This window comes from Betta splendens, chromosome 10 (genome assembly GCF_900634795.4).
Source record: "Betta splendens chromosome 10, fBetSpl5.4, whole genome shotgun sequence".
NCBI lineage: Eukaryota > Metazoa > Chordata > Actinopteri > Anabantiformes > Osphronemidae > Betta > Betta splendens.
The window spans coordinates 18,723,547-18,792,959 of NC_040890.2; the positions used below are offsets into that span (position 1 = coordinate 18,723,547).

Here is a 69,413-nt window from a genome sequence, read left to right on the forward strand (position 1 = left end):
ACGACCTATCGCTAACAGGAATCTGTGATTGGGTTTCAAAGGAGTTGAGTGGAAAGTTGAGGTCACCATCACCAGCGTGGAGTGGCCAGATTTCTACAGACAAACCACGCGTTGTTGTAATTGAGACTCTCCTGCGTGTGACAGATAAAATCCTGCTTTGACACAAAGTAGATTCAAGATTTAAACATGTTGCTTTGCATCATAAAAGCTTTTCATAGGAATGTCCATGGACAGTATTGAGACCAGTGGTGGTTCTGGTTTTTTGAACAGATTCCCCTGAAGCTGTTGAACCTGCTGCACCTGAACCCATCAGGGCGTCTGCTCAGACCAGCTGATCAGACCCGATCCTGGCTCTGACCTGCACATCAGCCCAGTCCAGCATCTCAGCAGAGGTCACGCGTGTGCAGGGCTCCACCAGCACCAGCCTCTTCACTGCCTCCTGGCATCATCAAGGTCAGCCTCGACTACACGCCTGAGGACATTAAAGATGTTATGGACTGAGTGAAGAGGTTGCTCCTTGAAGCCGTTTCCTTAATGGCACCACGTGGCATTAAAGGAAGCGCGTGACCGAGGCCGAGCGCTGGATGTGGTTAATTGAATGAGGACAAGTCGCTGACAGCAACGAGACGCATCACGGGATGGTACCGGGCTTTTATGGCAGACGTCTGTCACTGCTGAATGAGAGGGTCCACAGCTCCGGACCCACCCGGCGCCGCGGCGCTTGCACAGGGCTCTTATGTGATTTAGAGCCAGCGTGTCTGCGTGAGCAGCTCCAGCCCAGGAGAGGAAACGCATGTGGAGCAGCAGTTTCCCGTCGGACTGAACCGTCCCGACCGGCTGCTCCGTTCTCACTGAAGACCTCGACGCCCCGGCGTAGCTTCAGATTTGTCAGCTTGGGTACAAAAACGCTGATTCACAAAAGCTCCTTGAAAGTCGCCATCGTCGGCCTGGGTTTTCCAGCCAGTGTGGGCTGCGTGTAACCCGACATGTCTACGTCTAATTGCTGAGATTGAAGAACAGTGGACGGTTTGATTTTCCCCATGTGAAAGTAGTGTTTCCATGTCGGAATCCACACCCACGACACCAGCCCTCAGCGCAAACATTTATTTCGCGTCTCGGCGTTGTTTACAAACTGCCGGTGACAGCCCCTCTCATTACGCCGTTCCCTACAGAGCCTCTCATGCAGGACATTTTTGGATTTGCCAAAATGACTTCATAATTATCATCATTTCATAATAAAGCCGATCAGCGTCTCACCAGAACCGGTGGCTGACGTCAGGCGCCGACCAGAGTCGGCTCGTTCCAAGTTCCGTAAAGGCCCAGACACAAACACATTATGCGCTGCCGTGGGTTTGGACGTTTGCGTTTATCCTGAGGAGTGAAGACATCATGGAAACGAGGAGCCGCTGAGGGGACAAAACCCGGTTCTAGTAGGACTCTGAACGTTTGACAGAACCCGCCTCATCCAAGCATGAAGACCACGAGAGGGAAAACGGATCCTCGGCGTCCTCTCGCGCCGGTGTCTCAACCACGACCGCCCCTCTCCCCTTTGTCTTTGGCTTCGCCACAGTAAATATTTCCTTCCCTCTGTTATATTGTAAAATAATTGTGCTTAGCTCAGAAGACCTCTGTTCAGATCTCTTTTCTTTGTTTGTTCTTCATGTGGGTTTTGTTCTTTTAAAAGTTGGATGAAATTCAATGCGTCGCCCTTTGTCGTCCTTTTTGTCGACGGTCTCTTTTTGGCCGTTGCTGTGAAACCGTTCGACCTTCGTCACTGTCAGAAGGTTCTGCAGCCTCCAGGACGGTTCTGACAGGAGCCTGAAACCAGCTGCGTTCTGAAAAGTCCGTCAGATGCTGCATAAGATCCAAACAAAGCAATCGGAACCACAGCATCGCTCTCGTGTCCTTGAAACAAGAACTGTGGTGCAGGTGAGTCTTCGTACAGTAGTTTTACGGCTGCTGTGACTCGGTTGGAACTAAAAGACAACTCGACTAAGCACATTTATTTATTTGTTTCTCTATTCGAGGTCTGAGCATCCGTGTTTTCTCTGTCACCAGTAGAAGTGACGTGTGACTCCTCGTGCTGTCCTACCCTGTTTTTTCCCCCGTCCCCTGAAAAATGTCTGAGGATTCTTCGCTCGAGCCAAGAGATTCTGCAGGCTACAAACAGCTGGAGGCCTCAATTAGGCCTAAAGGCAATTAGGGTGAAACCAGTGGAGCGCAGACGTATTAATGTATCGTGCAAAGGCTCATTCAAAGAATCTTAAGGTCAGTGTGTGTGAGTGTTTGCAGCGCCCGGCCTCTCCTCGATCTGTTTTCCATCCATTCCGAGGGACGAGTGGTTTCAGGCCACAGCACCTGGGTCTGTGAGAGAAGGTCCCGAGCAGCGAGTCCCAGGACGCGTGATGCTCTGGCACCGTCCACAGAGGAGCTGGACTCTGCAGGGGATCACAGTCAGAAAGGAGGCGTTTTAAGGGCTTCTCGCTCCCCGGCCTGTTTTTTCCAGCCCAGCCAGCGAGACGGTGTCACATCCTGTCCGCAGCTGCGCGTCCTCACACTCGGGTTTTGCTCGTACCTCATATAATTTTGCAACCACTGGGAACTGCCTCTGCTTCTGACATGCGAGGCTTGCAGGGGCCACGACTACCAGAATAATCACGTACTCCGCTCTGAAGACTGCGGCCATTGTCTGGAGGAGAACTAATGGCAAACATGACTTTTATGGATCTGTGGCGCCGCGGTTTTGACTTCATCTTTACCAAACTCTGTCTTCAATGCAATCAAACGCCGATCACATCAAGTCCAGCGTCTTTAATTCAAACTCTCAGAAACAGAAGGGATGATTTTGTGTGAAGTGAAGAGATGTTGTCAAACGGACCCGAGCGGCTGCGACCGCTCAGCCCTCGGTCTCTCAGCGACTTGGCTCCGGCTCCAGGTTCTGGTTCTGCGTCGGCTCCTTCAGCTCCGGACTCCGAGCGCTCTCCGGAGGTTGTGGCCCGGCTGGAACGCGTCCACAAACACAACTGGCGCTGTCACGCACGTTCACAGTTTTTATGCTCTCGTAAACTCCCTCGCGCCCTCGCTGGTACGTCACCCCCCTCCACACGCACACACACACACGCACACACACACACACACACACACACACACACACACACACACAAGACGGGAACCCACTTACTGTGGCTTCTGTTCACAGTGCAGCTGCTCTTTTGACAGTTTTACCCTGTTTTATCTGTGACAGACTCAGACCTTTTTTTTTTTTTTTTGGTAAAGTTCAGCTTTTTTCTATCCTCACTTCAAGGAAAGGTCCAGTCACACATTTGAGCTCCAATGTTTAGGGCATTTTCTTGCATCTCGATTTTTGATTTCAGAGTTAAAACACTGAATTTGGTCAAACTGGAGGTGGAACCAACAGGTGTTTGGACCAAACTGCTGCTGCTTTGCTTCTAGTGTGAAGATGAAGGCTTCATTCCAGCTTTGTTCCAGAAGAAAAGAGCACATCTATTGGTTCTGATGTTGGCTGACGGCGACATGATTCCAGGACAGCGAAGCCCCACAACCGTCCCACGACCCTGGAGTCGAGGCTTCAGTGCTGCGGCTTCAGAGGCCTGGACTCCCACTGCCACTCCCACTCCCCCTCCCACCACAGACCTCCACCTGCCAGTGTGGCTGATCCAGTTGCTTCGCAGGCATTTTTACATCTGGCACTCGTGCTGCGTGTGTTTTTGCCTTTGGTGCCAGGTGTAAACGACACACTGGACTCCAGGAAGTCACAGCCGACGCAGTCGCCACAAAGCGCCTGCGCTCGCGTCACGCAGCGCTCGGTCACGTTGCACATGCTTTGATCCAAGCTTAAGTGAAAGCAGGATGCTTTAGGACGAGCTTGACTCTCAGATGTCGCGCCTCCAGCTGCCTCGGGGATTTCTCTCTGAGGAACCGCGGCCACAAATTGGTCAAGTGAGAATGAAGGCGTCCACGAGCGCTCGCCATCAGCACGCCGCAACCCGAGCAGCGAAACCGCGCCGTCTGTGACTCAACGAGCGAGGGAGGAAAGACATCTTGTTTTTCAGCGCGCTGTTAACGCGGGTCCAGGATTCGTTGAGTTAATCCAAAGCAAATATCTAATTCAGAGCTGAACATGACGGCCCAACGATGTGGATTTAACCTCAGCCTGGAGCCGTGGGAGGCGCTGACACCAGGCCGACACCGACCTGCTCTGCAAACCTCAGGCTCCGCCCCCGGCGCTGGTCTCGGCGCTCATCTGCAGCGCGGCTGCGTTACATGCAGCCGTCCGGGATGTGTCTGTGCCAAGAAGCTCCATCGTCTCCTGTGCTCGTCTGGAGGACGTCAGCGGCGGTGAAGACAGAGGCCAACGCTCGCGTTGCATCACGTTAACAGCGCGGAGCCAGGACTCCGTGAAGGCGTCAGAGGCTCGGCCCCGACAGAGGCTCCGCTCTAATTAGAAGGTCAGAGGTCAGACGCTAACGGGGGAATTTTAATTAAACGATCGATTTCCAAAATACTGTCCATGTGTTTTGGAAACACTCAGTCACTGGAGACCTGTGCAGTTTAGAGCTCTGCTTCTGTCAAACGGGCTTTAGTCATCTGTCGACTTGAAAACGGGCCAAAATGTTTTCATTTCATGCTTTTTGTGATTTTGCAGAACTGAACATTCCTTCGTTCACTGAAACGTTTTTACATTTTGTAAAAAATACTTTTACTAATTACTATTACTATTAAATTACATTGGTGATTATTTCCCATAATGCACCTGCAGTCAAGTCTGGGTCAGAACCTCTGCGTCACTGCATCTACTTTATTCTAGCACTTAGAAAAGACCTGGACCGAAGACACATGAGCAAGAATCTTTACAGACACAATATAAACTCTAAAAACGTGCTTATTAAAATGGCAAAAGGTGAAGAGAGACTTCCGTCCGGTTTGGGGCCTTTGGACAGTGACCTGATTTATTCCAGCGCGTCTTCAGGTTTCACGTTTCCATTCTGCTGCTCTGTCTTACGAACTTACTACAACCCTAGTAATAAAAACCACTCAGTCTCCATTGACTGGAATTGATGTATTTATTCTGGAGCTTGTGCATGAGAACGCAACCACATGCTCGTGCTCCGTGCTGTGATGCACAAACTGTAGTTGGAAACATTTAGGGACATTCTTGATTAAATTAAGTTAAATCTGACCAGAAAGCTGTTGTACGATGTTGTTGCAGGTTCTCTAGGTGCTTTACGGTAAATAATAAATGAGCTTTTGTACTTTCTCACTATCAACGAAACGTCTTTCATCACTGTTTGAATTCCAACCGTGAATTTAATTAAGGGAACGTGGTCAATCACTCGCATCCCACTTTATTGCAGTAAACTGCACTTTCAGGAGGTTTTCGGTGCTAATGTTATAAAGAGGAGTCAAAGTTTGTTAGTTGTGACGTCTTCCAAACGCGCGGCTGAGACCGAACAACAGCTAGAAACAGAAATGAAAGCGTGCGTGCGTTTGTGTGCGTTTGTTTGTGTTTGCGTGCATGCGTGCGTGCGTGTGTGTGCGTGTTTGCGTGCATTTGTGTGCGTTTGTGTCTGTGCGTGCGTGCATGCGCGTTTGTGTGCACGTTTGTGTGCGTGTGTGCATGTTTGTGTGCACGTTTGTGTGTGCGCACGCGCTCAGCAGACAGTCAGGGAGTGTTTCTGTTGCTCGTTCAGGACTCGCGTCCTGCTGTGCTGGACGTGGAGGTGAGATGTTTAGAGGAGCTCAAACTCTCTGGACCGTCTGGCTCGGAGCGGACACAGACGCAGCTCTGGTCAGGAGCTCGCTGAGAGCAATAAATTGAACAAAAACGGAACCAACTCAAAGGGAAACTATTCATCCCAGCTCTATAACTCTTCCTGCTCCTTTTCCCCCCATTATGTTTTATGTCTGAGCTTTTTTTCCCACTGATTGCGTTAGCAGGCCCTGAAGAGGCCTTGGAAGGCTGGAGCCGTGGTAGCAGGAAGCAGAGCCAGCGAGGAAGAGGAGGAAGAGGAGCGAAGGAGGGATGGACCCGACCGGGTTGTCTGTTCAGAACCCACGGCCATGGCTTTATTTAAGCCTGTTGGGTTTTCATTATCTGTGACTCCATGTGTGGATGTTACATGAAAGTCACCAAGCAACGATGACGCTAGTATAGTGTTAATGAGGCACGTGTGGCACCAGCTTGTCTTTGTTGTTGCTTTAGTATCTAAACTCTGTGGTCCAGAATCAGATGGTTGTGTGTATAAGAATGTTGCTCCTCATTAAGTCACTGCACATGATTCTTTAAAGCTCAACGTTCCTCCACGTCGCTCAGCGGCGTCGTTCAGCTCGTGGACCGTTATCAGCGCGCTTCGCTATGAATGAATCATGGAAATTGCTGTAATTATCTCTGGACCAGATCCTCTTCATGTTTACAACCTTTAAGCCCATGTTTTCCCGTCGCTGCTTTGGTCCAGAGAGGAAATATCAATATGGCTTCCATCAAGCGGGAGAATAAATTCTCCCTAATTGCTCACAGAGCAGCGGTGGAGCAGTGGATGAGGCTGCAGACTGATGGGACGCTGACGGATTCACGCCCTGTCAAAGATACTGAACTGTAAGTGCCACAAATCAATGCAGACTTGTTTTTACTCGTTTAGGTGATAAAGTAATTCTAGCTTGTGTCCAGTGAATGTTGAGGCATTGAGTGCTGAGGATGGAGGAGGACGTGTGCTCTCCTCATTGTTTTCTTCACTGCATGGACCAATGACCTCATGTTTAAAACCTGAGCTTCATCACAGGCAAGCGTGACCAGAAATGTCTTTTAGCAACTGAGAACTAGTAACATAGTAGTCACTTCTATAAGAAAACAAAGGATTAATTGCAGCTGGGTGCGGATCCGAACATGCACATGAAATCCCACAGAGTAAAAGCTGGCGCGGCCAAAGTGTCCGGTGAAACAGCCAATCCGGAAAATTTAGAGCCAAGCTCAAACTGAACGATAGACTTGTGTTTGCGCCAGGCGACACAATTTCACTGTCTGCTTCAGCTCAGTGACAGACGTGGTGCTTTTTAATACCTTAACTTCAGTGTTTCCTAGAAAAGGTGAATATCCTCAACGCCTCATGTTTTCTGTCAACAATTGCACATTTTTCATCTGCGACGAACCTTAAGCTCAGTCATTCATTCTCTCACCGGTAGTTTTGTTTATATATCATCATCTCTAAGTAATAAACCATGAATGTGACATATTCCAGCGTTCGAGGCTCTGATTTCAGCTGCGCGTGTTCTGATAAGTGGATCTGGAATTCTGGGCTTCTGAGCCCATGGCGACGCTGCAGCCTTGATGTTTATGAGCTGGGAGGTTCTGGTGAGATGAGCCCGCTCTAGCTGTGGATCCAGCATCATGGACGCTCCGTCCTGTGTGATTGGTGCTACACCAGGGAAGCAGGCAAATTTATTCATTCCGTGCTTTGAGATCAACTTGTTTTCTCGCTAGTTAAAACAGGCAGATTTAATAGAATTAGCGTCTGCACTTGACTTTTCCCAGGCCTTTTCTCTGTGGCGCTCGGAGCCAGTGCATTTAATCACAAGATGCTGTAGGTGGCTGCATCCGCAGTGACCTCATGCTCTGTCCCACGTAACGGGTAATTGTTCCAAGGGGATGTGGCAGCGCAGCGGCCGGGCCGGTGCTGGAGACCAGGCTCTTTGAATTCCAGAATCCTCAATGATACGTTCTGGCTCTGGGCTCGGCCGTGAATAGATGCCAGGGCTCAGGCTGCTGAACCTGCTGAACCTGCTGCCTGTGCGGTTCGCGCTGGCGCTGAATAAAGGTCATCCTGGCTCACGGCTTCTTTCCCAAGGACGGCAGATTCCCACCGCTCGCATGTTCATCTGAAGCTGCCAGTGCTGCTGGGGGTTGTCCTGCTGCTCCTTCTCATGGGCAGCGACCTGCAGCCTGGGGATGAAGTGGAAATCCAGAGTGGGAGGTGCGAGGCCGGGCTCCGTGTGGTGAAATGTTGACGTGTGGCATTGTGAAAACCAGCACAGACACTATTAATTTCACCTAAAGCTTTGACTTGCACCTATATTTTTCTCGCTTGGTGGTTTTCTGATGATGGAACGTTTCTGCATGCAGGATTTCAGCCAGAGTCCACATTACAAACCCGACCGCCTTAAAATAAACGGGGTTTGAGGAGCCGCCGAGTTAAGAGCTGTGATCCGGTACCAGCGGGTGAATGTGTCCAGCTCAGTGTTGTGACGGTAGCAGCACATGGTCTCTACCTGTGAACCTACTGTCTGCACAAAGCAGGCGTCGCATTCACATGCAGCCACTTCCTCTCATCAGCATTAGCTCCAAACAGGAGCAGCAGCTTGGCAGCGGAGGAGACGAGTTCGAGGCCCAGCAGGAACAGTAACGATGATTAACTGATGCTTCCGCTGACAGCTACAAAGTGGTCATCACCAAACCCAATTTACTGCTTGAACACAGCGATGAGACTCATAAAAGGACACAAAGTAAATGTTGCTGTCTCGTTAATGCCAAGACTAGTTTATGTTAAATTCAGATTTGCCTGGATTTTTTTAAAGTTTTTGCTTTGGTTGACTTTTTGATTGAAAATCAAACGATCTGTCTTAATTTATTGACTAACTTAACGTGTTCTGGCAAATGACTGGTGTAAAGTTTCACTGTGTTATTTATCGTCCCCCTCGTCTCTGACTCCCTTCCAAGCATCCATCACTCCCACGATGCTAAGCTTTAATTGCAGGGTTATGCTTAAAGCGCATATGCATCAAAGAAGAAAGACAAGCAGCTCGATCTTTGCCAGTATATAAGTTATGTGGCAGGTAAAACCGCCATCGCTTGGACGCTGTACTCTGATAAAGCGCTGAATGTGGCGGTTGTGTGTGTCTGGTTTGGGATTTACTGACGTCTCTAGTGGCCTATTGTTAAAAAGTGTTTCCACTCCTGTTCTCAAGGATTCAGGGGTGTATTTGATGGTCTGAGTTGTTGCTTGGTGGCTCCTCGCGCCTCAGTCGTTGATGGATGTTTGTGTTGCCTTTAAACCTATGAAATAAATATTGAGCATCTTTGTATCATTTCTATTTTATGGCTTTTCAGAAGCGACACCCTGAGTCCTCCTCTCCTTCCAACTCTATTTGTCAGCTCTTAGCTCCTCAGGCCTGTGTGCTCTCATTGTTCCAGGCAGGATTAAAATATCACAGACGGAGAGCGGGAGCGAGAGCTGAACCAACATACAAAGAGGTAAAACGAGAGGACAGGACACGGTGAAAGACTGGAGTCGTCCAAATCAAACAGACACTTTGCCAGCGCTCCAACCTCAGCAAACCATCCATCAGCGGACGGGGACATTATTATGAAGATGTTGTCAGGGCTCGGTCCCGTGGGCGCGAGCTAAAGGGATTTTTCAGGGTGTAATTGCAGAGTGAGGTCCAGTCCGCGCTGGGGGTCGCAAATTAAAAAGGGATCAAGTGCATGAATAAGTAGAGTTTGATTTGTTGTTGTTAGGAAATCAAGGGTTTCACCTTCATTCTTGAAGATTCCCCAGCTGCTCCTGGGAAAGGTTCAGCCAAACACGGCTGAACGGGGCCGAAACCGGTCTGAGGTTCAGAGCGAATATGAGCCCCCATCACGAAGAGAGGTTGTTTTAAACAGAACATCAGAGCTCCTGACTGGACTTAAATACGAAGCGCTGAGACTCCAAGCAGGGAAAAAACAGGCAGCAGACAGAGCTGAAACGTGACTGAGCAGCGTCAGTGGGTCACGGTTCTGGGTCGTGACTGAAAGTGAGCTGGGCGGCATTGTGTCAGATGTGAGGAGTTGCAGCAACCGCTGCTCCATGTATCTGGAGATGGGCTCAGGCTACGCCCCCGAGGAAGAGGCCTGAGGACGACCCCCTGGAAATGCCCCGTGACCCCCTGGAAACGCCCTGGGACCCCCTGGAAATGCCCTGGAACCCCCTGGAAACACCCTGGGACTCCCTGGAAACGCCTTGGGACTCCCTGGAAACGCCCTGGGACCCCTGGAACACCCTGGGAACCCTAGAAATGCCCCATGACCCCCTGGAAACGCCCTGGGACCCCCTAGAAACGCCCCGGGACCCCCTGAAACACCCTGGGACTCCCTGGAAACGCCCTGGGACGCCTGAAACACCCTGGGACTCCCTGGAAATGCCCTGGGACCCCCTTGTTTGCTCAAACCTGACCCAAGATCAGCAGCTGACAATGAAATTGTGTCATAAAAATTTAGATGCGATAATAAATCAAATTAGGCTATGAACAGTTTATATGGTGGTGAACTCGGCTCAGCCCATCTTCGAGTGCTGGGAATGTTCTTGAACTTGAACGTCACCGGCTTCACCGGCTTCTGAGGACTTTCTGTCTGAGAGTCTCCTGAGGCGTGAAGCTGGAGGACACGTGATCCTCCACAGTTTACTGTGCACTCGTTTCTCAGCCGCTTTAGTTTACGGCACATTCTCTAAATACACGTTGGGCTCTTGGCTGCGGCGCACGTCAGCAGGGAGGCCTTCATTGTCTCTAAGAGCCTTGTGCTCCAATGTCTGCTGATGGATTGGCTGCTGCTGGTTCACAGCACCGCAACAGTGTTTCCCAGCTTCCCACTGGGATTAATAAACTGCCAGCAGATGAAAAATGTTTGAAATACGGCTCGGGATTTATAGTTTAATAGTATCTCCTTCCTAATTACAAGGAAGGACTCTGACATCAGCAAAGAGTTTTATATACAAACAACAAATTTGTGTAAACAAATGTGTAAACGCGCTTGAAGGACTGGATGACATCATCTGTTTACGCAGACAGGAAATGCTGCTAATTGATGCATGGGCATGAAGCTTTTACAATGTTAATGTATTGCTGGTAGTATTGTATTGAGGGGGTTGTGGTCTTTGTGGTCTGGTCTTCAGATGTAGTCGGTTCAACGCTGAACCAAAGCCTGAGCGTGGGTCCAAGACCGTGGTTCTGCTCGTGTCCTGTGATGACCATCGTTCTTGTGTAGCAGAACCTTGTTTACACTAGCGTGTGCTGAGCGCTGTCCTCTGGCTGGAACCTCTGGTTCCACTGAATGGAGTCTGCTCCAACAGACAGAATAAGTGCAACCAGCCGCCGCAGACGCACGGATACTTGCTAAGAAATAGAAAAGCACAAGCTGCAGCACAAGCTTATTTCCTGTTATTTATCACCCATGTTCTGGCCTGACGTTGACAAAAGGTAATAAATAAAATGAACAACAGAAACATTTACTGGAAGCAGATAAACCTCGTTCATCTTCTCGTCTGGAGTCGCTGCAGCACGAGCTGCCCCTTCCCTGTCTGGCAGCGACTTCCCCTCACGCGGTTCATCCTCACTGCCTCATATCTTCCACCATATGGGACAGATTTGAGTTGTGACCACAGCTCGTCTCCTCATCCTGAATCAGTGCTGCAGAAATCAGCCTCCTTTCACGCTTTCCTGAGGCCACACAACACGAAGCCAAGGCCCTGATTCTGCGGCAGACTCAGGTGGGACACCCCCCCCCCCCCCCCCCCCCCGGGCTGGAGGTCAAGTGTTGCCATCATCGGTTTACGCGTCATGATGCGCGGTGGAACGCGGCCCTGCATGGCTGCATGCCCTGCAGCTGTGGCCGGGCCCGTCTCCCCCCGGACCCCACGCAAGCCGGCCCGCGTCCGTCCAGGAAGCCTCGCCGTCGCTAACTGCTCAGGAAGCAGCTGCGTTTCATCCTCGCCACGCCGCTGGCAGCGCCCGCCGACCACCGAGGGCCCAGTTCACGTCTTCCAACCGCAGCTGCTCCCATTTTTGATAAGCTCAGAAGTTTGGGACCTATTTATTACATCCCAGACGTTCCTCTCACCAAAATCACTCCCGTTCTTATATCATATCCTCAGAGATGGGCCAAAACGCATTAGCCTCATTGTAATCTAATCCCAGAGTTGCACACTGGAGCTGATAGAGAGCAGTAAAAGCCAATTCTCACCAGCTTCTAATAGGAGCCTCCCGTTTATATTTATTAGCTGACACTTAAGCATCAGCGCGGTTTGGAAATGTTTAGGGAAATTGAAGGCTCACACATTTCTTCTGACTGGGCTCCTGCTCTCCCACATGCATCAAGGACAACATGAAGATGTGCAGATATTAGCTGTGATTACCTCCAGCTAATGGGAATGTTTTCTCTCTGTTGAGCAGACGTGTTTCCCATGTTGCTTAGCAGCTGAGAGCTGAGGTACCTGCCAGAGTTGGCACCATTAGACACACACACACACACACACACACACACACACACACACACACACACACACACACACACACACACACACACACACACACACAATGATGAACTCAGGCTTCAACACTGTTTATACATGTTCAAGTAGGAACTAAGTCAAACTAAAACCATTGATTAAACACTTTACACCTACTGTAAAGCTGCGTTTTGACCCAGGACTCATCTGTTAAACAAGAGAGAACCCAGCAAAGTGTGTTTTAGCTAATTAGTCACTAATCAAATGACACATCTCCAGATAATGTGGCATAAACCAACACTCAACATCAACATCTCATGAAAATCATGTAGTCACAAAGGTCTAAGTGTGATGTATTGAACAGACACGGACCAAAGGTCAGGATGAGGTCAGCTCTGCAGTTCGATATGAGGGCAAAAATACAGGAACGAGCAAAAATAACATTTACTCCAGAAGAGTCGTTGCTGGTGAGAAATTCGAACCAATTAGACTAATTGCAGCCTGTCAAAAGAATATGTCTGTGAATCAGTTGTCTCCAAAACATTGTAATAACATGTAAAAAGATGTAATAGGATGCAGAGGGACTTGTACTTTGGAATGAAACGCTTCATTTGTGAGCAGAGGAGCTGATGGAGCCAACGAGAAGGTGCCGTGATCTACGCGCTCATGGCTCCTGTGAGGACGCCTTCTGCCAGAACCCGTCACATGGAGGCGCTTTGACTGGCCAAGCCCATAGTGCCTCAGAACCACCGCCGCTGACAATACAACAACATCCTGCTGATTGATGGCGACTTTTCCACAGCGATGAGACGTGAGCGCTGCCGTTTCCATTCACTCAGCGCCGCGACGCTGCATCGACCTGCGGCTGCGCTTCACTCCCACACCAGCGCCACGCAGCAGCCGCGCAGCAGCCGCGCAGCAGCCGCGCAGCAGCCGTGCAGCTACAGAGTGTCCTCAGCGCCTGCTGTCGGTCCTGCAGCTCGTGTGGTCGGCCGCTCGACCCGGTGCGACCGCAGGGCCAGAGGCCGCGAAGCAAAACAACTAAACATGAAACTGTAGCTCAGCCTCAGGAGCGGGACTGGTTTTAACCCTGGGAATCTGGGGACCTGTGAGCTTCAAAGCATCCAGGCCTCCAGTTATTTATTCAGGATTGAGCTGCGCTGAAATGAACCTACTGAGTTACTGGAGTCATAGCTCAAGCATGGCCCGCTTCCTGCTGGGGTCAAAGGTCATCGTTTCTGTGGAGAGCGCAACACAGATGAGGAGAGAAGCGGTGATGTTGAAGCTGCTGCAACACAGACATGGTGTAGTAGAAAACACCACGTTACCATTCTGTCTGCCTCTGTTAAATGGACCAGAACCAGGACCAGAACTCCCCAGTGACCCATTACCTGTTTGGCTCATTTGATGCTTGATGCATCTGCAGACTGTACACAATCATAGCCGTTTGTGTAGAGTATGTGATGATGATGATGATGATGATGATGATGATGATGATGATAATGATGATGAAGACAAAGACGACGTGGCACATTTAGGAATTTGATGAGGCTGCAACACTGCAGTTTGAATTTCTGATAATCTCTTGATGGTCTTTTTGGTCTTTGGGCCCGAGAATCTAACATCTGACTCTTGTTTTAACCAATTGTCTCATGACTTCTGGCACAAAGTGATGAACCATCACTCGTATTTGCTGGCTGTTTTGTTTTCTTTGCTGGCAACATGTAAAGAATGAAGGTCTTTATAATTTGTTACCTGTCTGGATTCAGTAACAACAAATTCCTGAGTGTAAAAGGCCGCAGGTCAGTTGTTGCCACTCACTGTGGGAGCATTAGAGGTGTCTGCTTTCATAGCACAGGCTGATCTAATTATGTGATCAGCTCAGGGTTCTCCTCAGATCCACCATCACCCACATGCTCCCCTGCAGCGGGCCTGTTTGTCTAAGCCAATCAGGTTCCAGGGATCCGCTCCCAGTCGGACCCGCTCCTCCTCCGCGGCGCGTTCTCGTTCCTCCTGCGTTTCAGGTCTGTTTGTTAGTCTTGGTTCGTCCTCCTCCTTCGAGCCTGGACCGGTTCCGTGTGCTTCGTCTGGCCAAGTTCTGCCGGCGGCCCGGAACACACAGGCGTCACCGGCCGGACGGCCGATCGGAGCTGCAAGCGAACGCGGGCCTCGAACCCTCGCTCTGAAGCCTGAGGGAATTGTGTGCACGCGTTCAGGTCGCGCTGCGGAAACACCGGCTTCTCTCTGTTGAGCTTCTGCAAAGCGAGCGGAGCTGCAGTGCGTGCTGTGTATTTTTGTTCCAGTAGAAATGGAAAAATCACAGGACCTGGATTCGCAACCACAGGGGTCACGTTAACCAAAGAGAAAACAGGATTGATGGTGAATATTATCCTCTGGCCTGGAGGTCTCCGCTTCCTCAGAGACACATTGGGCCGTGGACGTTTCAGGGTAAATGGGTACAGCGAATACTGGCAGCCATTAATAAAAGCCCAGACCGGCAGAATCGTAGCATATTGAAGCTAATGGGCAGTTTTATGGATGTTCTGCCTCATTTCACGGCTGTGTTCAAAACGAGGCTAACAGCTGCAGAGCTGCACTCGCTGCCTCGTTGGACTCGTTGTTTAGAAAAAGACGACGTGACAACAAACGCGCGCGTTACCGTCGTTACCAACGCTGGGTTTCTGCAGGTCAGACCTGCCTTTAACACGTAGCGCGGTGAAACCTGCAACGTGACGCTCAGGTTGCACTGTTTCCACGCTCTTGGCTGCTCAGTGACGGCCGCCGCTGTTCATCGCGCCTCAGCGCGGGACCTTGTTTTGATCGTTTCCTGCAGCTGTCGCTCGGCCTTTTTTTAGGGAAGCGCGGGTTTCAGGCCGGAGCTCTGGCCTCACTGAGCTTTGCTGTGTCCGGGCCAGTCGTGGAGGAGGAGGCTGGTGATGCTCTCTGTTCCTGCAGTGGGACTAAATGTCCATGCGTCATCTGGGCTCAGCGGCGCCGGTCCATCGTCAGACAGCGAGGCTCCATTCAGGCTCAAGAACGTATCAGTACGTCTGAGTATCAATATGCAGTTAGATGTTCTGAACTGAGGCTCCTCAGAGGCTGTTACAGCTGAGCCCATGTTTTACTATGGACTTTATTCATAAGGTCCAGAACAGTCAGAAAAGAATTTATTCAAAGGAATCAGTCACAGTTTGATGGACTTAACTGAGCATAAAGCTGCAGTAACTCTGGTTTCACATCTTTTCTAACATACTGAACCTTAAACCTGAGCACAGAGGCAGCAGACGCTGCCGTTTTTGGTTCCTCCAGTCTGAAGATGGGGCAGAGTTTGGCCTCTTGGTGACGTCAGCACACGAAGCTTCCAAGCTGCCGTTTATTCCAGAATGAGAGACTCCACCTGCCTCCAGCGGCTGTAACAGATCTGGAGCCTGTTCCTCTGGTTTCACCCGTTGTCTCTGGTACCTGGGTTCTGGTGGAGACCGGCCCGGCCCAGCGCTCCCTCGTGGTCTCTCTTTCCCGTCGCTTCCACACACTCCTCACTCGCTTTGTGCCCAGAAAACACACGAGGCATGTTCACCGTCGCACCACTTACTTTCCCCAGCAGCTTTGCAGCACAGCTGAATTAGTGTGGATTAGGTAAAGCGCTGCTTTTCTCATTATGTTCTTCTGGCACTTTTCATTTCATTGTTTCCGGACTCGTGCTTCTGTCCAGGGACGCTTCTATATAACTGCTTTTGCAGTTACATCACCTAAGGAGGATTTTTGGAATTGCACATTATTCAGAAATGTTCTCCGTCTGTTGAATCCGGCTGCGTGTGCGACTGAATGGGCCGCTCCACGTAGAAACTGGCTTCTTGGGCTGTTTTTCTCCAGCATCGGCTAAATTACTGCATTCAGATGTAAATGGTAGCTAATGGAGTAGCTCCTTCATAAGCTGATTCCACACAAACATCTGGGCGCCAGCTGCTGTCACTCTCCATCACGCAGAGAATGTCCTCCCAGAGGAGCAGCACGCTGTCCGTGCACGTAGCGACAGTGACGCCTCAGTGCTTTGCATCAGGAGCAGCCTGCTGTCGTCCAGCTCCACAGGTGGACCTGCTGCTCCACAAACAGAAGGCAGCAGCTCTCTTACCTGAAGCTCTTAGAACCCGGTTCCTTCAGTCTGGACCTGTGACCCACAGCCACACGACCTCATCGCTGACCTCATGCTTCAGCTGAACTACAGTGAATTCGTACTTTGAAGCTTGACCAGCTCTCTGGACTCCAGTCATGGAGAGATCTAAGCTCATTCCTTGGCTTCTGCAGCCACAATCAGCGTGGTGTCGGCTTGTGACCCGAGGACTGATCCCAGAGCAGATTGAAGACAGGTTCTGGAGCGGCTCTTTATAGAGGTCACATCATATTGTGGGAATGCAGCCACCCGTCAGTGCTCCTCAGTCCGTGTTTCATCAAAGCTGCGAGGCCTCCGTCTGAGCAGTGAACGAAACGCTGCAGAATGCGTTGGCCTTCATTCAAACCCTCTAATTACCTCTGAGGCTTAATGCAAGTGCTCTGTTTTATGAAAACACTTGTTTCTTTGGTAACTGTGCAAAGTGCGTATAGTGGAGCAGAGCAAACAATGATGAGATGTGCAACTGCAGATTAGATTGTGGGAATTCTACATACACTATGAGCATGATATCAGATTTTAGTTGATTTTAGTTTGATGGTGCTCAGAGTTTTGGAAACGCTCCCAGATACAAAACAATACGAGCTCATGACTTGAATTTAGCCGCATCAGGGTGTTTAAGCTTCAAACGCAGCTCCCAAACGTGGAGACTCGTGGCCGTGTGCGTCCACAGACACTCCGTTACACCAGCATTTATTTATTTAACAGTTCCAAAAATACCTCTAAATGAAACTGAGCGTTTTATTTATTGCCTGTGAAAAACACAGATGCCATAAAAAACAGCAGCGTGGCTCCTGCTCGCATTCCCCCGGACTCCAGAACCCACAACTCTCTGCTCCACGCCCAGACACCTCTTCCTCTGCTTTACAGCCAGACATTCTCCGACCCGTCTGGGGTCTCGGAGTCAACCACTACCCCTTGACACCAATCCACACGGGTTAATTGGCAATGAAAATATCTGGAGGTAAAACAGCTGTTTATGAAGTCAAGATTTAAACCTTTCCATATAGGATTATTAAAAAGGAGTGCGGAGCCTGCCGCAAAGAAAATAGCCTGGCCTGCAGATGAACAGATATCCTTTCTTCTTCCCGAATGCTCTGTTTTTCTTCGGGGAGCTTGTGGTCTCCACGGACTCTGGACCTCGGCTCCGGAGCGCTTTAATGGATGTAACACCACCGCGCTGTGCAGAAGCAGCGCCCTCTTCCCTGCTGGTTTGGTTCCAGATTAACGCTCGGCGAGCGGCCTCCTGGCGGCTTCGTGGGTGCGGCTCTGCGTGATGTCTGATCAGCTTCTGAGCCCATGAATGAACGTCCGCCTGTAGAGATGCATGGAGTCAACGGCGCGAACGCAGACTGTGACGCGCGTGGTGGCAGATCTTCACCCAAACGCTTCTTCCTGATTAAACGTGCTCTCTGACGCGGGACTGCAGCCGTGCACCTTCCCCCCAGCGACTCGTGACTCGGCTCCGTCCCTCAGCAGCAGACACCTTCAGCATCTCTGTCTGGAGTCAGAGCTTTTCTCGCTTCGTGTTTTGACTGCGTTGCGTCCAATGTTTTGACAGCAGCTAAACTTTTCAACCGTTCGACTCCTTTTCCATTTCCTAATGTGTTTGGATCATTGACTCATCAAACTGCAGCGGCGCCAGCGTCTCTACTGTTATTTCTTTGGGTACGGACGCAGATATTTGGTGTTTCCTCTCGTTTACATTAGCAGTGAAGGCGGATCAGAACCGGTGAGCTCACTTTTCTCTCTCCTGCAGCTCCTCTCGCTGCTCACTGTCGTTTCTGGTAAGTCATGGAACCAAACCTGCTTGGGTTACATTGTGTAATCCATCATAGTCAATATCCATCTACATCGATCCTGATCAAAGCCGCGTTATCACGCGCAGTATTCCCGTCGTTATTGAGTTGTCATCGGTTTGTCCGTCAGCTTTTATCAGTCAGGATCACGTTTCACACACCTCCAGCTTTTATTGCTGCTCTGTGCACTTTGGCTTTGGCCGTAGCTCAGCTCTTGTGATGATTTGGATCAATCTGAGCAAACTTCTGAGCTCACAAACCCACGAGTCCTGACACACACGAGTCAATGAGGCGTTCATTACAACCACACCTGGACCAGAACGAGCCCAGAGAGGTTCTGGAGCGCTCTGATTTGTTCTTCCTGGTGAGAAAGTGTGAACCAAAGCTTTTGATGTGATTCTGTTTTCAGCTCTTTCCAGCGGTTTTAGTTTCTTGACGTGTCGCCACAGAAACATAAAGGTCAAACCAGGAAGACGACCTGGCGTCGTAGCGACTGTTGCTGTGACGTTTACCCATTAAATGATAATACGGCTGCAAAAAACTACACTAACTAAAGTTCTGCAGGCCAGAAATCTCATGACGTCATTTGGTTTCGGGACGCGAGTTCTCTGAGCTTTCAGCACCGTGCAGCTGCTTTTCATTACACTGATAATCTCATTTTTGTCCAACAATAATGAAGACTTCAGGTTCGCATCGCATATGTAATCAGGCTTCGCCCCGTGTGTTACAGGTCCATCATTTCCTAATCATTCCTTGAAGGTTTTCTGGAAGGAACCTCGTCGTTCGGTGCTAATTACAGCAAATGGAAGCAAAACTCAGACTGTTATCTTAGCTAGTTGAGTTTAATGTCCTGTTTTATTACTGATTCATTTCCATGTTGCACTGAAACTGGTGCATGTTCATTACTCACTCGTTTAAAATTGGAAACTTTAAACTCTTTATGCTGAATTGGTTGATTTTATAGACACACTGTCCCCATACATTGACTTGCTCTGCTGCTTTGGACTGGGCTCCATCTTCAAGTAGGATTCACTGCTGAAGAGCCATCACATCATCTGCACTGGCTGCAGGTCCGACCCCAGATGCAACAGTCGGACTCATCGTGCAACTGTCTCCTGGAGCTCGCTGGGCTGAAACGCTGCTTTTCATAGTCTTTCACAGTGTGTCCAGTCCAGAGTGCAGACGCATCGTGTGATGGGTGGACTCGTCAACACCACGAGCAGCCGCTGGAGCGGAGGCACAGCCAGGCGGCTCCATGCTCCATGTTTCTCCCTGCGGTGGAAAGTTAAATTTACTTTCACTCTTCAGCTTTGGATCATGGATATAAATATATGTATATATATATATATATATATATATATATATACATCTCACCCTATTTGTCGAGGCTGCAGGGGAAAAGAATGTTTCTCATTTTCCACACCAGTGTTGTCCAGCCAAGTGGTAAGAAATACAACTGTGACAGGGACATGTGTATCTCCGCTTTTATGGCTTTCAGCTGATCTCACATTGAGCTCGCTGTGTTTCAGACGGAGCCATCGTGAGAACACGGGGTTAAATCGGAGGGTCTGGTTCTGTCTGCACTGAAAAGGCCCCGGGACTAAAAAAGTGCCTGTTTCTTCGGTCAGTGGAGCTCAATGAATCCCTGGCTGTGAAAAAGTGAAAAGACCTTGAAGAAAGTACCATCTTACATCTGCCTCGTCTCACATCACTCCCCTCTTCGCCATCCTTCATTCTTTTGTGATGCCGTTCATTCATTGGTCTGGATGCTCTTTTCCATCCCACACAGCTGGAGCCAGTTACTGTCTGCCCGGCCATTGGGCCACGGGGAGACGCAGATGGTTCAATTCTCATGTCACCCTGTTTGCTTGGCAGAGACATCGGGGAGCAAGTGGAGAGGGATTTACTCGCACACAGTGTATGCGCACACGTGCAGTCACGCATGTATGTGTACAAGGCGTTCACACACATTTTTTCCATTTACATTGTGGGCTTTCGCTTGACACTCTCGTCCAGACACACTCAAACAGAGCAGCTGTAGACTAAGCTTCAGGTCAAGTCACCGAAGTACGGAAAAGCAAAAGTGCATTGAAACAACAAGCGACAGTGTATGTGAGGCGTTCTGTAGGGTAACGCACATAAGCAACACACAAACATTTAGAAACGCGTTTCCACTGAGACTTTGTTGTTGTCAAGGTGGAAAAACACTGGGAACAACATTCAGATCAAAGCCCTCGACTGAAGGACGAGCAATAAAATGAAAATATCTGCTGGGATTATAATATAGCTATGGATTAAACTCACAATGACATCAAACACTCACACAAACAAACGTAATGACAATAGGTTCAGAACAAGACAAGTAACAATGAACATTCACCAGCTTGGTCTTTGTTTTATGGAGGGTTTTAATAATGAAGGAAATGGAGATTCCTCCAGAATGACTTATTTAGTTACATTCTGCTGGTTGTTGTCTATTTTTAGGCTCTGACTCCTCACGTCTGAGCCCAATATTCGAGGAGAACTCATCTGAGTGTAGTTAAGAACTAACCTGTAATGAATGATCTGCCTTCACTGCTGCAGCTTCAGGTAAACACTGAAACGTCAGCTCCCACTGCAGAACACGCTTTAATGTTCAGGTTATGTGACCACAAAGCTGCTTTCAATCAAACTGATATCAATCATATCAAAATAATAAACCTTAAATAGCTTCTTAATGGACGGCGGCTAATAGTCAGTTTACTATCGATGGATCTACAAACTGCTTCTTCGTCATCAGAACAATCATTTAATCTAAACTAAATAGAAAAAGAGAGAGACTGAAGCAGAGCACAACATTCTTCAGTTCATTATAGTTTAAAACAGAAAATCAACAAACCCACCAGAACGAGGCGCTGGAACCAGGGAAGACAAATGTTTCTATCAATTGAGCGTTTGATGAATCAGCTCCTTTGGAGAAACAGACACATGAATGCTCCTATGAATGCTATGAATGCTCACGTTCATCTCGGGCTCTGACGTTTTGAATGTTGGCAGGCAGCCAATCATCACACTCCTCCTGGGTCTCATGTCGACAGGTGGGAGCGTAGATGCACAGCACGCGCGCTGTGGACAAACAGCTGATGCGCACGATCTGGAATCTGACCTCATCGAGGGCTGTTTGTGTGTGAAACCGTTTGGGTCATGGCTCTTTGCTGCCAGCGGCTTCAGATCAACAGACTTCCTGCAGCAGCTGTAAAGATCGCGGCTCATTTTTAACTCGAACAAGGTCGACGCTTCCACATCAAGTGAAAACTATTTCCACAAATATGTCAGAAATGGTTTTATTGTCTCTGTGTAAAAAGCCCACTAGCAGCAGCTCAAACAACACGAAGAGAGCGATCGCTCGTGTACAGATCCTCAGTAGGTGTGGTGCTTTTATTAGTCTGGACTCCAGCACCTGCTTTACTGTCTCCTCCTGGTTTTAGAGCTGAGGAAAATTCCACGGAAGCGTGAATTCCTGTGACTGTGTAGCATTTGTCAGACGTGCTGCTGGAGGAGCTTCACCTGAACAGGCCGAGCTGCAGCGCTAACGAGGCCGAGGTGCAGCACGTCTGCGGCAGCGCCGGCCTCGCTGGGGTTCATGGGGAGATAAAAGTGGAGCCGTCTCCAGCTCGGCTGACATTCCAAGTCAGAGCCCTGTGTTGACTGCAGCCCACTAATTGAAGACACATTTGAGAGGCGTCTCTCTAATACTGGAGCAAGAGGGACCTCCAGTGGCTGCGTGAGCCTCGAGGAAACGGTGCAGGAACCAGAGCAGCTTCCACAGGAAACGGGAGTGCAGTCTGAAGGTACCGTGGACGAGGTGTGAAGGCAGAGATGGTGCCTGACGTTCATGGAGGAGCAGCTTCAGCCGCTCTGATGATCCTCATACTGATCCTAGGAGACGTCTGGCTTCAGGCCCGTGATGCTTCGCAGCTCTCTCACCTTGTCGTTTCAGCTGCTGAAGGAAAAGCTGGACGTCTGACGAGGAGGAGATGAATGAAGCGGACGCTGCGCTGCACACGGAGGCATTTGAGGTTTGAGAGCAACAGATCGCAGATGTTGGCAGAAGGGAAATGTTTACAACCTGCTTCACCTTGTATATTAAATTGGTGCCAGCAGCGTGACTTCACTTCTAACAGTTACGCTGAGAGACTTACAGCAGTTAACTGGGACTTGACTTTGGATGTTTTATACTTTGACTGTTTTTTAATGCAGAAAATCCTACTGAACAACTAGTTCTGTGATCACACAGAAAACTAACGTCACCTGATCTGCTTCTGCTCGTTGTGTTTCTTGGCCTGGTGTGATGTGTGCAGGCGGTCGCCGACAGCTAGCGAGTGTTAGCGACGCGGCTACGTCATCTGGACCAAGCGAGCGCGACTCACGTTAGCTGAGGTGAGAAGAGTCCACTCCTGCGACTTCACTTCCCCTAATAACATGTAGACAAAAAAAGACGCCAGGAGCTGCTGAGAACTGCAGCTCGACCGCAGCCAGCGGAGGCAGATGACCGCCCACCCAGAGCTGTTACTGCAGCTCAGGCTGCTGATGACCTGGTGATATTTGCTCAGGTTTCGCCTACTTTCACCTCCGTACGTCTGGTCAGAAGGTGATACTTGAATCTCTATTTTATTTATCAGAGTTCAGCCAGAGCACTGGCAATATTGACAGTGTAATAAGAATGACACACAGCCACCATAACATCAGTCAGAATGCTCTGCCAGTGTAAACACTCCAGAGAGTGGAAAGCGTATTTCTTCATACAGTAAAACACATCTGTCGTCCAGGACGTCGATGTTAAACTTCCTACGACAGGGAGGCTTTTCCTTCCAGCCGACTGACGCTGTGCTTCACCTGCGGCTCCATGAACCTGGCTGAGGTCAGGTCGCCTCGCCGGCTGTGAAATCAGCTGCTACCACATGCCAGCGGGGGGTCAGCGGGGGTCAACGGGGGGTCGGCAGCGCACGCACATAGATGAACACGTACGTCTACACGCGTATTTACGTTACGAGAGCTGAGGAGGCCTTTGTCTGCAGCCGTTCCTTAACCTCAAACCATTTCCCTTCCAGCTCCACATGCAAAACCACACGCTTTACCTTAAACTAAACCCACGTCCAAACCCATAAAGGCTCCTTAAAGGAGACAAGAGCGGCCAACGAGACCTCGCTGAGGAATGAAAGGTCTCACATTTGGACAGAGAAACAGAACCACACCAAATCAGACGGGGCTACGACGCCCATCAGTCAAACTTAGACTGCAGCTGTACAAATTTATATAATGTCCTCATCTATGTGCATGTACATGATTACTAACAGCATATCTACTAATCTATGTCCATGTACTGTAAACCCCTGATTAGAGTTAATATCAACCTGTACATTACACTCATCTGTAAATCCATCCATCCATCCATCTTCTTAACCGCTTACTCCCTAGTGCGGGGTCATGGGGGTGCTGGAGCCTATCCCAGCTGGCTACGGGCGAGAGGCAGGGTACACCCTGGATGGGTCGCCAGTCCATCACAGGGCAACACATAGACAAACAACCATTCACTCACACACTCACACCTACGGGCAATGGAGAGAAGCCAATCAACCTAATGCACGTCTTTGGACTGTGGGAGGAAGCCGGAGAACCCGGAGAGAACCCACGCAGACACGGGGAGAACGTGCAAACTCCACACAGAAAGGCACCAGGGCCGCCTCCGGGAATCGAACCCAGAACCTTCTTGCTGTGAGGCGACAGTGCTACCCACCGCACCACCGTGCCGCCCTCATCTGTAAATATCATATATATATTATAGATATATACATGTCTATGTCCTGCACCTACTGCTTAGAGCACTTCTAGTTAGACTTAAACTGCATTTTGTTGCCTTGTGTAATGTTGAATCTAATAAGAAAAGAATAAGAGAACCTTTAACAGTCCCACAATGGGGAAATTTCGTAATCAAATCTAATCCAGTTTAAGCAGCTCAGAACAGTGCAAATCGTACACGGAGCCTATCAAACACCTACACATAGTATTATCAGAGTGAGAGGCTAAAAATATATATATATAATATAATGTAGAATAGGGGCGGCACGGTGGTGTGGTGGGTAGCACTGTCGCCTCACAGCAAGAAGGTTCTGGGTTCGATTCCCGGAGGCGACCCTGGCGCCTTTCTGTGTGGAGTTTGCACGTTCTCCCCGTGTTTGCGTGGGTTCTCTCCGGGTTCTCCGGCTTCCTCCCACAGTCCAAAGACGTGCATTAGGTTGATTGGCCTCTCTCCATTGCCCGTAGGTGTGAGTGTGTGAGTGAATGCTTGTCTGTCTATGTGTTGCCCTGCGATGGACTGGCGACCTGTCCAGGGTGTACCCTGCCTCTCGCCCGTAGCCAGCTGGGATAGGCTCCAGCACCCCGTGACCCTGCACTAGGGAGTAAGCGGTTAAGAAAATGGATGGATGGATGGATAATGTAGAATATTATATAGAAAGTATCAGTACAGTGTTTTCTTTCTGTTATTGAGTCACACACTGCACCTTTAGAACATGTTGACTGTTGTGCTTCAGATTCACTGGTGGCGTAAAGGGCTGAAAATGTGTTTCCTAAATATTTATGGAACTGAGGTTTTCTCTTCTCAGAACTAACAGACGTCTTTCCTGAAATGTTTCATTGCGTAAGACAAAATAACAAGGCCGTCATTTCCACACGCTTTGATAAAAGCATCATTTACCTTTTATCTATTTACGAAGCAGATGTTGGTGCAAACTCCCACTTTTAAAAGGATTAACTGTGTTTAATGAATGAAGTGCATCCTAAATGCGTCTCCACAGCGTGTGTTGTGTGTTTGACGCAGACCTTCAGCTGCAGCGCGTTGCCATGTTTGCATTTTCTCCGGACTGGCCTGTTTGTTGTGTCCGTGGGGGAGATTCCTCTGCGTGACATCACCTCTGCTTTAAGGTGGTAAAAGCTGCACGCTGACGTGCAGCGTCGCGCTGTCGTCAGGTCGCTGCTTGGACACGGCGCCGGCGTTAACAGCCGCCATCCTCTCGAGATCCCGACACCTAAACCCCTGCGTGTGTTTACTCACGCCACGGCTAAACATTTACATACGCATCCAAACAGTGTCAGAGGGAAAACCGCATCATCCCGCTCTGTTTCACATTAGCACGCGGCCGAGCTGCACCTCCTCCTCCCAAAGCATCCAAAGCAATGCATCCGGTGGAGGCAAACAGCGCAGTAAACAGCTGGATGGAAGCAGCAAATAAGACGTGACTCCGTGTTGTTGAGCGCTTTGTCCTTTCGTTTAAGCCGGGCGCCGCAAACAAGCCTGTGACGAGCATCTCCTTTGCTTTGAGCCCAGACGGAGGAATCTCTCCCTGAACGCTCCCCGATGTTTCACAAACACTTTCTATTCACAGTAATTGGACTTTTTCCAGAGCCATGTGGTTCTGTTTATAATTCTAAACTTTGGACAGTTCGTGCTTGTGCCGCTTAATCTGCGTTTGCACAATGAGAGTCACACGTGCTTTTTTTAGGGGAGATGCTGGTGTTGGATGTGTTTTTTTCCCTGGCTGTGACATAAACATGCTATTCTTGCGCTGCCTATAATTGTTCTCTAATGTCTGGGTCTCGTTCTGCATGGCAGGGTGCAACGCTATTTATTGCGTGCAAACGCGACCTGTTTCCAGCTACCGCACGTTGTTAATCTCTGGCGACACCTCTGCCACTCACAGCCCATTCAGGCCGGACTCCGTTAGCGCTTGGCAGTCAGAGGGCCGGCTGCGCTGGGTCCCTGTGGTCAGACCTGCAGCCACACCTTCCTGAGCAGCCGACAGGCGGATCAGCGGCTGCTGCCCAAACACGGCCACATGCGTCCACAGTGGGACGGGTCCACAGGGACCATCCAGACACCAGTGGAGTCAACGGCCCGACTGATTACGTCACAGTGAGACGGGAGCTCCGTCTGGAGCGTTTGCTTCACGCTGACTCTCAGTCGTCCAGTCCAGCCCATGTTCTGCTCCAGTGGCCACGTCATGTGTCTCTGCAAGCCTTTGCTTTAATTGGGCTGAACTACCAGCACACGTTAGCCATTAGGACGGCCTCATGTGCAGAAGCTGACGTTTTAGCCTAACTGGGTTTGTGCACAAACACATCTGGGTTCAGCTCAGGTCCAAGTTTCTGAACGGTGGTTCGTAGCATTTAAATGACTGTGTCTTTGTAAATGTAAGGGACAGATCCTTAACTCAACTCAGGTCTATTGAGACAAACTTATCTTCCAATGATGTTTTGCTCAGCGGTGTGTTTCTGCTTCATTGGAGACTCAGTGTGTGATTCAAATACTGTATCGCAGCCAAACCCTTCTTGGGTCTGAGTGGCTGCTGCCGTGGCCATGTGTTCATCATATGGTTCACCTGCAGGGTGAGATGCTACTGACTCACTCATTAATCTGAGGCCGGAATTACGTCGTGGACTTTTTAGATTCTTGCTGACGAGGCAAAGCCAGTGATAAGTGAACTGTTGTGATCTCTGCAGTCTTTTGTACCAGACCGTCGGTGGAGCCTCATTGAGGTCCACCAGCACATTTGTTGTTTCCTCTGTGCACCAGCTGCTGGTTTCGCTGTAGGATTCACTGGCAACACAACAGAAGAAAGCATTCTCAGGTGCTGTTGCTGTCGTTAGTGGCGCTGATTACAAGGTCGGGGTAATGGAGCATTACAGCAAAGCGTGAGCCGACAGCGCTCGGCACATGTGATGCGCATGTGGCACAGAGAGCATCACAGCAGCAGCCGTTGGGAGCTTTAATTCAGCCGTACATCATGCAGCACATTCCTTTCAAGGCAGGTGAACAATAGAGGAGGATAAACAGTGAACGTCCAGAGTCACAGGTTTGTTTTTCCAACAGGGTTCGTTTCGTTGCAGACAATGACTTGGAGGTTTTCCACGTCACTGACCGCACAAACAAACATCTAGTCTTTATCTCCTGGTTTGCAGAAGGTGGGGAGAGGAGGAAGACGAGGCCGGGCTCCTGGTTTCTGTCCTCACGGAGGTTTTTGGTATCCGTTGATAGGAGTCCCAGACTGAGAAGAGAAACAGAAGCGTAAGGGAAGATGACCAAAGACAATAAACATGAAGTGTGTGAAGGAAAAGTAAGAAAATGCCTTCAGGAACGATCCTCCAGTAATGACGGGTTAAAGGAGCTCTGACTGTCTCTGCTGAGCTAAAGTGGGCTGCTGTGGGTCACGCTGGGGTCACAGGCAGCAGGACGTGGTGTTTGGCTTGTTCCTCACCCAACAGGCTTCAGCAGCTCTAGATTCATTTGATGATGAGGCGTCATCAGGGCTTAAAGCCTGGAGTCACTGAGCCGATGACATTTTGTGGGTGCCTGAAAACACCTGTGGCTCGTTCCATCCCACCATCGCGTCTCACCTCATCTTAGACATGAACGTAGTTGGATTGTGAAGTGAAGGTGACGCTTTTGGAATAATTGAATCACCCCAGACTCATCGTCTTCCACAGACCTGAATGCACATGTGTTCACGTAACAAAGCCTTTTCTACACCTCATGGTAATTAACATTTTTGTTTCTGTAAAGGGGAAACTCAGACGTCAGGATTATGGAGCATAAACCGTAAATGTTAGTTTCCAAGGTCTGGGAGAAGGTGGAGGGACTGGACCTACGGCTGCAGTCACATTAAGAACCAGCTTCAGGTTTCTGAAGGAGCGCTTGACTGTGTTTGCAGGCGACGATGGTGGAAGCGGAGCCTTGGGTGAATATGGACGACACGCTGTCTGCTGCTGACGAACCACTGGAGGGAGGACCGTTATTCGCTAAAGCTCCTGCTGCTGCCAAAGCCGAGCCCAGTTTGCTTTCACATAATCGTTTAGTCCTGTAAACACCTGGGTCGCGATAATAAATGTGTCAAACACTGCGTACGGTAATGATGGCTGGTCCTTCGTGGAGCAGGTAATGTTTGGTGCTTTGTCTCCACACCAGCGGTAGTGTGACCTACATATCACACCTTTCAACTTTACCGTTTCTGTTTAAGTTGCACTTCTTGCGGTTTGACCTGTAAATCACTAAAACTCTTCTCACTGCGAAAGTCCAACGTCTCGAAGCTCATCTGTTTGGCTCCGCTGAGGAACTCGTGTCTGCACACAGTGAATCTGCCGTTTCTATAAATCTTGTCAGGGCTGGTAATGTGTTTTATCATGGTTGTTTCCTCTATGTCTCCTGTGGTCCCTGCTCCTCCAGATAAATTCTATCCTTCTCTCTGCTCTGCAGGGACCAAGGAAAAAAGCCTCCCAGCATCATCTGCACTCAATCAGAATAATTATCCCGAGAAATGCACGGCAGAGCCCGTGAGAGGTGAGGGGAATGAAGTACAGAGGCTATTGGCAATCACCTCTCTCCAGTCATTATTAGTCATCGCTCGGCTGCGCTGGAAGAGGACCCAGACGGCTTGGGAGGAAGCCACGAGCAGCTGACAGACAGACGGACAGACGGACGGACGCACAGAGAAAAGGCCTGATGTGACTCCAGTGCCCAGAAAGTCTCAGCAATCTGTGAAGGCTCTGGCAGCACAGCGGCTCCTCTGTGGACTGGCACGCATCCGCACACGTGTATCAGCCTTTCCCCTCAGCCACAGACTGCCGAAGCATTGGTCTCGTCACTCTCTAGATGTGGAAGCTTTAAAAACACTCCAAGCACCCAGAAAACACCTTTTTGTTTCCTCCTTATAAAAACAAATCCTCCAGGAGGATGGTGCGTTTGGGGTCCTGTCAGGATTTGTGAATACTCCATAAAGGAGTTTTAGTGGAACATTGTGGGGTTCCTGTAGCTCACAATAAAACAATCCTCAAAGCCCTCTAACTTTTTAAAGCAGACAGACAAAGAATAAGACACTGATTAGACTCCGGTGCCCATGAAGGATCAGTGTTATAAATGTTCTGGCAGCCCTACAGGTCCACGGGGGGCTGGCAGCTGTCCGCACATGAATATCTGTTTTGAATTTGTATTTCATCCCTGACTTTTTCTCTTGTCTGCATTCCAAAGGTTTTAAAAGACTGAGATCCGTAGAATGTAAAGTTTCTTTTTGCTCATAAAGGACTTACTGTAAGTATGTCAGCTCCAAAACATGAAACAAAAGATGTTACCATTTTTACCATTGATCATATGAACCAAGACTATTCCAACGTCCCTGATCGAAGTGATAAGAACATTGAGTGCTGATAATACGATGTCGCATAATCCAGTTTCGTTGAACCACAGACACTATGTTCAGGTCAACAGGCTGTGATCTCCAGTCACTGCTGGTGAGGAGCCACAGTAATAACTCAACCTCTGCCTGAGACCTGATGATCCTGCAGAGCATATAAAGATGCTTCAAGGAAGCATCTTTATATGCTTTATATTTATCATTTACTCTTCAACAGCAGCTTCTAAACAAAGCCAGCTTGATGTTTTAATCTTACTGTGACAGTGGTGACGTCTGTCAGCTGAGCACTCGGAGATCAAGCTTCTAGTCTTTACGTGTCCAGCAGGGTATGAAGTTTGGTCAGACAAAATGAAAACAGCCACGAGGCCGCGAGCGATCAAGGTTTTCACCATCCTGGCACTGACACACGGCCACAGTGGACTGGCAGCTGTGCCCAGATGAATATTAGCTCAAGGTTTTGGATTTCTAATATGTCAATTCTGGAATCTGCACTTGCCTCCACCGAGCTGATCCTTGTAAAGATAGAGGTTCCCAGGAAAATAGGAAAGACCTGAAGTCGACTGCAGATACGTAAAACAGCTCAGTATAAAGAGGAGGTCTGTGTCAACATTTTTAGAGGGTTCTTTAAGAATCAATTAGCATTTAGCTGTTGAGCGCAGTCAAACACATTAAAAGAGCAAAACAACCGTGAGTCCAGGACCCGTCCAGTGTCTGGCTGTGTGACCGCTCCTGTAGGCGCTGGCAGCTTCAGCCGTGTGCTTTGGATGTCTTCTGTTTCAGTCCTGAGATCAGTTGTTGCCTCTGGTCCAGAAATGTTATAATACAGAAGTGGTCATTGTTATAAAACCACTTTCTGAGAGGATTAGCTGGACCATGATTGTTTGGTTTGGTCCTACAGGTTTAGAGGCTTCACGTCAGAAATCGGTCGAACAGCTCATATCGCGTCCTAACACACACTTCACAGACACAGAACCACTAGTCTGCAGCAAACAGAGGTTTTCATCTGTCTCCCATTGAAACATTTCTCCAGACTTAACCTGATTTTATTCCATAGATATGCAGGATATGAAGATGGAGACATGTTTACATACCTGGTGAAAGAGCTCTTCATACAGCGTTTCTGACTCCATCTGATGCTGGAGGTCATTCTCTGCATCCGCCTGCCAGGCTGAACCACCGCCGCTGGAAACAGTGAGGTACACATGTAAACAGAGAGCTACACATGTAAACGGCAGGTGTTGGTGCTGTGATGGGGAGGACCTACCTGTCGCAGCGCTCCGGGTCCTGCAGGGGGCAGATGAGGCTCCGCGTGGGACCGGGTCGGCCTGAACTCATCTTCAGCTTCTCAGCCCTCTGCTGCAGCTTACAGACCTGCTGCAGCAGAGCCTCTCGCTCCTCCATCAGACAGTCTTTGAACCTGTAGGAATCCAGACCGCGTTAGGAGACAGGGTCTCAGGGCATCAGGGCCGTTTGCTGTATGTAGGTGTTTAGGTGTTTGCAGCCTTGAGATTTGTCAGGTTCCCTCAGCATTAAAGGCTTATCACCGTTTTATTTCCTGTTTTACATTAAGTGGATGTACTAAAGTACTAAACGGAGTCTCTAGAACCAGCACCTCTTCACGCAGCACATCCAGTATCGCTGCTGCTGGCACAGCCACTCAAACTGCTCCGCCGTCTCCTGTAGTTTCCCCAAACTCCTCTCGTTCTCCTGCTGCAGCTCGCTCACCTCCAATGACAAAAGCACAACATCACTTACTTCCTCTTCCACCAGGATGAGATCAAGACGACAACAATCAGGAAACAAACTGTGTTGTCTGTGTTTAAATATAGATTAGGAAAAAGAGTATGTGCCCGCTGCCATCTGGAATAATGAACAAGGCAGTGGAGTCGGACTTCATCTCCGATTCCCAGGACTTTGAGCAGAATTCACAGGCCTGATCCTCCACAAATAACTGTTCTCACTGTTTGTCCCTGACACGAGAGGCTTGTTTTGTTCTTCACGCAGATGATGGTTGGCTGTTTGATGGGCTGGTTGAGGCCAACTCACGGTAATGCAGGCAAAAGTGGCTGTAATTCTTCCAAGTGTGGCTGCGCTGGTAGATTTGAGGTTTTGTGTTTCAATAAATTCATTATTCAAAGCTCATTTTTTAACTGGCATCCTGCTACACTGACCCAAATGATCCTAAAGCCTCCCTTCCAGCAATAATCCATTACTTCTGATTGGAGGGAGCTGCACACTGTGTGATGTGTGGCTGAGCTGGACAGAAACAAATGATCCACAATCACCGTAAAATCCATGAGGCTCCAAAGCTGAAGGCCTGAACCAGTGTCTGACTCTGACATCTGCTGGATAAAAGCAACGCTGCAGTTTAAACCTACGCTGTCGCGCCTCCACAGAGAGAGTCACGTGTTTCTTAGATTTTAGGACGTGATATTTTCCTTGCATCATTTTTAGATGATCTGAGGAAGTAGCTCCAGGTGGAGTCGAGTGTATTTACCAGTTATGAGAGTTGTTTCTTTACCTCCTTCTGATGAGTTCTGTGTAAATCCTTCAGCTCCTCTGTCAGAGTGTTGTTGACGTCTTGCAGCTTCTCCAGCTCCACCGACTTCCTGTTACAGAACATAAAGACATGCTTTTATTAGAATTAACCCCTCAATAGAACTGTGGGATAAACGAACACATGAAGCTAATGCAGTCTGATAGCATCAAACCAAAACATTAATCACATCATCAGCTGTACAGTTGGATTCCATGCTTTACTTTCAGTAACGGAGCTGAAACTTAAAAAAGGCACTAATATTTGGATTTCTTCTTTTGTTTCACAGACGTTTTGTCCGGCTCTGTTTTAACCGTCTGTGTTACTTTCTCACAGATTCGCTCATGACAGACTTCCATGCGTTTGCTGAGGGTTTAAGGTAAATACAGGAGCAACCCAGTGGGGACGTGCACAGACGTAGAGTGTTTGTGCTGCGTCGCTAATCGTAACGCGATGACATATTCTGACACCGGTCCGACTGTGTGAACCCTGCAGCAGGATGGAGGACAGCGGCGCTCTGCTGACTTAAGATCACACACTGCAGCTCAGTGTTTTCATTCAGTCTAGAGACAACAGTCAGAGATGGAGGCTCCTGGTGACGGCCCGGCTTAAGTTGCTGAGATGTGAATCAAACACTTTTTTCGGATCATTTCAATGTTTCTTTTCTGAGCGTGGAGTCGTATCTGGATTAACGCGTTTATGTGGGGCAGTTTGAACAGCTGGGTGAGACATGAAGGAATGTGTTTCTACCAGACCATCAGCAGATCATGGTGATGAGCCTGGATAGAGCAAGTTACAGGTATTTCCTCCACAACATCTCAGTATCAGTCTGCAGGAGTAGAAACACATGCGCCAGCGTCCGTGGGCCCACCTGCGCAGCTCCGTGTGCAGGCCCTGGGCCTCAGCGTGCAGCTCCGCCCGGAGGCCCTCTGCCACGGCCGCTCTGTGCTGGGCCTCGGCATGCAGCTCCTCCACCAGGCCCTCCAGCTTCACCTCGGAGCTCTGCAGACACAGCAGCTCTGAGCTGACCTGCCGCAGCAGCTCCGTGTCGCGGGAGCTCTCCTCCACCAGAAAAGCCAAGCGCTGCTGCAGCAGGTCCACGCAGTCCTGCAGACACACACAGATCCACATCTGCCCACACGTGAAGAGTAAATACTAGTAATACTAATAGTCAGTATTAGACCATTATCTTGTTTCCTCTGGGGGTTTTCAGAATCTTCCTCCTGCTTCATGTCCTACAAACCCAAACGTGAACTATATAAATCACACATTCTCACCTCACATATTACTCTGACATGTGAGAATCTGACTTGCTGCCATTTTCGTGTCTCCATGGAGATGTACTGATGGCAGCACCATTATCTTGTACAGACTGTGCAGGTGAGGTCAAACACACCTATGGTTCAAATAGTTTACGACAAGCCCAAACCTGAAACTATATCACATCTGTGTAGGGAAAGTGAGTGAGTCATGTTCTCCACGTCTCCAACACGAGCCGCAGAGCTTTACAGGAGAACTGAGTGGTTTTCAGCTGTGCAGGTAAAAAACATGGAAAAATACTCAAGAACTATGATGTGAAAAACCTCTTACGCGTGAGCCCAGTGTAACCACAGTCACTGTAGCATAGGTGGCCACTGGCATGGACGTATACGAGCACTGAAATGATGGGACAGACATGGGCTTAAACACTGAGAGCTTAAACTGTAAAACTGACTCTGAATCAGTACAATAAGTGTTTTCTAATGAGACCTGAACCACAACACCAACATCTAAGGCTGAAATCCAACTGAATGTGGTGTTGGGAATCCTGATGAGGTGAGAGTCATTCATAGTGACAGACAGGTGAGCCATTAACACTGAGCCTCTGCTGAGGGTTTTGCTTTACGGCGCATTGATGGTTCAGCTCAGCAGCTAAAGAGCCAGAGACTCCAGGAGGTTCCAGGGTCCATGTCAGTTGTACTCAGCTAATGGAGAGTGGGTGTGATACAGGTTTTTACATGTGAATTCAGTTGCATAAAACATCACAGATGAAGAGTTACGTTGCTGTAAAATTGACAGCGTGAGCTTAAAGATGCTCAAATATTCCACAGAGCTGAGGGATGAAGAAATGACTTGTTTGTGCCCACTTTCTGCCACGGCACCTGTTGCTGGTGGATCCTGCTGATCAGCTGGTTCTCTTTCACCCTCAGCTCCACGTTCATCTGCTCCTGGTGCAGGAGTCGAGCAGCCACGGCTTCCAGGTTGTTCTGCAGCTTCCGCTCCCTCTCTCTGGACACCAGAAGGTCCCTGTCCAGCACGGCTGCAAAAGGCCAGACGCACATCCAGTTAGAAAAGGTCTGTTTGATACGAAGTGCATGATGCTGCAAGAAAGACAGAAGCAGCTCAGATCGCTGAGAAGAAACCGGCCCAAGCTTTTACAAAACAGAAGCCTCACACACTTTTTGAGACGTTTCCCCTTCGGCAAAACATCTGCCACTGATAGGAAGACGAACCCAGTTCAAGCCCCAGTGTAACTGTGTTGCTCCACAGGCTGTAGATGCACCCAGCGGTCGCTTTATTAGGAACACCTGCAGAGTCCACTTCAACCCAACATAGCGAAGGTGGCAGAGCTGCTGTAGTGGACGGGCGTAGACGGTACCGGTGGAGGTGTAGCTAATACAGTGGTCAATGACCATATTACTGCTTGTACTGTTAAACATTACATCTTCCTCAAGGACTCTGGCAATAAACAGACTCAGGGTGACGCACATTTACAAACTACAAGGCACAGTTTCACTTTCAAATCATGACCTTTGAAGCATGTTAAACTCTATTTTGTGTTGTTTATAACATTCAGTCAGGTGTAGAAGTTCCTCTATAGCAAGATTTAAACATTATACATTCAGAAGGCCAGTAAACAGCAGGTTTCAGTCCCGGCTGGTTAAATTACAACCCTTTTTTTAACTATACCTGGCTACAACTACTGCAGTTGACTGCTGGTGGACTGTTGTCTATTGGTAAATGCATAAATACAATAAATAAAATAGATCTTTCACCATAACACAATATAGTTTTACAGCAAAAAATACAAAATACATACGTACAAAAACATCATGATCATTTAGGGAAGACAGATCTTATTAAACAAGAGCCAGAGACACACAGAACCGACGCGTGGTCTCCAGCTTTTACCTTTGTCATGAGCCAGACGGGTGCACTTGGCCGTCAGGTACTGGATCTGGCTGTAGTCCTCGTCCCGCTGGGCTCTGAAGAACCTCCTCATGCCTAAGTGGGTCTGAACTGCTTCTCCCACTCTAAGTCTTCCTCCACCTTTCGAGCAGGGCGGCGCGTCCCATGAGGTCAGATGAGACACAGCGTGAACGTTCACTCCATCTGTGCAGCCTGAATGTCTTTGAGACTCTGGCCTGGACTGCACCTACACGGGACAAGTTTAAACATCAAACCAAGCTGTGTGTGTGTGTGTGTGTGTGTGTGTGTGTGTGTGTGTGTGTGTGTGTGTGTGTGTGTGTGTGTGTGTGTGTGTGTGTGTCTAGGCTTTGTTGAAATCTGGCTCAGTTTTAATAACTAATTCGAACTTACCTCATGCACAACATGTGATGCAGACTTTGTTTAAAAACTCAACCCCGAAGGCAACAAACGATACAGGACTGAGAGAAGGGCACATCGTGTCTGGGCAGGCGTCTGCCTCAGGTTAGTACCTTTACAAATATATGTATGGAGGATTTCATAACGGGAAGGTTTTCTATTTTAGCAGCTTGTTTGCTGTTAGTTTTTGTTTTCTAGCTTTGTAATGCAACCACACAGACGGCCCTACAACTGCGTGGTGGCTCAAAACTTTGATTTTACCATATTACTTTGCAAACAATAATTACACATTACTATATATAGTATAGATAGATATATAGAGAATATGTCAGAACGAGGAATAATGTGAGAAGCCTGTAAATCACCTGTGCAGATGTTTGAGTCGTTTCCATAATTTGCTGTCAGCAGAGACAAATGTATTCTTCCTAACCTTACAAATCAGGTGACCTGGTTATCATCAGTCTGTGTAGAACATAGTCATTGATTTCATAAAGGCCTGTTTACTGCCCCCTATTATATATCAGTGAGGTTTATTTGCTATAAAGACTGATACAACATTGAAAGAAGTTAATGTGCATTTGCAATCATTCAAAAGAAGCAGATGTTCAAAAATGGCATTTATTTAAAAATAAAAACAAACAAAACCACCATGCTGACTTCTTCCTTGTTCACACAACTGTAAATAGAAAATGCTTGACGTTGACATGTAGCATCCAATTAAATAAATAAATACAACATCCTCCCAAATTTTGAGGAGCAGACTGTCACATCAGGGAGATCACACTGGACGAGAAAACAGAAAATTCCTTCATCACTGGCGCCTCAGACTCAGAGCTGCCCTGCTGCAGCCGCACACACATACAGGCCATCAGGATAAGATAAGATGAACAACAGATGCTTGTGTAGATTAAGAGTAACATCATATTATGCACACATTTTCAGATTTCAATATGAACTTCTTTTTATTACAGATACTAAGAAGCTGCTGTTGTTGTGCTGCTTTCAACACAATCAATGCCTTCACTGTGGTTACGATCTCTGAAAGAGTCAGACAACACTCTTTTGATGAAACAAAGCAGAGAAACCTCCAAGCAGACTGAGTTTTTAGGTGTTGGCAGATTTCCAAAGCGGTTTTCTATCAAATAATTTTATTGATGCAGGATTTTTCATTATTAGTCTGTTCTTCACTTGTTAATGTGATTTAAAGAACATACCAATAATTAAAAGGTCAGACAGGTTTAGATGGGAAGTCAGATTTTCTCATGTCTGAACTAATTAATTGCTCTAATATCATAGACTAGATGGGAGGTGAGCTGTAGAGATTTGCTGTGCAGTGTTTCTTTCTTTACAAATAAAAGTACAAACCAGGTTAAACAAAACAAAAGACTTTAAACCTTTAATCTTCCAGAGATACTTTCAGACAGTACCATCGACAGGGGTTAAATAACAAAAAAAACTCAGCCTCTTAAATGGAAATGTTTGACACGCAACCCTGCTCCATGTAACTGCAAAAAGAAGAGCTGCATCTGACCAGACTGGCTCCACAAACTACAAAAGCTCACGTAGAGCCGACATACATTTCCTTCACACAGGCAACAGAACACTTTAAACTAGAAATATACATAACTGTGTGTTTTTTCTTCTCCTGGTGTGAGGAAATTGGGACCTAGTGTGCTTATCAACACCAAGCATAGAGTCTGGATTGTTTTACTTTGAAGGACTCCTAGTAGGCAAACTAGGAGCTTATGGGTTGTTAGGACTCGGATATAAGTAGCCGTACTGTAGCTTGGCCGCTGGCCTCAAGCTAATCCTACCTTAGCTGCCAGCTACTAGGACTTGCATTGCTGTCCTGACCTGACTGTGGGATGCTAGCACATAGAACAGTGAGGTAACAGCTATCAAATGCTAAACCCACATGGTGAGAAAGCAGGCTGCATCCAGGTGGAACCCAGGAGGTTGGTTTGTTCTCTGCAGAGACGCTCGGGGAAGCAGATCCTCTTAAACATTATTGTATTCGCTTGTTTTGATGAGAGATCCAACCGCCTTCAACCGTATCAATGCATGAATTTATGCACACTAATCTTTTTAGACTCGTGCAGAGTTTAACAGCTTGGTGGTTTTAGCATCACATTACACTAACAAAAGGCTGACAAGACTCCTCTCTAACAGCCACAGTAGCACTCTACAATAATCTATCGTTAGTGTTGGTGAAAGCTGAGCGTGTATTGTGCAGATCTTCAGTCAGTTTTACCTGATTGACGCTCATCTCTGCACTGACACTGGGCATGTCCACACATCTGGCCTTTTCAGACAGAAAAAGCTTCTGCCTGAGCTTTTTCAGACACCAACCAATCTTTGACAAAAGCAATTTCTGAAGAGATAAAGGAGCCCAGGCAGAGACCACCCCATCCTTCAGGTCATATGGATGTTTTTGACATAGTTTCACAGATAATTTACCATCATTTTGTCCAAAACACAATAAGAGCAGACACACAGATGCATAAAGGTCACTACACAGACACCCGAGAGCAAAACTGAAATGAAGAACAGTTCACCTGTCAACTATTTCCATCTCATTGTTTTCAGTCCAAGATACCGCTGGCGGTAAAAAAAACAACAACGGAAAGAAAAAAAGTATTGCACTGGTTTGATGCGAGTCTACGGATGGGAGGTCATTATATAAATAAAAACAACAAGAACCGAACAGTAATACCAGAATAGTAATGCTAATAAAAACAGTTCAGACTAACAGGTCCCCTCCCTCTGCTGCTTTACCACTGCTGCCAACTGAAGTCGTCATTGGATCCGAAGACGAGAAAGAAGCCGAGGATGGTCCCAAAGATGACTATGTTACCCGTTAGCACGAGCGCACACGCCCCCCAGGCGATCTGTAAACCAGCGCATTAATAATTCAGGTTAACAAAGGCTGCAGGGTGCTGCCAGGCTGCAGCGCCTATTTAGGCCAGGACCATCCACAGTTTAGTCCATAAGCTGCTCTATAGTCGTACAGTCAGGTGGTAGTTTTAAAAAGGACTTAACTTTCTACATCACATGACTAAAACTATGCTGATATGATTCTTAGTAACGTGATACAAAAGGCAGTTTAAAAAGTATTTACCGAGCAGATCACACTATGTGATGAAGCCAAAATTAGACAAATGTTACAAGGTTACAAAAATCAGTGAGAATAAAGATTATGTCTCTAACAACACAGTTTTTGTCCTGTTAATCACAGACTCTGAGATTTGTTTGGAAACACACTTGATACCCAGTGCGAGGGAACTAATAAAATACTGTGACTTACTACTTCAGCTCTGGCGAAGACGATAGGCAGGCCAAAGGCTGAGATGACGATGCCTGTCGTGAGGAAGATGGCCAGCTCTTTGCAGGCGTTACTGGCAGAATCTGTGTCATCAACCACTCTCCGCGAGATGCAGTAAGGGATCGGAGAGAGGATATAGAAGAAGAGCAGAAACAAAGGCCAGTATTTGCTGTGGAGAGAGAGAGACAAAAAGATTAAGTGAGACATTCTGGAAGTGAGCTAGAAACAAACGCAGTGATGATAAAGGATGCGGTCAAGTGAACTGAGGGATGAAGAATCAAGCGCTGTGCATCTCTCAGCACAATAGCTTCTCATATCTCGACAATATTCAGATGAAAATATTCCTTTAAAATAACTGGAAGGTTCTCGAGGGCCCACTGTCTCAAAATCCAGCTACAGCAGCTCATTCTTACTTACTCATATACAGGGAGGGCACATCCCAGCATGAGGAACATGAGACCAATGGCCCCTCCGAAGGACAGGCTGATCAGAGCTGCGAGAGACACAGGGCACAATCAGCGTCTTATCCCAAGACCCTGAAAATCACGTCCAGGCAGCAGGGCCCTGGCTGTTCCAGACAGCATGTGGTGAATCAGCTGATTTCACGTGAACCTGCCACATTAGCCATCCAAGTCATGCCATGCTAACGTTAAACTCTGCAAGCAGCGCGGCCGTTGCGGCTGTTCATTAACAGCGATAAATCCTCTTGCACTAAACGCAGCATCGCAGTTATCGGCGGCTGTGTAGTTGCCGTAACTGAAGTTAATGTGCAAATAGCGCCAGCACCACGACGATAAACACTACGTCTTTACGGTGTTAACGGAGAATCAATAAAACGCTTTAAAAATACATTCCGGCGTGGATTGCGTGTGCTAACTAGCTTAGGCTAACGTGCATTTAAATATGCCGTCTAGCTAGCTAGCTAGCTAGCGCTAATAACTGTATTGGCCCTGCAGCTGACTGTTACTTCATGCTGCTGTTGCCTAAGTAGCTGCACAGACGCACTCAGCTGCCTTTGTTATATTTTGACTAAATTGTGTCCATTACGTCTGTACTTTGATTCTCAGTAAAGTTAGTGAAAAGTGAAAATGACTTACCTTTAATCCCGGCCATTTCTTCTGGACAAAAGCTCGACACAGGCAGCCAGGCGAATGACAACAGTACCCAGTCTGCGTGCCGTGCTGCCTTCAGGGGCCGCTAGAATGGTCGCGATTATTTATTAAAACATAATTAAGTTTGGGTTCTGAAATACATAGTGGTTAGTATTTAAAAACAAATACTACTTATAAAGCACACAACATGAATAAAATATTAATATTTTAACATTGTTCGTATTAAATGGTTGGTTTACCCATTCCAAACGGATGATACAGCTGCAGTTTGTATATATGTTTAATAATATTATGACTTTTAATATTTGTTGCCAAAAGTCTGACAACATCAGTATCCACTATTGTTTTTGGTCAATTAATGTGCTTTTTACGGATTATCAGGTTGGCTGTGAAGGCATCGTTTTCTTCTATGGCTTCGAAAGAAAAACAAAAACTACACAAATCTTAAAATTTTAAAGGTTGAAATTTACAAACACAAAAACAATGTTGGATTCAAAGTGGTAAGATAATTTATTTAAACGAGTTAAGTGTGATGATTCTCTTTCTTCTTTTTGTTTTTTGGCGGTTGGCAAACTTGGTAGTGCATTACCGCCACCTTCTGTGTTGGAGTATTCAATGTTCATGAAACAACGTTTTATTTTCTACTCTCTAATCCCGTCTTCTCTACAAATTTAAACACAGCTCTGTGTCCTATTTTCCTTTCATCTAACAGCATCTTTACATCTTCCCCTGTTCTTTGTCCTGTCAGGACCTCTGTCATCCTGCCTGGTTTAGTGATTTACGTGTGTAAAAGTCTTTGGTAACCCGGATGTGTACGTCTCCCGTTTCCGGCGATCCCTGAGAGCTCAGTCAGCAAAGATGGCGAGCGGAGGGGTTTCAGTAGCCTCGTTATGGACTGAAGTGAACCGCTGCGGACAGAACGGAGACTACACACGAGCCTTGAAAGCTCTGAGTAAAAGTAGGCAGCTTTTATATGCAGCCAGCTTTCAAACGGAGCTGATCTGCTGTTAAACAGGACACATCGCTTTCGTGTTACTACATAGAACTATGTCCAGCAGCATGACCAGCTGTTAGCATGTAGCTAGGCTAAATGAGCTTCGACTTGTTGGAGCTTACAAACAAGGAATAAGCTACGCATTTCAAACTACGATTTAACAACGTATACATCGTGGACACAGTTGCAAATCGACCTGTTTCATAAGATCATTATGTGTATAAATGAATAGAAACCATTACGTCCCCTGTTAAATGTGTGATTTACTCTGACGTGTCCCTAGCCTTGCAGCTAAAGTAGCTAGAGAATTAGCTGCATTAGCTGTCAGGCTAAACGTTTACTGACCGTTTACGGTACTTGTTAATGGGAGTCAGGGTTCACACCGTAGAATCAACATGTGCTTTTTAAGTTCATCTGTGTTTCCAGGTTATTGCTAACGTGCGTCTTCTTTTGCAGTATTGCACGAAAATAGAGACGATGTGACGGCCCTTCACTGTAAAATAGTTTGCCTTACTCAAAACGGCAGCTTCAAAGAGGCTCTGAATGTCATGAACACGCACTCAAAAGTGCTCGGCAGGTAAACAATAACGTCACACCCACCCGTGCTTGTGTCACTCAGGACACGCAAGAGAAATCGGTACCACTTCAGCTTGAATGTTTCTATGGTATAATGTCATATGTGGTATTAATAGCCTGTTGTTGTTGTTGGTTGTTCATTGTTGATTAGTGAAAATAATTATTCAGTCCTAGTCAGTATTATCTATTAGGATGAATGAAAATGTTTATTTCAAGGTTTATACATAGAAGCACAATTTATGCTTCATGTATTGTATTTGACAGCATCTGCTAATTTAAAACCATCTCTGTCCTCAATCAGCGAGGTTGTGTTTGAGAAAGCCTACTGTGAGTACCGCCTCAACAGAGTGGAAAGTGCCCTGAAGACCATTGAAGCTGCTCCTGAGCAGACAGATAAGCTTAAGGAGCTTTATGGTCAAGTGGTAAGTGTGTTTAAGGTGGTTTATATACAAAGACATAAACATTATAAACATTGTTATCATTTGAGCCACAGTAGTAGTATATACATTGTCCTGACAATGTTGGGCACTGCTTTCATACCTTACATATCAATACTCATTTATAAATAAATGCGCAATGTGCAGGCCTTGTTATGGGTGGAACTTGTATGTGTTTCAGACAAAAAATTACACATACTTTTGTATATACCGGTACAAATAAACAAATCATAAACAGCGACATCTGGTGGCCAGTAATAATCAAAGCAGCCTTTTAAGATAAGTCAGAACACTGACGCTTCTTTTCAGACTGAGTGCCTCAACTCTTGTCAACTGATGTTTACGCTGATGTATGTCAATATTTCCATTAAACTAATCAGAGAATATTTCATGCTGTTGTAAGAATGTCTAGTAAAATATTTAATAAATCCTAAAACCTATCCTGAGCCACCAAAGACTTCATTTCGACAGAGTCAAGCCCTGTGTTGACTGAGGTTATCTTTTGTCATTGTCCAGTTGTACAGACTGGAACGCTATAGTGAGTGCAAGTCCGTCTACACAGACCTGATCAGGAACTCCCAGGATGAGTATGACGAGGAGAGAAAGACCAACCTGGCTGCTGTGGTGGCTGCGATGAGTCAGTGGGAGAAGGCGCCATTGGTAAAAGTGCCTGTTGGATGTTTACTTAGAAATCCCTCTTATATTTGAATATCTGAGTATTAAGTCAGTACTGTTTTGAACCAAGAGCACAGTCAATTTTTATTATGATGACCTTTTACTTTTTCAGGATGATCTGGGTCTGCCTGACTCGACGTATGAACTGTGTTACAACGCTGCCTGCACTCTGATTGGACAAGGACAGCTTACAGAGGCCTTCAATAAACTACGACAGGCAGAGGGTAAGTTCATTCACATTCTAACACCATGTCATGGTGCTGTTCTGCATTTATTTGAAATGACCTGGTTGCCTTTGGTTTTTCAGAGCTTTGCAGAGTTTCATTGGCAGATGATACTGTAAGTGTTATTATTTCATGTGTGAAGCTTAGAGGAAAAAAAATCATTGTGTTGTGCATTTCAGTGAATATACATTAAAAAAGAAAACAAGTTTGACATATGCACTAAAATTCTGAAATGCTTGGAAACTGGTAACAAATGTGTGTGTTCCCTGGCAGGATGTGACTGAAGAGGACATTGAGTCAGAACTGGCCGTCATTCATTCTCAGATGGCGTATGTCATGCAGTTACAGGGTCGGACAGATGAAGCTCTGCAGCTCTACAACCAGGTCATCAAACTCAAGTAAGTGCAGCGATCATAGCATGATCATAGCAAAAACAAGATGCAGATACTCATATACAGATACAGATTAGGTGGAATTTGGAGCTGTTTTGTGAAAGAACTGGTAAAGAACTTTAAGAAAAAATACTCTATAACACGCCTTAATTGTTTGATTTAATTTCAGGCCAACTGACGTGGGGCTCCTTGCTGTGACTGCCAACAATATTATCACAATAAACAAAGTAGGTGGACGGCATGTTCACTGATTTTACGCCTACACGTTTATACATATTCTTTCTACCTTGAAGCCAAAATTGTTCTGTCTTGTTCGTACAGGACCAAAATGTGTTTGACTCAAAGAAAAAAGTTAAACTGACAAATGCTGAAGGTGTTGAACACAAGCTGGCAAAGAAGCAGCTACAGGCCATTGACTTCAACAAAGCTCTGCTGTCTATGTACACGAACCAGGTGAGCTTGTAGCTGAAATGAGGCTGAGGGAGGCGCAGACATGGCTTCCAACCACACTCTGACTACAGCTGTCTGTCTGTTGCCATTTGCTGTCAACAGGCCGACCAGTGCAGAAAACTGTCTTCCAGTCTTGCGTCTCAGAACCCCGGTCACCCACGGCCGGTCCTCATCCAGGCTGCTCAGCTGTGCAGGGAGAAGCAGCACAGCAAAGCCATCGAGCTGCTCCAGGTAAAGAAATAACACCGCAGGTGGTTGTCAACTCCTCCTGCTCGTCTCTTAGACGAGGGCCGTGATTAAAATAGTTTCTTCTACTTAACATCTATGACTAAATCATTCCAACATGCACTTAATGTGAGCAAATATTTTCACAGCATCTAGAGCTGCAGAAATGACCCTTAAGCAGGATTCTAAATAATAATGTTTAATAACTTTCATTTGTGGTCATCATTGCTTTGATTTGCAGCATTTCTCAGATCAGCATCCAGAAAGTGCATCTGGCATCAAATTGACAATGGCACAACTCTATATAGTACAAGGTACCGGCTGTTTTCACATTGATCGATTTTTGCATCTTCTTTGTCATAAGGTGCAAGTAAAGGAGCCTTTTCTAAGAACGCAAAGGCTGAGTGTGTGTGTTACTGTCCTCAGGTCATGTAACAAAAGCTTGCGATGTCTTGAGGTCCATTGAAGAGTTTAAGCACAAACCAGGGATGGTGAGTCTGAAATGAAAGCATCGCTTCTATTGAGCTCATTTCTCACACTGTCCACTCACACGGTACCGTGACTCCTCAGGTGTCAGCTCTGGTAACGATGTACTCCCACGAAGAAGACATCGACAGTGCTATCGATGTCTTTAAACAAGCTATTGAGCACTACCAGTCTGAACAGGTGGGTGTTTGCTCTGTAGCAGGTTAAACGTGTGTAGCTGCACATCCTTGTTTAAAAGTGAGAAGCTGCTCTGATTTTGTGTGAAAGCTTGTTATGTGGAAATGCCGTGCAGACGTATCTCAGCAGGGGGTTTCTCACAGCCTGCATTTTTGCAGTGTGTCATTATGTCCTTTTTGCTGTGCAGCCCGGAGCCGCTGTCCACTTGGCTCTTGTGCGAGAAGCCGCCAACTTTAAACTGAAATACGGAAGGAAAAAAGAAGCTATTAGTGACCTGGAGCAGCTGTGGAAGTGAGTTACAGCCCTGAACAACACCCCTGCACTCGTACTTGTCTTGTTTGGCCTAGTGGTCAGTCGTGTTGCCAGATTTATGTCAGGTAGCTCCAACATATTGTTAAGCAGCTTGATGAACATCATTAAATTGTTCTGATACAACAAAGAAAACATAGATTACAGGATGAGAAATACCTGTGTGCCTCATGTTCAACAGTTCTTTGTTTTTATTCAACCTATTTTGTTTTCTTTGTTCTCTTGAAACAGGAAAAACACAAAAGACATCCACACACTAGCACAACTCATCTCTGCTTATTCTCTGGTGGACACGGATAAAGCCAAGTCGTATCCTATTGAAATGAAAGACACGAGAGCTCGAGCGTAATGGGAGTCTATCCAGCTACTTCCATACTCACTAGAGTTACCAAAGCTTTTAGTTTTATTTTACAACATAAGTTTTAAACAAACATTTTCTTAGCGCTGCTTCAGCCTCAGTAAACACCTGCCCTCGGCCGACACCATGTCCTTCAACGTGGACGTAGACGAGCTGGAGAACTCACACGGAGCCACGTATGTCAGGAAAAAGGCTGCTAAGGTCGTAGGAGAAACTCTTCCCAAAGACAAAGGGTAGGGACCACCGCAGACTCCCGTGATTTCAATGATGTTCACAGCCTTGTCCTGCTGAAGGTGCTCAGGCAGAGCAGGAATGATGTCTGTGTTTCTGTTGCAGCCAAGACGAGATCAAGAAGAAGAAGAAGAAAAAGAAAGGTATGAATGCGCTTCACCTGTTCACCAAATAGACCACAACCTTGTTCCTAAATAACTCATACGCTTTAATGCATACATAGTCTTTAAATACTTGTATAATAATTATACACTGAAACATGTAGTTCAGCCCAGTAAATGCTTCACGTATTTGCTCTTCTAAAGGGAAATTACCTAAAACCACGACCCCAAAGTGACGCCTGACCCTGAGAGGTGGCTGCCCATGAGGGAGCGCTCCTACTACAGAGGCAAGAAGAAGGGAAAGAAGAAGGAGCAAATCGGAAAGGGCACCCAGGGAGCGATGGCAGGAGCTTCAGCCGAGCTGTGAGTCAGCAGATTCTGCGCCTGTAGTTTCCCGCTGAGGTCGCTCTTTACTTGAATCCGTAGTGAAGGTCTCGTCTCTGTTGCAGCGACGCCAGTAAGACGGCCAGCAGCCCCCCTACCTCCCCCCGGCCGGGATCAGCCTCAGGCTCCTCCACGGCTGCCGCCAGCAACGTGGTCCCCCCACGACAGCAGAAACCCGCCGCGTCAGGGGCCAGTCGCAAGAAGGCACCACAGAAGAAGAAGAAGGGCGGCAAAGGAGGCTGGTAGTCAGAGGACAGAACGCGTCAGAGCGGCTACGGATCATGAAGCAGTGTCTGTGGCTTTTAAATCACAGAATTCATAAACATTTCTTTTTTTATGGATCATCACTTTAGGTTTAGTTTAATATTTCCCACCTCCCATTGTTTAAAGGACAATTCTGCCTAAGGGAAGTTTTTGTTGTTCTTCAGCAAAAGGTTGTGAATTTTATACAGTGAAAGTAAACAAATATACAGTTTTTAAGAAGCTCAAGGTCACGTGACAGGAAATGTGCCCTTACTGCGTAGTCACTAGTCATTCAAAATGCTCATTTGCCTGTTTCTACATCAAAATAGTTTCTATCCTTAAAGTCCCACATCTCCCACGGAAGCATCTTCTATGTTAAAGCACCTGCAGACAGTGATTTACTTTGACCATTTTAATTTAACATGAGTTTATAATATCATCGTCACCTCTTACTTTTCAATGTGTCCTGGTGCGACTCTGAACTTGAGAGAGTTGTCTCTAATGTCTCTCTGGTACCATCACCTTTTTAATTGCCCCTTCAATCAGGAAGACGACCTTCAGCCCGTTGGTGCTGGTGGGTGCAGTGTTTAAGACTATTATTTTAAAATCCCTGTTAGTCCAAATTCCAATGAAAGGAAATTTTGTGTTTACTTCTGTCAGATGCATGTTTTAGGTTGTGTTTTATGAGGAAAGAGACTATTTTGGCCAACAACCCCCCATTTTGTTAATACTGAATAAAACTTAATTTACTTCTGTGACCATTAATGTTAGTGTTTTTTGTTACGTAATGAGGGTGTTAGACCTCACAACCGATGATCTGTTTTTACCTCAGTGAAAAAGACTCAAGTACATCGTCATTTTCATTACTGGCCAACTACATTAAATTGGTGACTAATTACTATAATTAACTCCGCCCTCACACATGCGCAGGTCTTCTGCTGGTTGGTCAAAGCGAGGTCCACCTGGTTTATTTGGGATCTCTGAGCCAGAGTTTCACTGGTTTTACTGGTTGAGGTCTTGGGTGGTCGCGATGCCTCGCGTGCCGCTCATCTATTCCGATGTCTATTACAGTCCTCTGACTGAGGACGTGGAGGAGCTCCTGGCTCGTTTTCAGCACAGCGGCTCAGTGAGATACGAGATTTTTTCCGCCATTTGGAGGGAGATGCGCTTCTCGGACGTCTTCACAGGAATCATCAACATGAGCGAAATGAAGCGGTTCTGCAGAGTAACACTGGCCACAGCTATGAAATACTTCCTGCCTCCATACAGCTACCAGATCCGGGTGGGAGGCCTGTACCTGATGTTTGCTTTCTACCACTCCCAGCGCGCTGCACCGCCTCTGAGCAGCAGGTTCGCCCTCAAGGACTGGCCTCACATCCAGAGGTTTGTGAAAGACACCCTGGACGCGAAGCACTATGACGTGGCCTACGTCTATCAGAAGCTGGTTGCAGCCAAAGCCATCCACTACACAGCCATGCCTCATTCCTCACCTTCCAGAAGCAGAGGAAGCCGAAGCAGGAGCCCGTGTGCGCAGAGTTTGTTGGGAGGAGCACAGCGGTGCAGGAGTTCCTCTCAGCCGACGTGTTGGAGGAGTTGGCCAATATCCAGAACCAGTATGAGCTACACAAGAAGGCCACTGAAGAGGTGAACTCCAAGGTCACCATGACCCACCCAGACCTGGCGTCCGGCCTCAGAGACGCCGCGTCGGAGTTCATCACCTGGCAGCAGAAGACGTTCTCACAGCATCGTGGAGGCAGGAACTCCAGAGACAAGGAGGCGAAGGAGGAGGCGAGCCACAGTCGGGCCAAGCTGCTGTCGTCCATCAAGGACAAGAGCTACAGTAAGTTCCAAGAGGCGCCCAAGTGTCGGCGGCACCGCCAGGCGGAGACGGTGGACTCCGTCAGCGCTGAGCAGGAGAGCGCGCAGAAAAAGAGGCCTCCGTCCCTGAGGGCCCGGACCAGGAGAAGCCTTGGGGCGACGGAGGAGGAGGAGCGCAGGTTCCAGGCGTGGCTCCTGAGCGTCCCTGAGCAGAGTGAGGCGTTTCTGGTGAGGAAGAGCAACCGTGCAGCTCCGTAGGAGCTCTGCGCTCATTCACCGACTGCAGCGCCCGCTGTCCTCTTGATGCGTTAGTAGAGCGTATGTTAAATGTAAACATAGTCCTAATAAAAAGTCTCAATTCTATATTTGCTTGCTGATTTTTCACTGAGCAGTTTGGTCCTGAGCCTTGATGCACGGTTAAAGTCTCACCAGGTTCTGACAGAGTTCTGTAATCAAATGCTGGTTTTACCAAACGGCCGGGTCGGGCCTGTAAACACTGCTGTCAAAGCTGAACCGCATGAGACGCCCTGGAAACGTCTTGACGTCACCGTATGAGAAGGACTTCAGATCAGGCGTTTGCAGATTAGGGTTATTTTTATTATTATCACAGTATTTGATTAAGATCCTGCAGAAACCCGTCTTGCTGGAATGGACGTGCTGGTCTGCACTTTTACGCTTTGCTCGGCTCATTTGTTCACGTTGTGCATCTGCTGCCTCTGATCCCTCATCGGCCGCTTCTCTCAGGAAGCGCGCATCTTAAGCCTCCGGTTCTTAAACAATGCCGGGCGTAACTGCGCCCTGATCCGGTCGATCTGAGGCACTGCATCAACAAAGAGCAGCGCACTCGGGCCGGAAATATCGTGTGGAGAAGTTCCTGTCTGCTAATCTACTTGTTGAGGAGACGAGGACGCAGCGACCAGGAGCGGCGGCATGTCGGCTGGAAGGGCGGCGGGCGTCCTGTGCGCCTCCGTCGCTGCAGCGGGAGGAGTCGCGTACCTGATCTGGAACCTGGCGTCGCCGAGGGAGGAGAAGGAGCCGAGGGAGGGCGAGGGCGGGGGGAGGGGAGAGGAGGAGGAGGAGGAGGAGGAGGAGGCCAGAGCTGCGCCGGACGCCGTGGTCGCTGCTGAAGCCCGGCACGTGAACGCACCTCTCGGAGCAGCGCTCGTCACAAATCAGACCAATCAACAGGTATTTACTCAGAAAACGTGTAAACGAACACGCTTCAAGCCTAAATATCCGCCCAGTTCACTCAGCGCCTGCAGAAAAGTGCAGGGCGTCGAAATAAGATGATTTCAACCAGTTTCTGTCGAACATTATGATCTTAAGATGGGAATTTAGCCAATTGCGTAATTACTGTTAAAATTTGCAGCGAGAGAAAATATCACTTATATTAGTTATTAAAATTTTTCATTTAAAAGTCTGATCTTTTATTACCTTTTTAAACATATTTAAATCAAAAGTTTGAAAACGACAAACCAAAAGAAACAGGTTGATGACTTTAAAGCATTTGAACCATGTTTTGTTTGTATTAAGGACAAACTAACAGAATAATGTAAACTACTGTGTATCATGAATAGAACATTGAGAAGGGATCATTGATAACTGTCCATTAACGTAACCCAGCCTTAAACCTGTGTGTGTGTGTGTGTGTGTGTGTGTGTGTGTGTGTGTGTGTCTGTGCGTGCCTGCCTGTCTGTGTGTCTGTCTGTGTGTGTGTGTGTGTGTGTGTGTGTGTGTGTGTGTGTGTGTGTGTGTGTGTGTCTGTCTGTGTGTATGTGTGTATGTGTGTGTGTGTGTGTGTGTGTATGCCTGTCTGTCTGTGTGTGTGTGTGTGTGTCTGTCTGTGTGTATGTCTGTGTGTGTATGTGTGTGTGTGTGTGTGTGTGTGTCTGTCTGTGTGTATGTGTGTATGTCTGTGTGTGTGTGTGTGCGTGTGTGTGTGTGTGTGTGTCTGTCTGTGTGTGTATGTGTGTGTGTGTGTGTGTGTGTGTGTGTGCATGTCTGTGTGTGTGTGTGTGTGTGTGTGTGTGTCTGTCTGTGTGTGTGTCTGTCTGTGTGTGTATGTGTGTGTGTGTGTATGTGTGTGTGTGTGTGTGTCTGCCTGTCTGTCTGTGTGTCTGTCTGTGTGTGTGTGTGTGTGTGTGTGTGTGTCTGTCTGTGTGTGTGTCTGTCTGTGTGTGTATGTGTGTGTGTGTGTGTCTGCCTGTCTGTCTGTCTGCCTGCCTGCCTGTCTGTCTGCCTGTCTGTCTGCCTGTCTGTCTGTCTGCCCGCTGCAGTCCAGGCCCGACCCGTCCGGGGCGTCACAGGTGCTGGTTCTGGGTCTGGATGGCGCCGGTAAAAGCAGTCTGCTGCACTGTTTTGCCACCGGTGGTTTGGACCTGGACACGGAGCCGACGCAGGGCTTCAACGCCGTCTCCATCAGCAGGAAGGAGCTGCACATGGAGTTTCTGGAGAGTGCGTCTCGTCTGGTGTGAGTGGGCTGAGGTCCGCTGGGCGCGTCTCAAGCGTTTGTGCTCTTTCAGTTGGAGGCAGCGAGGACCTGCGGCCGTTCTGGCAGAGGTACGTGACGAAGGCGCTGCTGCTGGTGTTCGTGGTCGACTCCTCCGACCCGCGGCTCTTCCCAGTGGCTAAAAAGCATCTGCACGAGCTGCTGACCTCTGACCCCCACCTGCCTCTGATGGTACTGGCCAACAAGCAGGTGAGAGGAACGGACCAGGGCTCCAGGTGGCAAATAAACAGCACTCCTGTCATGGAAGGTCTGATTACTGATTGTGCTCTGTTTTCTAACTTATTATATTACGTGTCTCCTCGTGCTTCCAGGATCTTCCAGGTTCCTGCAGCATCACTGATCTCCATGACGCTCTCGCCCTGTCCGAGGTCGGAGACCGCAGATTGTTCCTCATCGGCACCCACGCGACGAAGGGCGAAGCAGAGCTGAGCTCAGGCGTCCAGGATGCTCAGGACCTGATCTCCCAGATGGTCTGTGAACACAGATGAAACGCGACGCACCGGTTCCTCTCTCAGATTTAACAGGTCTTTGCTGCTGCGCTATTTGCTTAAAACCTTTTATTTTAATAAGTGTCACTTGAACTGTTCATGGTTAGATTCCTACTTATTGGGGAGTTATTGTTATTTTAAATCAACACAGATGTTCACTTTTAACGCGTTGGCCTGTTTTGGCCACGTGGGGGCGCCAATGTGCAAGGACTGTAACTGATGGAGCAGCCTGTTTCTAGAGGAGCTGTTCCTACAGCTACACTGGTCAGTTATGTTAATCATTACTTTATTCTCCATGAGTCGCGTTACCAAAGCATAGTTTTCTCTCACTCTGGGACATTTTACCTGCACCTGTGAACCAGTGACTTCCTGAAGTGGTTTAAAAACCTGACCATTGTCAGCTTTAAGGTGCAGCAGGATTTGACTCATCAAAACATTGTTCCCCCCGAGTCACGACACACTCACACCGAGTTGTTTATTCTCTCATTTGTTGAGCCTGTTTTCATTTTAGGCTTGAAATACAGCAACGCTCGTCGTTGACACGTTGCCGTGTGACCAAAGTGCTCGTTGTCCTCCATTATTAGCAATTTGAATATACGAGGCTTTTACCAGTATAAGTCATCTCTCGCTGGCGTTGGTTTGTGGTTACAGATTTAAATTCTGAGGTTGAACAACACTGTTGCTTTGATATGCAGCTTTCTGAGGATTGTAAAATGTTTTTAAAAAAGGTTTTCAAATTTTTCCAGAAATGTTGGACATGGCCTTAAACTTTCAGGTTTTTTACACTTAAATAAACAGTTAGTAGTAAAACCACTGGGTGTGTGTATTCCTTTTAACCATTGACCTGCTGCAGACAGTCAGTTGCTGTGGTTCTACATGTATTAAACCAGAGATAACCTGTCTGGGACCTGGAATCTGGTCAAAAGGCCTCACTGTTGCATCGAAGTGTCACCTTCCACCCGGCGAGCGACGCCTCACGGAGGCTCGCGGCCACAGACTCCAGTTTCAAAGTGTGGATCCGGTTTCTGAGGATCCTGGACCCGTAACAGCAGTAGATCAGGGTGACGGCACCAGCAGGAGCAGGACCAGACGAGCGGTCGGGACCGACACCAGCCAACAGCCAGATGATTCCCAGACCACGAGGTCGACAGCCTTCACACGTTTGATGCTTTCAGACTGGTTACTTCTGTTTCACTTGGGTTCCTGCAGGTGCTCGATCCAGGTTCCAAGCATCCAACAGGTGAGACGGCATCAGGAAAGTTCCCAGTCTGGAGCTAAGTACCTGTTGACTGTTATTATTATTATTATTATTATTGTATTGGCTTTTGTGGATAAAGCAACTTTGACCCAACCAATAGAGTGACTCTGTTCTTCTTCTGCTGCGGAGGTAAACTCATTTATTACAGATTTGTTATTGTTGGCTCGTTTTGCAGAATCTTGGCGCTGGCGCAGCCCAAAACCTCCAGAACCGTCTGGGCTACGACTCCGTGGTGGGTAACGGTCGCCCGTTATGTGTTGTGACGTCCTTTCTTCACTGGTTCTGTTCTGGCTGTTGCCTCAGTCACTGATCCAGTATCACTGTGGTCAGTGCTTCCTTCCCTCAGAGCGTTTTCTGTCAAAGCTACACAATTAAATCCAGATGTTTAAACTCTGACTGTGTTTAAACCCACTCAAAGCGTCATTGTTTCATTTTGTAATCGGTAAATGTTTTGAGAAGCGAGGTTCTGCTTGTGCACCAGCTTGTTCGTCACCGCAGCCGCTTACTGGAAGCTCTCCTCCTTTTCACTGCGCAGTGAGAAGCTGCTGTGGGGCGACCACGAGCCGATCCGGCCCGTCTCCATGTCAGCGCTCAGAGCCGTTCCAAGCGCTCGAACCCAATACCAGCACCGAAGGGCGGCGTCCGCGTGGGAGGACCCCCCACGGTACTGGTGAACCCACGGTACTGGTGAACCCACGGTACTGTGCTTTACTGGTGCCTTACTGGTGAACCCACGGTAGTGTGCTTTACTGGTGCTTTACTGGTGAACCCACGGTACTGGTGAACCCACGGTACTGGTGAACCCACGGTACTGGTGAACCCACGGTACTGTGCTTTACTGGTGCTTTACTGGTGAACCCATGGTACTGTGCTTTACTGGTGCTTTACTGGTGAACCCATGGTACTGTGCTTTACTGGTGCTTTACTGGTGAACCCACGGTACTGTGCTTTACTGGTGCTTTACTGGTGAACCCATGGTACTGTGCTTTACTGGTGCTTTACTGGTGAACCCATGGTACTGTGCTTTACTGGTGCTTTACTGGTGAACCCACGGTACTGGTGAACCCACGGTACTGTGCTTTACTGGTGCCTTACTGGTGACCCAGTCAGGTAGGCCCGCGGCGCAGAGTTTCTGCTCCTTCTGCTCCTTCTGCTCTTTGTCTTCATGCCTCGGCATATTCAAAGAACTGCTGGCTCTGCCGGCGGCTAATGCCTCCGATGTTCCTCTGAGGCTCTTTGGCTCAGGTTGGACTCAGGAAGCTGTAAAGTGAACGTCAGGACCGATGCCAGCTGCATCAGACGCCCCCTGAGAGGCATCGGGTCCAATTAGCCCAGCGCCGCGACGGCAGAGCAGCTCCCGGGGCTTTTATTTTGACATTGTTTCCCCGCGTCCGTCGTCAGATTACATTTAAATGCAGCATAATGGAACCCGGCACCGTCACAGGAAGTGCAGCTCATTGCTCAGAACTGAGCTTTGAGTAATTGAAGATGACGGTAATGAGCGTCTTGTCGGGTCAAAGGAGCCGAGCTGAACCTTAAAGCGGCCAGAAACTGAACTCAGATTGTCGTTATGAGAAAAGCCGTTAATAATTCAAACGTCTTCACTGAATGTTGTCGTTGCATCATTCATTAATTAGTTGATTTTTTTTATATGAAACAGTCAAATAAACATTCAACATTTTAAATTGAACATGAATGTTGTTTTTAAAGCTTTTGTCCTCGGCTCATTTAACATCAAGTGTTTAAACATGAAGTGTTTTTGTAAAGTGATTATTTTCCGCTCGTACCTTCGTCATCAGCTGAGCACTGACATCCTGACATCCTGCACCTCCTCCTGCACCTCCTGCTGCGCCTTCCTTCTGCTCCATGCTCTGTTTGTAATGGATTGTAACAGCTTCCATTTCCTGCAGGGAGGAGGAGACGAGCTTCTCCAGGAGGACGCGCGGCGCTTCCTCCAGGACGTCCCAGTATGAGACCGCCGTGCGCCCGTCCACAGCCAAACCCGGGAGCAGCTCCCAGGACGCGCGGTACCGACCCGAACACTTGGGAACCTGTGATCAAACTAATACCTGACATTTACAGAGTGTGGGAAAACAATAAGCATCTAGTGAAGAGAGTCCTCAGGAGCTCAGACCTGGACAGAGAACAGGACAAATCGAAGCAATGTGGAGCCGCACTGGGAAACTGGCTCAGGTGCCTGTTTTAAAGGTTTGTCCCAGTTCCAGCTCTGGCTTCAGACTCTCTGTGGAGTCGAGCATTTAATCGCTGCAGAATAAAGCGTATGTTACAGCTGAGCCTGGTCCAACACTAACGCCTCCACTGTGGGTGAGGACGCTGTTACTTCACAATCAGACTGTGGGAGCGCGAGCAGCGCAGACAATGGAGCCCATTGTGCAGAGTTCAGGACCCGCAGGCGGTCGGAAGCTTGTTTGTAAACGCAGCTCGCTGCTGTCGGACGCGTCCCGGGTTTCTGGTTCTGGAGCCAAAATGAGCGTTTGCAGAGTTGACCTTCGATACTTTGGCTCCCGGTCGTCACACCTGCAGGTTTTTCTTCCACGCAGCAGCTTTAAGGCCTTTGTCCCGGTCCCACAGAACCGAGCCGGTCCGTCCCACAGAACCGCTGCTGCAGCGCTCCAGCCCCAAACGGAACCACTCGGACTATGAGGGCAGCAGACAGGTGACAGGGACCTGCTTTTGTCCTGTTTGCCAGTAAATGTATTATATATCAGCACATATTGATATTCTCAGCATAAATGAGCTCCAAACATCTCCCGACAGAGCGTTTCCTCTTCCAGAACCGCGTCACTGGTCCAGTTGTCGCTGCCCAAAGTGAAGGAGAGCAGCACCTGCCGCGAGCTCGGACGCACGCACGGGTGGATCTGGACCCGTACGAGCTGCAGAGGACGGACTCACACCAGGCGCCGCTCCATGAACCTCGGGTGGTTCTGGCCCGACCCAAACCGCTCCCCAAGGACCGGGTCGCTCCACGAGAGCCAGAGTGGAGCCGGAGCGACGTCCACAAGCTCAGCCTCAGCCGCACGACGTCGTTTAAACGGGAGCCTGGAAACGAGCTTTAAAATGTGAACCGGTTCAACTGAAGGACCGAGTGGAGCAGCGTGCGTCGGCGCAGGTCTGTGGATGTGAGTGTTTGGTTTCGGTGCTGAGGATAAAACCACATCTGCAGCGTTGGTCTGCTCTGTCTGACACATTGATCCACTTGGGTTCAGCGTTAGTGTCACCACTGAGAGTCTGGGACCGTGGAGACTCCTAGTATCTGCAGGCGGTAAATTACGCCTCGCTCGTACATTTCAGCACATGGCGTCCTCTGCTCTTCAGGTTCGTGTGCCAGGTTTTGATTTGAGGCAGATGTGAGCGCATCGTGTGCAGTTATCGGCTTTGAAAACGCTGCCATGTGATGGATGTGCAGCCAGAGACCAAGATTTACTGGACTCCGACCCTCAGAGGAGGCCGAGCTGAAAGTCAGAGCCTCAGGTGTGGGCAGGTCTCTGTCTGGAGCAGAGCCCGACCGGACCGGAGCCCGACCGGACCAGAGCCGGACCAGAGCCCAACCCGACCGGTCTAACGCTGACTTAGTGGCCTAGCGGTACCGGCTACGCTCTGCAGTGGTCGTGTTTACATCTGGTTCCGTCTTTGCTCCACCTTCTGCTGCTCAGTGGAATTAAAGCAGTTCTGCAGGAGCTGCATTTGGTTCCTGCAGGATCTCTGCTTCTGCTCCCAATGTAGAAACTAAACCTTTACTCAGCAGGAACGCTCTTTAAGGTTACTTACTTACTTTTTTTTAACTTATAAATAACTTACAGAAGAGTCGATTTGAATTTTCTGTTTCATTTCACAGGATTTAAATGAGCCCAGACCTTCAACAAGCAAGAAGCTGTTGGATCAAGATGCGTTCGAGTCATTTATCGCTGGACACGTTTTTGAGCATGTTTTATTCTGTACCGATGTGAGGCTGCCGTTCCAGGAAGCCGCGGGTCAAACTGGCAGCAGTGACTGTGGTTTGGATCAAAAGCCGCTGGACGTCAGTCATCAAACCCAGTGTTTGCTTAATGAACCACGGCTTCTGCTGCAGAGGTGAAAGCAGTAACCTCCACGTGGCTCCGTTCATGGTGTAAATGGGCCGAAACCGGAGAAACAGACGCAGGAAGAATGTGGCCCGTTAAAACGCCCGGCGCTCAGGAGCAAAATGGCCGACGGGTCAGAGTTGATGTGAAGGTGGCGCCGCTCCAGGAGCCGACGGATGAAGCGGGAGGATGTTTGATGTTGGATCGTGAAGCTGCTGATGAGCTGAAGGCTGTGCTGAAGCTGTAATAAAACCTGCTGTTCATTATAAACGCGTGAACGTCGCTCCTTGATCGGCTGCTCCCACGGGAACAACCGCGCGGTTTCTTCCGACTGTCGCAACGCGCGGAGCAGAAGTCAGGCTGCAGGAAGCGCTGGTGGAGGATGCCCTGCAGCTCCCAGCGACGCTCCCAGCAACAGCAGCTCATTCACAGTCTGCTCACGGCCTCCGGCGCTGGTTCCACTGGTCCCGTCACTCACCGGCGCTGAGCGGACCCGCCTGCTTCTCTGGACCCGTCCTATGTTCGATGGATGACTCGTGTTTAGCTTTGATCTGCTCCACTATGAAGTCACGGTGTTTGATAAAAAGTCTGCAACAACTGTTACTGCATTCTTATGTTCTTTACTGATCCCACATCAGTGAAATTCTGGCCAATCCTCATCCATTGTTGTTGAGGCAAACAGTGGAAACCCTGAGTTTCTGGTGAGATCACGTCCTCCGTCACAAAGGAACGGGACAATGAATGACATCACCTGCCACTTTGTCCCATTGCGCTGCTCTCGTGTCCGGCCTCTGGACGCGGTCCAGGTTTCTGTTTCCAGCAGCACGGACCAGAACCACGCGCGTCCTCTCACTGGCAGCCAGGCCTTGGCTCCGCTCCCCGCTGAGCGACAGCACATAAACAAACCTGAAAACAAAGGAAGGCGCTCCCGCCCTCCTCCAACGTCATGCTTTCATTGTATAACTCACCGCAGCCTCAAAACACGCTGGGACATTTAACTTAGAATAACAAGTTTATTTCTGTACAAATGGTTACAACACAAACACCTTCACATTCTGTAAGTTAATAGAGCTTCATAGATACAAAGGGGAGGAGGGGAACGGGGGCGTGGGGTCCAGTTGAGAATAGGGTGGTGCCGGAGCTCCAGGCCGGTGTCAGTCCAACACGGACCCCCGTTTGGCTGGAAGCCCCTCCGACTGGCGCCACTGAGCGTTACGGAGGTCGAACCACTTCTGGAAGCAAGAACAAGCGCAGACAGGAGTTAGAGGCGGCGACAGGACGCGCACCCAGAAAACTCTGCAGCCGTCACATCTGGAGCCAGATGTAGCTGCAGGTCCACGTGTGACCGTCACTCCACACAAACAGCAGCTCAGCACGTGGCAGCGAACATCAAAGCTGCTTCACAGCCGCCGATGCACTGAAACACCCGAAACGCGCTGGAGAGAGGGATTCACAGCAGCTCTGACATCATCCGGAAAATGATGGGCCCAGAACTTTCCTACGCGGCGCCGGACGACGCTTGAATCTATCCTGACATGTTTCCCAACTCCCCGACTGTGACGTTTAGTCAATAAACCGCACAAACGCAGGTTCTGAGCCTTGAGCTGTGTTGCATAACGGCGCCTTTTAAAGCAGAGGAAGTGAGAACTCACACGGAGCGGGAGCGGTTCTGTTCCAATGAGAGCTTTGTGAGCAGTGTGGGAGGAGGAGGGGGGGGGGGGCAGGTCTGATGAATGAACACTGCTCTACCTTCAGCTCCTGCTGGTGTTTTCTGAGCCGCGCCCTCGGCGCCGCTCCGCTGCCGGGTCCAATGAGGCCAGGGGCCCTCGTGACGCCCTGGTTCCGGCTCCGCTCGCGCCGCAGGAGCGCGAGGCGCTAACGTGATGCGACGGTGTCGAGTGGGAGCGAAACGAGACGCCTCGTTACTCTGCACAAACACTGAGCTGCAGCGGTTCTGCCCAGAGAACCAGCGCCAACCTGCGTGTGCTGCACGGTGCAGCTCAATACTCAGATCAAGTGCACGCTTTGACATTTACTGCGAAGAACACGGTGAAGACACAGTTTGTGCTGCGTCTGAGCAACGCTGCAAAAATCTGGAGCAACTCGTTTGTGAGCGTGTTGGTGAAATGTTTCTGCTGGGACGGAATCTATAAAAAGGTCCATGTTGCAGCTCTGCCTCTCCCACACACACGCACGCACGCACGCACGCACACGCACACACACTCTCACACACACATACACACACACACACACGCACACACACACACACTCACACGCACGCGCACACACGCGCACACACACACACAGTCATGGGGACATTTGCCTGCGTAATGAACCTCAGGGCTCATAATAATTTCCATCCAGAGCAGATAATCACGTTTATCTATGAAAACAAAAACCGCCGAGCGCTTCAGGAAACGAAGGTTTCACAGCTTCACGGTTCTTATCGGAGCTTCACATCTGCTCCAGATGTGACGGCTGCAGAGTTTTACAGTAGCCAAACGCATTCCTCTACGAGCGGGACGTGTGAGTGGGACTGAGGCGAGTCACGGGCGGACTGGCGTTTAGTTGAGGTGTTTTAGAACCAACGGCTTCCGCCGAACACGCACGCGGCAACAAAGCGTTTAAAACGAGCCGCATCGCGTCACTAACAAACGCAGTTTCCTCCACGGAGTGAAAGTCCAAGAACCGGACTGTGACTGGACTTCATCACCGGGAGCTGCTCCGCGGGGCGCTGCCTTCTGCCTCGGGCTTTTCCTCATGACTCATAATATGTAGTATTTCACATACTTTTCACATACTGGGAGTAAAACGTCTTCTACCCGTTTTTTGGCAGGGAACAGTTCACGTCGGACTCCTGTTGCGCCGCTGAAGCTTCTACTCACCAGCGTCTGCTCCTCCGACAAACCGGACTCCGCCGCGATCAGCATGAGCGTCATCCCCTCCGGATGCTTGGTTTCCCTGTTGAAGCAGTTCTCCAGCACCTTGACCTGCGCCTCCGACAGCTGCACGCACTCCACGGCTGTGCTGGCGGACATGGCTCCTCCTGCTTCCACTCTGGCAGCTCCGGTGAGCGGCGGCGCACGGCCTCAACGCGCTGGAAGGGACCGTGATGCGCAGACGCGGACGCGCGGCGCAGCGGGAGCTCACTGACAGCTGTGGCGCGTGTGTGCGCGTGCGGCGCCTTTACTACTGTCAACAGAACGCACGTCACGAGGCCGGGCCCCACCTGCACAGTGGACCCTCCCCCGGAGGAGGAGGAGGAGGAGGAGGAGGAGGAGCCGCTGGACGTGAGAACCAAAACACCGGTCCACAGACACGGAGAGAACCGGAGGCTCCACTCACCGCCTGGTTCTGATGAAGAGGATCTGGACACTTTATCTTTACTGCTTGGGGTTGGAGGAGACCAAAAGCAGGGCCAAAATATTACATCTATGAAACCGACATTCACCACGTGATGGGAAACGCTCCACATTTCTCATGTGTGAACCAAAACAAACCATGACCATAAACCTCAGCGCTCCTCCCATCAGCATCTGCAGCTGCAGCTGCTTATCTCTGTGCTGATGCTAATGTACATGCTGCTCTATGGGCAATAACTTATAGGAACACCGCTGAAAAGATAAAGAACTTAAAAAAGGTTGAAGGTCAGAAACAGCAGCACATGTGCAACAACAGACAGACAGTCAAAATACGGTTTCATTATTAATGCAGCACTTTCACAGTCTAATACAGAAACCTGCATGACTCAGCATGAAGGAGGGTAATTAACAGCTTAATCACTGACAAGGAAACACCTAGAAATGGTTCAAAGCAGCATTTAAAAAACTGCACATCTGCGTCTCAGCTTAATCTTCACACGGGAAGATTTATCTGCTCGTTAAAAGACGTGTTCACAGATTTGGCTCTTTGGGAGTCACCTGTTCAAGCAAAGATAAGATCCTCCTTTCATAACAAACCCCCTCCTTGCTCTCTAGCGCGCACACACACACACACACACACACACACACACACACACACACACACACACACACACACACACACACACACACACACACACACACACACACACACACACACACACACACACACACACACACACACACCATTCTCCTCAGTAGATTATTTACAGGACTGTGAACAGATCAACAGAGCTCAGATCAGGTAGAACCAGATCTTCAACTCTCGCCCTCTCTAGATTCTGACTCGGCCCATCATTAGGTGCTGATGTCACTGGAACAGGCCTCAGGCAGCTGAGCGGATCCTGATGCCAGCACAGATCCTGTCTGTACATCCACAGAGAGCGATCTCACCTATGAACCCGACACGACGCCTGAACCCGTCAGAACACATGCAGCCGTTAGGCCCTTCAACGCTCTGATTAGCAGGATCTCCGGTTTGCTGCTGGTCCAGGTGGTTGAGGCAACGCCCACGTTTGTTTGTGCCACTGAGGGTTGGTTCTGTGCCTTTATCATTTTCTGTTTTATGGCTTTGTCATCACGGATCCTTTGCAGATGTTTCCGTCTCTTTTGTCACTGCAGTCATTCATCGCATTAAGGTGCAGCCTGAATCACCGGCCATGTGTATAATCCGCTGGATTAGAATGAATTGGTTTAAAAACCACAAAAAGTCATCAAACATTTTCCAGTGTATCTATTAGTTCTAGTTCTACATGTTGAACATGTTACTACAGGGACGTATCAGGGCCGTCTTACATAAGGCTCCACTTATCTGCAACGTCAGAATCAGTTTATGTTTAACCAGGTTCAGCCCATTTCAACAAAATTACAAATATTGAAAAAAGTATGATTCTGTAAAACCTAAATGTAATCAATTAAAGGATAGAAATATAAATTAAATGAGGTAAAATGAAGCAGAAACGAGGCCGCACTGCTGCAGAGATTTAAACTATTCAGTGCATAAGGACTGTAATATTTACTGAAGCTACTGCAGGAGGTTCCAGCTGATGGACCTTTCAGTAGCTCAGTAAAAGTGAACCATTCTTAAACTATCGCACATGTAACTCTAATCAAATGTAGGCGACAGCTAAAAGCAGATGTAGGTCAACAACCTGAACAACATTCACGATGTTGTAATGCTGAAACATTTTGTTCCAAACGTGTCAAACTGCTGATAAGTCGTCGACAGTTTCCAACAAACAGGTCATTTCTGTGGAAAAGACTGGAAAGAGCCGATTGGCCGCTGGGAGCATTCGCCTCATGTTTAATGATAAGAGCAGTGAACCCGGTGCGAAGTATCTAAAGTTAACAGAGGCCTGAAAAGACCTTTATGTAACGGAAAGAGAAAACAGCACAGAACAACCTGAAAGACTCAGTCCACGGCTGTGCGGCAGCGGCGTCGTGCCGACAACCGTAACGTGCTGACATCATGAGGGCAACAATGTACAACAATATTAAAAGCAGCGACATCTCAGCAAAGCCAGATATGATATAAAGTAAAAATGCTCGTTTATGAAATCTGAATATTAGAGCAATAGATTTAAAGCTAAATTTCAGTGAAAAGTTATAGCAGAATTCTGACATCTCATGTTAAAGTGTGAGTAAGTTTTGTAAAATATGAAATTATTATTAGTTCTGAGTCTGTTATAATGTTTTTGTCTTTGTGACTAAGCCTTCATGACAGTTCTGTGTTGAATCCGTTGCTTTTTCCAGTAAACCGGGTCCTGAGCTCAGAGGATCCCAGTCATCTGAGGAAGCACACATTCATACGTATCTGCCTCCTTGGTGCTTTAACGCTTTTTAAGCCGCCTGACGTCATAACAGTGGCTGCGAGGGGACGCAGACACGGAGCCGCTCAGGGTAAAAGTATTAGAGGTCGTGCCCCGGTGTTTCCAGGCAGCGCAGCCGATAGCGAGGCAGCGTCCTGTCTATTTATATGCGTGTCAGCATCCTGAGAGCAGCCTGCAGCCTATTAATGTGACGCACTTATGAATGAGACGCGTGCTGTCCCCCAATAAGGACTTTGGCTGAAGCTCTGTCCACGTCCTGGTGATGATGCTCTGTGTAGATAGGGGCCCGGTTCTGTATTTAGATCCATTCAGTCTTCACTCGTCAACGCGAGAACTGTTTCTTCCTCTCGTCATTTCAGGGTGTGGTTCATGAAAATAGAAACGGCCCTGAGGCCTCGTACTTGTGACAAAGTGTGACTCACCCCGACGCCGTCGATGAGGCGGCTCCTTGCGTCACCCACACACGACGGCTGCCATGTGTCACCTCACATACAGATGTTCAGACACACAAACAGCTGTTTGCTGCAGAAGCTGAGGTCACGCTGACGCAGCCACACACAACCCGCCTGTCAGTGCAGCTCTCACACTGGGATCAAGTCCAGTTTAAGCACGACAGACGACGATGCTTTGCTAAATGGAACTAATGCCGAGCTGCTGTCTGCACATCTACTCAGCAGCTGGGAAGCGAGGCATGACGCAGACTGTTTCCACCTGTTTCCAGGCCTTATGCTGAGATAAGATAAGCAGCTGGAGCTTCACGGATCACGTGCAAACATCTAAAAGGACGTAGTTTGACTCACATGCAGTGGAAAACAATCCTGCTTCTGTATCACCGATCTCTGGACCAAAATGTCTGATCTGAGAAACAGAGCAGAGGCCTTTAGTTCGTAATCTGTCATAAAGAACATCGTGCTTCTTTTACCACTAAGTGAACTCGTTTTCTGTCCTGACACGATGTGAAAGGAGCTTTTCCAGTTCGCTTTATTTGCAGAAGGTTGAGCATGTCTCACCTTCAATCTGTAAAAGCTACAGAGCTTGATGTTTCTGTATAATCAGTACAAATCTACAGCCTTTTAGTTGAGATTCTGCACAGAACCTGTTTTATGCAGGTTTCTAACTACATCAAAAATTTCCAAATGCAAAAAAAGTTTTGAGAGCATGTCAAATAAACACAATCACCTACATTAAAACGTGCTCATGCTTCTCTTGTCGTACGTTTAACCAGTGGTTAATCAGACACAGAGCAGGTTCTTGTTCAGAGAAGAAGCCGCATCCTCCAGACGAGACAATAAATCAACAGAATCAGGAATGAACTGTAGGTTCCTATTAATAAATCACTGGCTGCTGTAGGAATCCGGGAAAACCGACCCTTGGTCTTCACAGCAGAGTCAACAATTCTCACTGTTTAACCTCCATAATTCAGAGGCCTGTTTTCATTACAGATCGACTGTGAGCCGCCGATGCCTGGAGGAGGGACTTCATTATTGGCTGAGGGCTCCTTCAAGTCTCCATGAACCCGCTCTCCTGTCAAACAGAAACATCTGGGTATGAAGAACGCGGCTGACACCGAGCTGCACGGGGCGGAAACCAAGCGGCTGCCGTCTCCGAGGTGGTCATTGAACTGGTGACGCGTCCAGGGTGAAGGCTGGAACCAGCTCCATCACACCCAGAGGACAGCGTGAGGAAAATGGAGGATCAGCGCCAGCATCTCAACGCTGGCGACATCATGATCATGGAAAGATGACGCAAGAGTCCATGGTTCACGGCTGAGCAGCAGGAACCTGGACAAAGACAGCACAAGGCCTCATCATGAAATGCTCTAAACTACCATCACTATCATCACAGCCGCAGCAGCAGTTCATCCCGTTATAGAACGGCCCAGTCAGGTCCAAACGCTTCCCACTGAAGGAGGAAGTACTAAACACAGAAGGGGCCAAGACTTGACAGCAGGAAACACCTTCCTGAGTGAGATGAGGAGTCCAACCGACACAGGGAGCAGTAGCATGTGACTGGGTGGAGAACGATGGCCAAGATCCCACGGCTCAAAAACCCTCCAACTGGAAACTACTACATCCATTAACATGGAATCTGACGGATGGAAGGCTTCGGTGCATGAGACGAAAACACAGAACAACGTGTTCCGAGGGCTCCACCAACGGCGCCGCGGCATCGCTGCCTCTGAAGGCGCTCTGCACGTGGTTCAAGTTGAGGACTGGGCTCAAAGCAAACCTCCTGCTGACGGCTTAAAGCTGCACGGCGAGCTGGGACAAAGGGCTGTGTGTTGTGACAAGCTGCAGGAAAGCTGAACAAACAGCGGCGTTTGCTCATCACCAGGCGGCGTTAAGCCGATAGAGGCGGCGCAGAAGCTCGGTTCCTGTCCGACCACGAGGAACAGGCCCAAAAAAAACCAGCCCAGATCCGATTCATTAGGACGAAACGCGCAGCAGCATCGGACTCAACCACATCTTGGCATCTTCCTCTTTAACCACAAGCCTCAAAACAAAGCAGCCGAGTTCCTTATCGGGTCTCAGATTCCTCAGGGACCACAAACGCTTTTTCCCCCTGTATTTTGTCTGCGGCTCACGACTCTCTGAACTACGTCCGGAGCAACAATGTCCCATTGTTTGCTCACAGGGCGAACAGCATCTCACGGGCAGATAAGCTCAGACGCACATGTCCAGGAGGAAAAGGAAGACGTTGGAGGAAGCTTATCCTCTAATGGCCGCCTCCACCCAGATGGTGTATTTCACTGTAACATCAATAAGCCACAATTACAGCCTTGTTGCATCATCTGGGCGGCGGCCAAGGGTTTCGTCTGATTTATAATAGGACATTAATGGAGTAATAAATGTCACTTGCTTTTAGTTATAGGTCGACACAGCACAGAGATCCTGACTTACACTTTATCGAGGCTTTGAACTTAGTCACAGTTTACTTCAATAAAATGAGACAGTGTTTCCCTCACTTTCCCCAACTCATCCAAATTTCAGACCAGAACAAAGTGAGGTTATTTGTTTTACGTTTCTGCTCCGGCTTCACAAATACTAGGAGCAGACGTATAAAAGGTTTATAAAGAAGTACATTAACGTGGACAAAGCTGACCGACTGCTGGTGACGACACTGTGGTTTTGGGCTGTTTCTCTACCACTCCCACGGTTGTGAAACAGGAATGTCGTAAAGAAATTTCATCAAATTCGACACAAAGGTTTAAACTGAATCACTGGAACAGACTTGGTGCCTTGAACAGCACATCTTTCAGTTTCAGAGAGTACAGGAGCACAGACTCATGAGGGGAAATGCACAGCCAGGGGGAAACGTGAACTCAAAATCATAAATAAATGAAGAGAAGGCGAGTTGGACCGGAGCAGGGTGGGGGACGAGGGTGGGAGACGAGGGGGATCAGACTGCTGGAAGTGGGCGTAAAGGCTCGGACCAGTCAAAGCAGGAGGTTAAAAATAGCTGCTGGAAAAGAAAACGCTTGTTTGCTCGCACGAAAAAGAAAAAACAGAAAGTTGTACAAGAAATTCAGATTTTTCTTTGATGATCTTAACGCTTCCAGCTGGATGTGGATTCTTTTCCTTTCAACCCATTTTATCACTTCAAACTGAATGATGTTTCTAAGAAATGAAAACTGGAAATGGGAGTTTTCCTCATGTAGCGTTTTAGGGAGTAAGAAAACATGAGGCCCAGCGAGCAGTTTTCCATGAGAACGGCAGCAGTGGGAACATGTGTGAGCCAGATCAGGGAGCGGTTCACTACAGAGAGGAGACCTCGCGCTCACACCGGCTCCCCAGCAGACCTGGAAACTACTGGGACATGTTTCTGTAGTAGAGGTTAAAGAAAAGATCATTCTACTGCTGACTGATACGATTCAGTGGTTTACACACAGGAAAAGCCCTCTGCAAAACACTGCTAACAGTAAAGAAATGACTGCAAAATGTATAAAATACTGAATAATACAAAATAAATAAATGCTTCTCATATCTTCATATCTAGTGAGGTTCAGATGACACATGACAGATGTCATGAAACATTACATCAGTCGCTGGTTCTAAGACAGTGGTTGAACGCTCATCAGAAATTGTGTATATGTCGAGAGTTGATACCATAAAAAAATGGATCTTATTAATAATTATGTTAACAAAACAAGAAAGAAGCAAGAACTCTGTTTTTGTTTTTATTTAATAAGCTGGTTCATAAATTATCGCACATAAAAGATTCTGTTAATAGTTACAAAATGGATAGCAAGTCGAGTTAGCGGATGTGGGGAAAATAAGAGATAAGAGACAGTGACGTTTTATACCTTGGGGCATTTTTTATAACCTGCGATCTTAAATCGGGAGAGTGGAGCCGTTAATAAGGAACCCACAGGTTTTGAATCGCGTTCGTCATCTTTCTAGCAGCAAACAAAACGTGACGTGCATTCTGTGTTTCAAGCACATGCCAAAAAAAAACAAGACAAAAGAACGACAGCTGGCCGACTGTATGTGCTCCAGTGTATTCAACATTCAAAACAAGGAAGTGAAGGAATAAAATAAATAAAAACCGACCGGCTACATGTGAGGCTCAAAACTAATTCAACTAAAAACATGAAGTGGCATCTTCATAGCTCGACTTTCTTTCCGCCTCTTTTCTCACCGCCGATGGAGTCTGATGAGGTTCGACGGTGGTTAAGAGGCAGCGGCGAAGCAAATCACTGATCCTTCATCCAGTCCAGTGATTCTACAGCGGTCCCTCGTCCCGTACCGTGGTCAAACCGCGACTGACCAAAAGCTTTGTGGTGGATTTGTTTTGATGGCAGTTTCAGAAGAATGGGAGGTCACCCACCTCACTGAAACGGATCACAGGGAGCGATGAGTGTCCATCTCTGGCTCACCCTAGTCCTGGCTCTACGGGCCCAGGTCTCTCAACGGTCAGTCTCTCTGGGGGTACGGGTCGTCTACTTGGTTACTTGCTGCTGAATGTGCTGCAGGAATTCATAATATGAAGACGCCGACTCAGACCGATCTTCCACCAGGTGCTGGAAGAAAGTGGCTTTAGCTGAAGCATCGTCCCTGCAATATAAAAGAAGAAAGTCAAATGAATGGATAGAGAAACTTACAAAGTTAGTCAGTTCCACATCTGTACTGAGGCCAGAAGTCAATTTTATAGTGAAGCTCCTCTACAGAGACCACAGCTCACTCTGCTTTAAACCACACAATCCTGACTTTCAACAACTAAAACTACAAAAACTTAAACTACCAAACCACTTGAGACTTGTGCTAAGATTGGAAATGTGCTTTGTCGATGCAGCACCTAGCAACCAGATTCTTATCTGTCAGAAAATGCTGACGCTCATTCCTTCAGCCAACAGTCACTAAACGACAGCTCGGCTCCTTGACAACATGATGGTAAACATGTAGTTCACTAACAATGCCGTGTTGCACAGAGGAGGAGAAAGAGGAAGTAGAAACAATAGATTCCGTACAGACGACTTTGCTGCTGTCAATCAGTGACCTCATTGTTTACTACGTGATACGGGAAATTGTTTTCTGCCAACCTCAGCTGGAAGACGAATTAAACTTCTACATGGAATGGGTCCCACCCAGTTTCTGTTGAAAGCTGGGTGAGAGCGACTCGTGGAAACGTAGGTGTAGTTTTTATAAAGAAGACACTGCTATGTGGTGGTCAGTTCTGCACTGACACGTCATCTGAGGTGGGACGCTGATTCATTTAGGTTATTCATAGCGTCATGTGCAACATTTCGATGGAAACCCACATTTCAATGATCAGAGGAGGGTGGGGGTGGACTCAAGCAGTGCTACTTGAAGTAAGATGTTGATCCAGATGTGCAGCAGCACTTACTTGACAATGTGTATGGTGGAGCTGAACGCCCGGTTGTCCTCCAGCCAGTCGAGAAACGCTCGCACCCTCTCGGAGAGAGGAGTCTCCAGCTCAGGAATGTGACTCTGGGTTTGACAGGGAGAAACATCAACAACATTGTTTTCACTGCAGTGTCTCAGATAGGAAGCAGATAATGTTGACTCACACAGCTATGCCAGCTACACAATGTGGTTAACACAAATATGCCTGCGCAGTGAAATGCGCTGTGTAGCTTTGTAGGTGGCTCTGGGATTCTGGAAAAATAAAATGAGCTGCATAAACAAGCGCTGATGGCTGCTGTTTTTCCTGTGCAGTGCAATCACACCCACACTGTGGCAATGATGGAGCTTTCTAGGTGGCTGCGTTGCGTTAAAGCCACACCAGCAAACCTGTTTCGCTGCATGTGTTATTTCTCCCACTGCTAACAGGAGAGCAGTCGTCCTGCACTGACAAACAACACTGAATCATTTTCCAGGGTAAACATGGTCGGAGCTGCACATTGTGGCATTTATGTTCGTCTAAACAACAGCTGTTCTGCTCTGCAGTGTAACCATTAATTATTCAGTTTTCTGCAAAAAAAAAGGTGAAACACGATCTGATCACCAAGTCACACATGAAAACAAACAATATTTAGGCTGATAAAACACCATTAAATGCATTCCAGTTTAGTGTTGTCACGTATCTGAGACGGCTTTACGCACCATGTTGGGTGGGATGGAGGCGTAGTGGGGGCAGCCCAACACGTCTCGGATGAACATTCATTGCAGCATTTGCCGATCCAGAGGTAAAACACCTGCGGAGGCAGGAAAACACTGAAGTACTGAAAATGTTTAATGTGTTACATGTTTTCATCCATATTACTAAGAGAGAAACACCACACGGTCTATCTACTGTCTGTAGCTATAATTATGTCATAGACTTGTATATTTGTGTGTTTACTATGAAGAATTTTTTCTGAAAACGTACATTGCCACAGTCCATGAGGAAGGCTCCATCTCTGCTCAGCCTCTCAGCAGACAGATGGAGCAGATGAGGCTGTGGCACCACAGTGTCGTTCAAATGGAGCGCCCCCTGCAGGTCACACACAAGCAGTGAGATGGATCAGCTGGAGGACAAGTGGCATGTTGTTCTGCTTTTTTCTTCTTAAATTAGCAAACTATCGCCGCGTTTTATCCACTTTACGCAGCTCAGCGTTTGCTCACCTGGTCTGACATGGTGTCCAGCCGGTACAGGTCGGGATGAACCATTCTCATCAGCTGCTGTAGCGGCTGCGTCTTAAACTCACACATGGCAAAGACCCGCTCATCCAGACGTGTGCTGGTGCCGGTCCGCAAAGCTTTCTGAACACAGGGGAAATTAACCATGA

The 69,413-nt window shown here is 48.1% G+C and overlaps 6 protein-coding genes, 2 long non-coding RNA genes and 1 pseudogene across 12 annotated transcripts in view; 5 read left to right on the forward strand and 4 right to left on the reverse strand.

Annotated features, from left to right (window-relative positions):
• Positions 1-5,295, forward strand: part of LOC121202550 (uncharacterized) — a 77,384-nt gene extending 72,089 nt beyond the window's left edge. For 4 of the 5 annotated variants that reach the window (XR_008696008.1, XR_008696010.1, XR_008696012.1 and 1 more), the window contains one exon: positions 271-1,678. This is a non-coding gene — a long non-coding RNA (uncharacterized LOC121202550). The other variant, XR_008696009.1, reaches the window with a different exon arrangement.
• A 15,519-nt stretch (positions 5,296-20,814) lies between these two features.
• On the forward strand, positions 20,815-29,380 carry LOC114864687 (uncharacterized). The gene is made up of 3 exons (XR_008696016.1): positions 20,815-22,300; positions 22,583-22,661; positions 28,531-29,380. It is a non-coding gene; the product is annotated as an uncharacterized LOC114864687 (long non-coding RNA).
• Positions 27,033-34,093, reverse strand: LOC114864675 (uncharacterized). The gene is made up of 6 exons (XM_029165597.3): positions 32,872-34,093; positions 31,986-32,073; positions 31,077-31,189; positions 30,729-30,881; positions 30,556-30,646; positions 27,033-27,325 (listed from the first exon to the last, which is right to left on the reverse strand). The coding sequence occupies exons 1-6, from the start codon at positions 33,129-33,131 to the stop codon at positions 27,287-27,289; spliced, it is 744 nt and encodes a 247-aa protein (XP_029021430.3). The 5' UTR covers positions 33,132-34,093; the 3' UTR covers positions 27,033-27,286.
• Positions 34,094-36,189: 2,096 nt separating this feature from the next.
• Positions 36,190-40,161, reverse strand: leprotl1 (leptin receptor overlapping transcript like 1). The gene is made up of 4 exons (XM_029165604.3): positions 40,005-40,161; positions 39,325-39,400; positions 38,890-39,076; positions 36,190-38,473 (listed from the first exon to the last, which is right to left on the reverse strand). The coding sequence occupies exons 1-4, from the start codon at positions 40,018-40,020 to the stop codon at positions 38,357-38,359; spliced, it is 396 nt and encodes a 131-aa protein (XP_029021437.1). The 5' UTR covers positions 40,021-40,161; the 3' UTR covers positions 36,190-38,356.
• Positions 40,162-40,818: 657 nt separating this feature from the next.
• Positions 40,819-47,039, forward strand: srp72 (signal recognition particle 72). Its single transcript, XM_029165586.3, is given in 20 exon segments — positions 40,819-40,977; positions 41,470-41,590; positions 41,891-42,011; positions 42,543-42,686; positions 42,814-42,925; positions 43,009-43,040; positions 43,199-43,323; positions 43,487-43,544; positions 43,639-43,770; positions 43,870-43,998; positions 44,234-44,306; positions 44,419-44,483; positions 44,563-44,658; positions 44,843-44,946; positions 45,196-45,273; positions 45,418-45,555; positions 45,659-45,696; positions 45,859-45,867; positions 45,870-46,017; positions 46,104-47,039. Coding segments are annotated over 20 exon segments (2,004 nt in total). The 5' UTR covers positions 40,819-40,877; the 3' UTR covers positions 46,285-47,039.
• Positions 47,040-47,214: 175 nt separating this feature from the next.
• On the forward strand, positions 47,215-48,462 carry LOC114864669 (snRNA-activating protein complex subunit 1-like; annotated as a pseudogene).
• A 305-nt stretch (positions 48,463-48,767) lies between these two features.
• arl9 (ADP-ribosylation factor-like 9) lies at positions 48,768-51,910 on the forward strand. The gene is made up of 4 exons (XM_029165592.3): positions 48,768-49,287; positions 50,376-50,553; positions 50,622-50,797; positions 50,920-51,910. Exons 1-4 carry the CDS (start codon positions 49,030-49,032, stop codon positions 51,094-51,096), a joined length of 789 nt encoding a protein of 262 aa, XP_029021425.2. The 5' UTR covers positions 48,768-49,029; the 3' UTR covers positions 51,097-51,910.
• A 5,525-nt stretch (positions 51,911-57,435) lies between these two features.
• Positions 57,436-59,621, reverse strand: hopx (HOP homeobox). Its single transcript, XM_029165607.3, has 2 exons — positions 59,322-59,621; positions 57,436-57,668 (listed from the first exon to the last, which is right to left on the reverse strand). Exons 1-2 carry the CDS (start codon positions 59,472-59,474, stop codon positions 57,591-57,593), a joined length of 231 nt encoding a protein of 76 aa, XP_029021440.1. The 5' UTR covers positions 59,475-59,621; the 3' UTR covers positions 57,436-57,590.
• Positions 59,622-66,349: 6,728 nt separating this feature from the next.
• The window catches only part of sec24b (SEC24 homolog B, COPII coat complex component), a 13,205-nt gene continuing 10,141 nt past the window's right edge, over positions 66,350-69,413 (reverse strand). Inside the window, 6 exon segments of the mRNA XM_055512616.1 lie at positions 66,350-67,239; positions 68,030-68,133; positions 68,749-68,807; positions 68,810-68,840; positions 69,014-69,118; positions 69,250-69,387. Coding sequence (XP_055368591.1) covers positions 67,125-67,239; positions 68,030-68,133; positions 68,749-68,807; positions 68,810-68,840; positions 69,014-69,118; positions 69,250-69,387 — 552 coding nt within the window. The 3' untranslated portion in view covers positions 66,350-67,124.

Bases quoted from the DNA above. Each gene is read 5' to 3' on its own strand.
- LOC114864675 (XM_029165597.3), bottom strand. From the start codon at position 33,131: ATGTGGATCTGTGTGTGTCTGCAGGACTGCGTGGACCTGCTGCAGCAG. The intron at 32,074-32,871 runs GTGGGCCCACGG...GTTCTGTAACAG, and splicing joins CTGCACACGGAGCTGCGCAG to GAAGTCGGTGGAGCTGGAGA. The intron at 31,190-31,985 runs GTAAAGAAACAA...TTGTCATTGGAG, and splicing joins ACAGAACTCATCAGAAGGAG to GTGAGCGAGCTGCAGCAGGA.
- leprotl1 (XM_029165604.3), bottom strand. The intron at 39,077-39,324 runs GTAAGTAAGAAT...CTCTCTCCACAG, and splicing joins TGTGCCCTCCCTGTATATGA to CAAATACTGGCCTTTGTTTC. The intron at 38,474-38,889 runs GTAAGTCACAGT...GCTGGTTTACAG, and splicing joins TCTTCGCCAGAGCTGAAGTA to ATCGCCTGGGGGGCGTGTGC.
- arl9 (XM_029165592.3), top strand. From the start codon at position 49,030: ATGTCGGCTGGAAGGGCGGCGGGCGTCCTGTGCGCCTCCGTCGCTGCA. The intron at 49,288-50,375 runs GTATTTACTCAG...TGCCCGCTGCAG, and splicing joins CAAATCAGACCAATCAACAG to TCCAGGCCCGACCCGTCCGG. The intron at 50,798-50,919 runs GTGAGAGGAACG...TCGTGCTTCCAG, and splicing joins TGGTACTGGCCAACAAGCAG to GATCTTCCAGGTTCCTGCAG.
- hopx (XM_029165607.3), bottom strand. From the start codon at position 59,474: ATGTCCGCCAGCACAGCCGTGGAGTGCGTGCAGCTGTCGGAGGCGCAG. The intron at 57,669-59,321 runs GTGAGTAGAAGC...TCTTGCTTCCAG, and splicing joins TGTCGGAGGAGCAGACGCTG to AAGTGGTTCGACCTCCGTAA.